This window comes from Budorcas taxicolor, chromosome 11 (genome assembly GCF_023091745.1).
Source record: "Budorcas taxicolor isolate Tak-1 chromosome 11, Takin1.1, whole genome shotgun sequence".
Classification (NCBI taxonomy): Eukaryota; Metazoa; Chordata; class Mammalia; order Artiodactyla; family Bovidae; genus Budorcas; species Budorcas taxicolor.
Window position 1 is genome coordinate 31686583 of NC_068920.1, and position 71382 is coordinate 31757964.

At 45.4% G+C, this 71382-nt stretch overlaps 3 protein-coding genes and 2 pseudogenes across 3 annotated transcripts in view; 3 read left to right on the forward strand and 2 right to left on the reverse strand.

Annotated features, from left to right (window-relative positions):
* The first annotated feature begins 10879 nt into the window (after positions 1-10879).
* On the forward strand, positions 10880-13112 carry LOC128056539 (ubiquitin D-like). The gene is made up of 2 exons (XM_052649324.1): positions 10880-10959; positions 12204-13112. The coding sequence occupies exons 1-2, from the start codon at positions 10942-10944 to the stop codon at positions 12672-12674; spliced, it is 489 nt and encodes a 162-aa protein (XP_052505284.1). The 5' UTR covers positions 10880-10941; the 3' UTR covers positions 12675-13112.
* Positions 13113-14520: 1408 nt separating this feature from the next.
* LOC128055586 (putative olfactory receptor 2I1) lies at positions 14521-15136 on the reverse strand (annotated as a pseudogene).
* A 6742-nt stretch (positions 15137-21878) lies between these two features.
* On the forward strand, positions 21879-22339 carry LOC128055588 (protein C19orf12 homolog). Its single transcript, XM_052648189.1, has 2 exons — positions 21879-22115; positions 22169-22339. The coding sequence occupies exons 1-2, from the start codon at positions 21879-21881 to the stop codon at positions 22337-22339; spliced, it is 408 nt and encodes a 135-aa protein (XP_052504149.1).
* Positions 22340-33067: 10728 nt separating this feature from the next.
* On the forward strand, positions 33068-33489 carry LOC128056790 (protein C19orf12 homolog; annotated as a pseudogene).
* A 17285-nt stretch (positions 33490-50774) lies between these two features.
* Positions 50775-71382, reverse strand: part of GABBR1 (gamma-aminobutyric acid type B receptor subunit 1) — a 28285-nt gene continuing 7677 nt past the window's right edge. Inside the window, exons 7-23 of the mRNA XM_052648440.1 lie at positions 70061-70195; positions 69511-69681; positions 68366-68467; positions 67870-67935; positions 67235-67426; positions 60412-60654; positions 59730-59793; positions 58194-58271; positions 56684-56834; positions 56072-56204; positions 54665-54781; positions 54455-54562; positions 53937-54030; positions 53137-53264; positions 52018-52146; positions 51654-51797; positions 50775-50948 (exon numbers count right to left, since the gene is read on the reverse strand). Of these exons, the coding sequence (XP_052504400.1) occupies positions 50775-50948; positions 51654-51797; positions 52018-52146; positions 53137-53264; positions 53937-54030; positions 54455-54562; positions 54665-54781; positions 56072-56204; positions 56684-56834; positions 58194-58271; positions 59730-59793; positions 60412-60654; positions 67235-67426; positions 67870-67935; positions 68366-68467; positions 69511-69681; positions 70061-70195 (2229 nt within the window). The remainder of the gene's footprint in view (positions 50949-51653; positions 51798-52017; positions 52147-53136; positions 53265-53936; positions 54031-54454; positions 54563-54664; positions 54782-56071; positions 56205-56683; positions 56835-58193; positions 58272-59729; positions 59794-60411; positions 60655-67234; positions 67427-67869; positions 67936-68365; positions 68468-69510; positions 69682-70060; positions 70196-71382) is intronic.

Here is a 71382-nt window from a genome sequence, read left to right on the forward strand (position 1 = left end):
GCTGTCTCATTCTATTTTACCCCCACATGACAGCAAGGAGATAGGGAGGTGAAGCCCAGGGGGTTCAGAGACTCACCCAAGGACACACAGTGTTAGGACTAAATCCCAGGCCCCATGACTTCCATCCTGCAGCTTCACGATTACAGGCAGCTGTTTTCATATCAACATCAAACATTTCCGTGTACTTGGGCTGGAAGTCAGAAGAGAGGCTTAGGAGAAACCTTAATTTCTTCAGTTCTACTCTTTCCTCTTCTCTGGCACCCACAGATGACAGACCAACTTCTAAGACAGAGAGGCAGACATCAAAATGTTTATGCTGGTGAAGTTTTGACAAGGAGGGATTGGTGCCACCTAATGGATCTTCCCTGTAGAAGATGGTAAAGAATCTGCCTACAATGCAGGAGACCCGGGTTCTATCCTTGGGTCGGGCAGATTCTCTGGAGAGGGATATGGCAAACCACTCCAGTATTCTTGCCTGGAGAATCCTATGGAAAGAAGAACCTGGAGGGCTACAACTCATGGAGTCACAAAGAGTCGGAAACGACTGAGTGACTAACACTGCTAATGGCAATATGTGGTATTACATCTGGCATCTTAGACTCCTGACCTAAGACCTGTCCAGGGTCATCAGTCCTGTACTCTTGCTCAGAAAGATGATAATTATCGTACTGTTATTATTAGGTATTCAAATAGTGATTATGATATCCCAGGTACCATTTAAAGTAGTTCACACACATTGGCTCTTTTAATCGCTATTACAATACTATGAAACATGTAATATCCTTTATCAGGTGCAGAAGCTAAGACCCAGAATTTAGTAGTAGCTTAACAATGTCAGAGCTTTGGACCTGAGAGGACTGGATTGAGTTTTCATGATCTTCATCCTGCAGTTGGATACAAATAGTGTCTCCCCAGTCCAGGTTAGAATTCTCAAGCTCTCAGTAAACTTTGAGGAAATAGGGGACTTCTCTGACCATGCTTCCACACCTGGATTCCATCCCTGATCAGAGAACTAGACCTTACATGCTCTAAGTGTTCGCATGCTACAACAAAAAGATCTTGTATGCTGCAGCGGAGACCCAGTGCAACCAAATAAGAATTTTTTTTTAACTTTGAGGAAATCATCCCAGTCTAAAAAAGTGGTTTAGTTAGTTTGCTCCCTGGAATAAGAGTTTACAACATGCTCCAAAGCATCCCATGGAAACAAGAAACAATAGCCTGCCTGGAGGAAGTTTTGGTACATGGTGTGTGCCCCTCAGTTCCTGCACTGGACTTCAGAGTCCTAGAAGCAACGACCAGGAAGTTGCAGAAAGCTGGCCCCTAATTAGTTCTATAAAAGAATGAGCGAGTGAATGTCTCCAAAGAATATGTAAAGGGTTCTGGAGTCCTAATCTCACAGATACCATCTCCCAGCTTCCCCATGGCAATGGCAACAATACCAAATTCTCTCAGGTACGTGCTGATAAAATAAGAAAAAGGAAAAGGTTTGGTGGCTCAGATGGTAAAGAATCCACCTGCAATGTGGAGCCCAGGTTCAATCCCTGGGTCAGGAAGATCCTCTGGAGAAGGGAATGGCACTACAGTATTCTTGCCTGGAGAATTTCATGGACAGAGGAGCCTGGCAGGCTACAGTCCATGGGGTCACAAAGAGTTGGACATAACTTAGTGACTAACACTTCCACCTCCATTCCAGTCCCAACACAAAATGGCTTGGATTCAACATTTACTCTGGCATCTGCAAAGAATAACAGCATTAGCTCTATTTTAATCCTAATCGTCATTTCAGCCATCCGTTAGTCCAATCTTCTTGTCTTCTTGGCCTCCTTACTAGCCTTATCATAATTTCAATATAGATATCCCATTTTATTTAATAATTCTAACCTTGCCCTACAATGAATGCTAAGCCTAATTCCACTTTTCAAACATTTGTAATATATTTTTTTCATGATTACCTATTGGGCTATGCCATGAAGTTTCTCAAGCCCTGTAATCACCCAGCCTTAAGTCTGAAGAAAGAGCCCAGAACAGTGACAGAGATATCAATGATTTACTAACAACAGTTTATTGGATAGAGAAAGATCCTGGAGTGACCCCCACACAGCATAAGGCAGAGAGCAGACATTAGCTGTGGGGGCAGGGATGAGGGGAGGTTACCAGTTATAGGGGGAATTGACTTCTGGTTGGCCCATCTGTTACCAGGGAAACAAGCAGAGGAGCACACCTCTCACCAGTTCAGTTCAGTTCAGTTCAGACACTCAGTCATGTCCAGCTCTTTGCAACCCCATGGACTGCAGCACGCAGACCTCCCTGTCCATCAACAACTCCCGAAGTTTACTCAAACTCATGTCCATTGAGTTGGCGATGCCATCCAACCATCTCTTTCTCTGTCATCCCCTTCTCCTCCTGCCTTCAATCTTTCTCAGCATCAGGGTCTTTTCCAATGAGTCAGTTCTTCGCATCAGTCCTTCCAATGAATATTCAAGGCTGGTTTCTTTTAGGATGGACTGGTTGGATCTCCTTGCTGTTCAAGGGACTCTCAAGAATCTTCTCCAACACCACAGTTCAAAAGCATCAGTTCTTTGGTGCTCAGCTTTCTTTATAGTCCAACTTTCACATCCATACATGACTACTGGAAAAACCGTAACTTTGACTAGATAGACCTTTGTTGGTAAAGTAATGTCTCTGCTTTTTAATATGCTGTCTAGGTTGGTCATAACTTTCCTTCCAAGGAGCAAGTGTCTTAATTTCATGGCTGCAGTCACCATCTGCAGTGAGTTTGGAGCCCAAAAAAATAAAAGCTGTCACTGTTTCTACTGTTTCCCCTTCTATTTGCCATGAAGTGATGGGACCAGATGCCGTGTGATTAGTTTTCTGAATGTTGAGTTTTAAGCCAACTTTTTCACTCTCCTCTTTCACTTTCATCAACAGGCTCTTTAGTTCTTCTTTGCTTTCTGCCATAAGGGTGGTATCATCTGCATATCTGAAGTTAATATTTTTCCTGGCAATCTTGATTCTAGCCTGTGCTTCTTCCAGCCCGGCATTTTGCATGATGTACTCTGCATATAAGTTAAATAAGCAGGGTGACAATATACAGCCTTGACATACTCCTTTCCCGGTTTGGAACCATTCTGTTATTCCATGTCCAATTCTAACTGTTGCTTCTTGACCTGCATGCAGATTTCTCAGGAGGCAGGTTAACCCCTCTATTAATCCAGTCAAGGATCAGATGTTTTTCTCTGATAAACTAGCATAGTGAAAGTCTCTGACCTGACCCAAAGATAAGAACAATGACTGCTAGAGCTTGGGGCCAGCATGGAGATACTTACTGATTAAGCTCTATGACTAAGAGGGGGAAGGTCAGTCCTGTGAGTAGGGTGAGGTAGGGCAGGAACTGGTCAGCAGGAGTGAACAGAGAGAGCAAGAGAGTGCCCGTCTTGAGTGGCCTAACCGTACACCACCTCCATCTTCTTTCTCTTAGTGGAACCAAAGAACCTCTACTCTTCTTGCCTGTTTATCAACTCCCTCTGTTCAGAGGCCCTAATGTTCCCATATAAGAAAATCCTTTCTAGACAGACTGTAGGGGAAATACAATAGAGAATTAAATGAAGCTGTGTAAACAATATGTTTTCATGAAAACTGATTTGTTGAATCAATGGTTTAACAGAGACTTTAGGACTAAAGCCTCTTCTCCCTGCAGAAGGAAATGGCAACCCACTCCAGTACTCTTGCCTAGAAAATCCCATGGATGGAGGAGCCTGGTGCAGGCTACTGTCCATGGGGTCACAAAGAGTCGGACACGACTGAGCGATTTCACTTTCACTTCACTTAGGACTAACATTCCGAATGCACTCAGTCTGTGTGGACAGTTATCTATTAGATACTTGAGGACAAACTCCAGCACGAGATCATTCAATCACAACCCCAAAGTGTCTGAAGCAGATCAAGATGGTCAGAGACACAATTCCAACATAAGTAGCCACTACACAACTGAGTTTGGGGCAAGTACAAGGCCAAAGGCAGAGAGAATGAAAGAATAAAGTGTACTAGTGTGTGGGTGGTGTGGGTATCAGAGAATTCTTCCAAGAGGTTTAAAACACAGCAGACAAAACAATATTAATATGAAATAGTTGCTGATTCACTATGTGGAAATGAGCTAATGTGTGTTGTTTGTTAAGATAGGAAGAGTTACACCAGGGAACCAAATGATTAAAGAGAAAAATGTAGGTTATTTTAGACACAGCTAGAGGGGCTTCCCTGATGGTTCAGCAGGTAAAGAATCTGCCTGCAATGAAGGAGATATAGGTTCAATCCTTGGGTCGGGAAGATCCCCTGGAGGAGCAAATGGCAAGACACACCAGTACTCTTGCCTGGAAAATCCCATGACGGAGGCGCTTACAGTCCACGGGGTCACAAAGAGTTGGACACCACTTAGCAGAGCAGAGAGAAACATATAGAAGCTACTGAACTGAATACAAATGGTAACATTTCTACAGATAATTAAAAATCAGAAGATCTACAGCCTATGAGTGTATGCAATATGACACATAAGTTGGCAGCACTTAAGAGACATTATTCAAGAACCTCAGGATTTAATCACCAGTTCACTTCTGAAGGGCTCACTGGACCATGAATAGGTCCTGACTTCTTTGAAGCCGTGGGTGTTCAGAGAAGCCCAGAGGAGGAAGTTCACCGGGGAGCTGTAGTTAACCACAGCCTATTCCTGTCCAGACCTAGAGGGCTGTCTGACCATGTGTTCTCACCTGTTTTATAATAGCTCACCCTGGGTGCTTGTCAGGTCATACCAGGTGGATGATTCTCCTCTGTCCTCACTCACTCGGCCTCTTTCCCAGCACATCACCATCCAGCAGCTCCTTCTCTTCCCCTGCTCCTCCTGGCCAAATGAGGTCCAGTGGGAGGGGGAAAGTCATGAATGTGCAGAAGATGGAGACTCACACTGGAATCTCAGACTCACCAAGTGAAGATAAAAGAAACTAATGTGAAATATGGATTAATTAATTAGTTTTCATTAATTCAGCAATCAATTATTGAGCACCTATTTTGTTTAGAATATTGCAGTATTTCTCAACATTCTGTTATGTATCCAGAAAGTATTAACAAAGGAATACTTTTGACTGAATTTCTCTTTCATAAGCATGTAGTTTGGGGGTGAGGGGTTTGTCCTTCTGCAGTTTCCTCTTTCCTGGGATTTCTCCTTAATTTCCTGCTAGAATAGCTCTCTTTTTTGAAGGATCAAATGTCCTCTAGTTTCTCCTTGCTTTTGATCACTCACACTGACTTTATGTGTTCTTTTTTATATATTTTTTATTTTCAGAGAATTTATAAGTATTATTGACAGGAGGGGTAATCTAATGCAGGCTATTCTTTTTGTTGTAAATTTTCAGATTCTTTTATTTTATTCTCTCTGTGTTGACTACTGGGTAAGAAGCACAAATTCTAGAATCTGAAGTTTTGAAGAGCCATTTGGGACATTGTTTAATCTTCATCTGATGCACCAAAATCCCCTTATAACTCATCATTTTTTGAATCATCTGGGGTCATTTTTCCCATTTCTTTTTTTGTTGTTTAGTTCCTTATTGATAAATGTAGTTTCTATTTTTAATTACAAATAATACCACATGACTATATACTTGCATTGATATATATCTTATTTAATATATATATATGAGTATATTAATAGAATAAATTCCTGAATTGGAATTGTTGGATTTAGGATATATATATGAGGTTTTTTTTTAATTATATTTTTGTCACCAACTTTGGTACTACAGATGAATATATGTAATATATGTAAACTCTAAAGCATAATTTTGTCATAATTAACACTTATGGTTTTCAAATTTTTATGACAGCTTAAATGCACACATATATGGTCCTAAACACTGATTGTTCAGTTTTGCTTATATTTATTTCCCTTTAGAACCATTTATGTCTTAGGTCATAATACTCAGTGAGTGAGTGAGTGAAAGTCACTCACTAGTGTCCAGCTCTTTGTAATCTCATGGACTATACACTCAATGGAATTCTCCAGACGAATATTGGAGAGGGTAGCTTTTCCCTTCTCCAGGGGATCTTCCCAACCCAGGGGTCAAACCCAGGTCCTAGCAGATTTCTTTACCAGCTGAGCCACGAGGGAAGCCCAGGTCATAACATTATTGTACCTTTAATAGAGTGAATATATGTTAATCTCTTCATTAATTAATAAGGTAACACACATTATGGAGAAGGAAATGGCAGCCCACTCCAGTATTCATGCCTGGAGAATCTCATGAGCAGAGGAGCCTGGCAGGCTACAGTCCATGGGTTCACAAAGCGCTGAACACAACTGAGCAACTAACACAAAACATACATTAGTTATATTCAATACATTGTGTCACCAAACATTAAGTTCCCAAAGTTAAACTTTAGACTCTAAATATAACAGGATAAGCTATCAGAGGGTTCTCAAATGCCTTATTCCCTGTTGAAAATCTTTAAGTAACACCTATCAGCATTTAGATTGGGCTTTATTTATTTAAAAAACAAATATACTCTGAATTTCAAAGTAGCTTATCTCTTTCTCTGTCTCTCTGGGTAATTTTGCTTGGTTTGAAGAGTTATGAAGAGTATCATACTTTCTGTAGTGTCCTTGGCTTTGTTTTCTTTCATTCAGTTGGTATGTGGCATGTCCATCCATATCGTTGCTAGCAGGTATTATCCATCCATGTTTATTGCTGATGCTGTTCTATAATTCAGTTGTCTATTTCCCTATTACTGAAAAATATTTGGGTTCTTTTAGTTTGGCATGTCCATTTTGGAGTTTGGCAGATATTTTCCAAATGGTCCGTCTTGAGAGTGGACAGACTTTCCCGCTAACCATCATTATATAAGGATTCACAGGGTGCATTTTGGTTGAGTTTGCTTGGCATTTCTGAAGCAATATTCCTGATTCCAGTTTTACAACTACTTTCATGGGCATTTATGAAAGAGATGGGAAAGAGGCATCTGCTCCAGGGAGTCCCAGCGGGAACAGTGACAAGCCCTAGATCACCCAGCCAGCTAGGACCGAGCTGGAAGGCTCTGGATATCTGAGACATTTGTTTTAAAACCTGCCAAAATCTCCACAGCATGATCTTTGATTTTGACTGGTTTTCCGGATTTGTTAGAAGACCAAAAGAAAGGAGATTTTTATTTGCCTCTGAAAAAGTTTATTGTGACAGATGGGAAAAAGTCAGATGGACGCCGCGGTAAAAAGCAAAGAGGAGTCAGTTCCCAAGAAAAACCTGTGGTCAGCAAAAGGACACTGGGGCATTTAGGAGAGCCCTCCTCCTGGACTTGGCCTGGGAGGAAATTTCACATAAGAAGGGAAGAGGGAAAAGAGAGATCCAAGTTCGGATTTGCTATTCTCCTTCCTTGAAAGGACACTGATTCTCAGAATCCAGATCCTGTCTAAGCAGGAAATCCCCAGCTCCAGTGGGCAGTTTCTTTACTGCTCTGTGGAATTGCCTTGCAGTGTTGTCTTTTTCCACCCGTAGTCCTGAGACAGCAGTTCTCCTCTACCTTTGCACCAGGGCGCAGTCTTCCTCCAGGCTCTGAGTCCTGCACTCATGGACTCTTTGGTCTCTTCTGCCCAGTGGAGGTGCATATGTTGTTCCAGGTAGGGCCTATCACCCAGGGATGCTCCTGACTACGTATAGACCCCCCTCCGCCAAACCCTTCTTGCTCTCATCATCCTAAGGCTCCTTGCATCCTCGGCTTTGCTTTATCTCTCTATTCCTTCCCTCAACTTGTATCATTGCTGTAATTAAAAAGCACACATGTGTACACATGCATCACTTTTCTTTCCTCTGAAAGAGGAAACAGGAGAAGACAAGGAGTATAGAAATAGAGGTTTGTGTTTGAACCCTTGCTTACCAGCTACTACTGATAGAACTCTTGCTTATCAACAAAATTACTAATACTTACCTCACTAGAATACTAAGATTTTAATGAGATACCATTTAATAATACCTGTGCAGTTTCTGAAATATACTAATACTAAATGTTATTTCTCACTTTTTATTCACTTATTTATTCATTTAATAATTCATTCATGCATTTACTAAATATTTATTATTTAGTGTGCCAGACAGCATGCCTGAGGAGCGCTAAAAATACAAGACAATTAAGACACAATTATGAAGGACTTCCCTGGTGGTCCAGACGTTAAAATGCCCCGCTTCCAATGCAGGAGGCACAAGTTCAATCCCTGGTCAGGGAACTATGATCTCATAAGCTGCATGGCACAGCCGAAAAAGAGACACAATTATGACCTCCTAGACTTCTACTGTTGAGTGAGGGTAAAGCACGAGTAAGCAGATGAACTTATGGCTGGAGAAATGGCCTCTGAGAGGTTTGCAGAGGAAGTATAAAAGAACAGAAGATGGGCATGTAACCCAGAACAGGATGGAGGAGAGTCAGGGAGCTTTTCCTGGAGGAGATGCTGCTTACCTTGCATATTATTGTAAATCCACAGTGTTGGGAATACAGTGGGCGGAAAGTCATGCTCAGTGCCTGGTGACAGACCTTGGCATGTTCAAAACATGCAGGGAGTCCAGGGAACCATGCATGGAAGCAGCTAGACCTACAGATCTGCGGCTCAGGGCCGGCTGTGGGCACAGATCCGAGGGGTATCAACAAATAGATATCATCCCAGGGAAATGTCACTCCTGGGCTCTCCCACCAGGAGGTTCTGACTAAGGTTCCCTGCTTCCCCAGAGAATGCAGATGTTGGCACCAAGATGGTGTAGGCTAGACTTCCCTGGAGGTCCAATTGCTAAGAATCCACTCTTCCACGGCAGGGGGCATGGGTTCAATCCCTGGTCCAGAGAACTAAGATCCTGTATGCCTTGGGGTGAGAGAAAGGTTATGAGAAGAGAGAGATTTAATTATGAGAAGTTTTAACCATCTACTCTCCCTGTTCTCTTTCCAGAAATGACATGAAGACCTAAGGTACAAATAAAATTTGAAAACTGAAAACACTTCCCTCAAGTCTGCTTTGTGCAGCTTTCCCTTTCTCTCTCCAGACCCATCCCCCATCCTTGTTCTACTGCAGAGGTTTCACTTTCTCTATCACCCTCAACCAGATCAGACATCTTCTGCCTGGCCACTGGTGATGTTTCGAAGTCCCCATATCCTATTGGACAGTGGAGGAGCTAGAGGTCATAATGATGTTTTCTAAATAGAGAACGTGGTGAGATATCTGAAGGGAGAATAGAGGATCAAGGTCTCCAAGCTGTTCCATCAGGCATTCTTTCCCCTTCAAACACACCCTATGAGTTTAAAAAAGTATGTCTATCCCACAAAATAATTTAAATAGAAATTAGTTTTTCCAGTTTTATTAACTGTCTGATAAGAGCCTCAAATAGGAGAACATAATTTATGTTAAACTTATTGATATATTGGAATGAGCTCTTGGATCCCATTACTCTGTGTAGGCACTTGTGTAAAGCCAAGTTCTTCAGGATGGAAATCCCTGGAATAAATGGGACCATTTGATATTTCTCAGTGAGTGAAGGTATGGTAAATGATCACTGAAAACACAGTAAACAAAGATGACAACTTGGCATTTTTATAGACCTTTCATTCTGAAAACATTTAAAGCACATTCAATAAATGTTTTCTTAAAGTGGGTTTGGGGGATTCCCAGGAGGTGCTAGTGGTAAAGAACCCACCTGCCAATGCATGAGACACAAGAGATGCGGGTTCGATGCCTGGTCGGGAAGATCCCTTGGAGGAGGGCACAGCAAACCACTCCAGTATTCTTGCCTGGAGAATCCCGTGGACAGAGCAGCCTGCAGTCCACGAGGTCGCAATGAGCCAGACATAACTGAAGCGACTTAGCAGGCACGGACCTGAGACTTTGGGAAAAGACAGCAATTAATTTGGAATGTTAGGAGGAGATATCAAGAAAATTCCCTGAGCACACACAGTTATGTATTCCCTTTTCATCCTAATACAAATCTGAAGAGCTGGGGAGCAAATAGCTCCTAGTGAGTATCCAGGAGAAAAGGTGAGGAAATGGAAGCACTGTGGTGTGAAAGGGATGTGTGATTATTTTCCATGTGGAAGGTGGGAGTCAGCTTTTGACTGCTGGATTTGGGTTGCTCTCAAGTAGTGGGTTTGGTTTGCAGACACCGTAGGAAGTGCTAGAAAGCTCATCCCAGGAATCTAAAGTTCTTTGTAAAGGATATTTATAAACAAAATTTTCTGAGCCTGGAATACACTTAGGATTCTCTCCAATCATCTCATTTTATAGACCAGAAAGCCAACATCCACGGAGGTGAACAGATTTGCCCAGGTTAATTGAGTGTCAGCCCTGGGACTGGAACTCATGGCTCTTCTCTGTCCAGGGTTATTTATCCCATGTTTCCTCTAGGCCAGCTTCTCACATTCTGCTAAGCTAGGGTTAACAGGCTGCTCCTGGTCACATCACACATGGCAACTCTCACTGTTCTCTCCAGGCACCCCTGTTCTAAGGAAGTTCTCTGACTAATGGTGGGGGAATGGGGGAGGGTTGCTCTTAAAAGCTAGGGGGAGGATCACCAATGTTAAAGGTCTCCAAGCCAGTGAGGGTCAGAGCTGCAGGCTGGAAGTCACAGGTCAGGATTGGGAGTGGTGGGTGGTTAATCAGGGAAAAATTCTCAAGAGAGAAAGACCATCCCATGTTTGGAACAAGGAGGGCAAATGGATTGGCTGACCTGAGAAGTGCTTGGTCCGGAGGTATTTTTGTTTATTGACTCCCCAGTAGCAAAAGTGAAAGTAAATTCAGCATACCATGCAAGAACAAAGGGAAGCTTGATAAACACAGCAGGCAGGCAGGGTATTTCCCGGTTCGGCTGCTTATTTAAACTGGAGGCCCGGTCCTTTGTTCTGTCTCCTGATTCTGCACCTCTGATTGAAGACATGGCTGCCACCCTCTGTGTGAGTTGAGATTTGATACCGGGATGGGGAAAGGGAGAAGACCTCTGAGACATAGGAGAGACTTAGGAATAGATGAGGGACAGTTCTGGGAGATGAAGGGGGTGGGAGTTTGCTGGGAAGACATCTGGAAGGGGAGGAGATGGGCATCAATACCTACTGAATGTGGAAAACATTTCTATAAAGAGTTCTTGGGCTCCTGAGTTCTTTTACATTGAGACCTTGCACTGGTCACACTTAGGGGTACTTGGTAGGAAGCAGGAGTGGGCTTTGTGCTCAGCAGGGTTGGCAAGCTTGAAACTATGAAAATATTGTCTTGATCCCTTTCTCTTTTACGCTGTTTAGGCCTCCAGGGCAATTAAACTTAAGCTTTCTTCTTTTCCCAAAAGAGAGGTTGACAGAATTCACTTATTTTAAGTTGTTAATGTCCTGTTACCCTACCTTATGTGAGACTATATTCTCTGCAAAGAGAACCTGGAATGAGGGCAATGCTTAGCACAGAAGAGTGAGAGTTCAGTGAAGAAATCTCTGTGGCATCTGGACTGGGAAAATATTACTGAATGAAGCCTGAAAGAAGTCCTCTGAGACTTTCCAGCAAGAGCACAGGGATGAGATTCCCTTTGTTGAGATTACTGAAGTAAGACTCAGATGTAGTCCCTGTGAGTGGAGCCCTGTTTGGATAAAAGGAAGAGATCATATTCTATAAAGGGTGGATAGGAAATACATATGGCTAAGTGATACTGAAAATAGGGACACTATAATAAATGAATTATTGTTACCAAAAAAAGTACAAATAGTACAGAGAAGATGTTTCCTAAACAGGGTTTTTATCTAAGATAGTCACAGTCATGGAGGACAGCCCTATGAGTATTCCATGAGACTGTTAAGTCTTTGAAATTCTCTTTGAGAGGTCTTTATAAACTCTGGCACACAATTTTAGATGTTTTGTTTTTGACATCTGACAAATTTTATCTGGATAGGAGACAGGTAAATGAAGTGGGAAATCCTTGATAACATTTTGGGGATGGATAAGAAGTGTGGTTACAAAAGAATATGACTGGTTTCTTGTATTATAACCTGATAATTTCAAAAGAGAAGTTTGAAACAAGGGAAGGACACAGCTTGTTGTAAAGGATCTGGAGCACCAGACTGGCAGTGAAGGGTGGGAGCAATGAAGGAGGGGGCACAAAGGGTGTAGAAGAGGGCAGGCATTCTAGGTAACTGTCTCTTGGCCTTTTTTTGTCCAGGTAACTGTCCATTCTGAGGCATGGAGACCATGGACCTTCACTGCCCATCTGGGAGACAGAGTAAATAAGATCAATGAACATGTCCGATCTAAGACCAAGGTTCCCGTGCAAGATCAGGTCCTCCAGCTTGGCTCAAAGACCCTAAAGCCACAGAGAACTCTGTCATCGTATGGCATCGACAAGGAGACAACCATCCACCTCACCCTAAAGGTGGTGAAGCCCAGTGATGAGGAGCTGCCCTTGGTTTTGGTGGAGCCTGGTGATGACGGGCAGAGGCACGAGCTCAAGGTGCGAAGGTCCAGCTCAGTGACCCAGGTGAAGGAGATGATCAAGATGAAGACCGCTATACCCCCTAAGGAGCAGATTGTGAACTGCAACGGAAAGAAACTGGAAGATGGGAAGATCATGGGAGATTATGGCATCCAAAAGGGCCATTTACTCTTCATGACATACCCCTGCATTGGTGGGTGACCATCCTGCAGATGGAGTGATAGGAGAAGCAAAAGATTTGGGAAGGACTGGGGACGAATTCTGGAATATGTCTAAACTATTGATTCCTTCATTCTAGCATGATTGAATAATTGGCCAAATTGCATATATTTGATATGTTAGAATACATTAGAATTTCAAGGCCTATTAGAGATGACATTCAAAACCAGTTGCGTTTCATCCTGTCTTAGTTTTGTCTGATTCATAGAAAAACTCCTATTTCCTTTCCCAATCAACAAGATAGAACACTATAAGCTGTGATCCGTGTTCTTCTCATTAGTGTGTTGCATCTATATTTAGCTCAGTGTTCCTTCTCGCATATGATTCAATAATCATTGAATCAAACTGACACTCTGCCTGTAGACAAGAGTGAAATGACTTATGAAGTGATTTATTTACTGTGACATAATGTTAATAAATATTCAGAAAAATTAAACTACTTCCCCTCTCCTTCTTTAAAGCTGTTTGTTATGAAGTGAAATTTGGCACCATGCCCCATCTTACTCTCTGTTTCCCACACCCAATTAAACCACTCTTATTTCTGGGGATAATGGTGGTCATGGTAAGATACTCGGGGATCTAGAGATTTTATGCCTCTAGTGGGGGCTCCTTGGGAATAGCTATACTTTAGGTTGAAAAAAAAACTTTCAGAAAAGTGAGTGAGTGTTAGAGCAGTCTCTGGCCTGCCTGCCTGAGGCTCTGTCGGGACTTCTCTGGTTTGGATGTGGAGGTGGGGGTTGATTTCTGGGTTGACCCCGACACTCTGCCCACAGTCTGGCTAGTGGAGCTTGTCCCTCTCCATGTCCTCTATCCCCTCCCTTCCTTTCTGCCTCCATCTCATTTCTCCCTCGTGATCACCTGTATGTTTTCTCACAGCCTGAAACATGCCACCCTCTTTCCCACTAGTCTCCTCTTTATAACTGTCTCAAGAACCACCTCTGGTAGAAGCGTTTATGAACCTAACCCCACTCAGCACAAAGCACACTTATACATGTTGCTCATTACAATTATGAGTGAAGTGCTCTGGGGTGGGCACTATTTAACTTGGTAGAAGGGTGTTTGGTTGTACTGATGCCCTGCAATGAGAGACCAGAGCTTTTCTTTTTTGGGGGGACGGAATCTCCTACAGGGCTGAGTATGATTTGATTGTCACTTAGGGATATGTCTGATGGCAGACACCATGGGGTCTTCCATGGTCTCTTCCACTAGACTGGGATATTCACACATCTCTTACCAGCAAATGAGCTATTAACTGGGAGATATAGTACCCCTGAAGATGGGAAAGATCCTCTCAAAATCACAGTTTTTTTCATCAGATGAGAAGAAAGCTCAAGGGCCAATGCTCCCTCACTAAACTTGCACAGATAAAGGACATGGGGATTTTACCTACAGCACGTGAACCTTTCCTGATGGGAGGAGGGGACCTCCTCATTAACCACGGGCTCCTTAGGGACAAATCTTGCAGATTCTTGTAGGGAAATGAACAGCCTGAAGGCTAAAGTCTTTATATCGGACATTGCCATCCTTGGGCCCTGGGTAACATTCCCCTCCTTCCCTCCCTGACTGACTCACTGTGCTCTTGCCCTCTCCCCAAATCCCTCAGGAGCCTCCTCACTGCCTCCTTCACTTCCTTATTCCTGAGGGTGGAGAGGAGTGGGTTGAGGGTGGGTGCATGACAGTGTAGAAAAGAGAAATGAACTTGCCTGCCACTGGTTGTAGCTGTGCGTGGGTTGCAGGTAGCTGTAGAGGAGGGATCCACAGAACAGTCAGATGGCTCTCAGGGGGGACGCACAGGTGCCCACCACTTTCCTGTGGCTGCCTCTGGACCTCACGCCACAACAGCATGGGCCGTGCTGCCAGGTAGGCCAGGATCACAGCAGAGGGCACGAGCAGCCACATGATCCAGAGCCATCACCACCTGGGGGACACACTCAGCCAAGCCCAGGGCCAGCGATGCGCAGAGCTGCACCAGGCACCCGGCCGGCTCCAGCCTCAGCACCCGACCACACAGGATGGCCAGCAGGGGAGGCACCACGCTTGTGGTGAAGCCCACATCCACCAGGGCCAGGTGGCAGAGGAAGCAGTACATGGCCACGAACCGCCAGCAGCACCAGCACCAAGTTGCCCCTTAGAGGAGGTAGCAGAGGAGGATGAGGGCAAAGAGGACAGGCTCCAGGGAGGGCCCATCAGAACAGCCTAGCAGGAGGAAGAGCTCTGTGCTATGGTTGCCCTAAAGGGCAAACTCGCAGAAGGTTTGGAAGGATGACACACACAGGGTGATGTATCCCTTACAAGCAAAGGGATGGGGAGTGCAGAGGGGAAATGGATGGCAGCACACACATGCTTAGGTGTCCATGGGAGCTCATTTACAGATCTGAATCCTTAGTTTAGGAAACAGCCATGTATAAGGATACCCTGCTGCTGCTGCTGCTGCTAAGTCGCATCAATCGTGTCTGGCAATGGCACCCCACTCCAATACTCTTGCCTGGAAAATACCATGGACAGAGGAGCCTGATGGGCTGCAGTCCATGGGGTCTCGAAGAGTCAGATATGACTGAGTGACTTCACTTTCACTTTTCACTTTCATGCATTGGAGAAGGAAATGGCAACCCACTCCAGTGTTCTTGCCTGGAGAATCCCAGGGACGGGGGAGCCTGGTGGGCTGCCATCTATGGGGTCATTGATGTATTTACCAGAAAATTATGTAAGGAAGATAGAATCTCCCTCCTAAAGATAAACATATTTGGGCTCTATAAGATAAAGCATCCAAAGTTCATAGCCACTGAGAGGTGCTTTGGACAGGTACTCAGACCTGTTTGATTTCCGAACCAGTACACTTTTGCTGCTTCCCTGTTTCTGGTGTATTCCTAGGGGCCAAGGTAGACAGTAGAAATCTAAACTTCCTCTCACATGATAGCCCTTCAGATATTTGAAAACAGATTTCTTTTCTGAGCCCCGCAACCCCCTTCTTTGGAAGCATGTAAAAAAGTGCCTTAAAATAGATGAAATGCTCCAGGTTAGTATAACCAACACGGGGTAGATCAGAACTGTCACCTGTTTGTTTCAGGTGCTCTACTTCCATTAATACAGCCAATATACTGGTGAATGCTGAATTTTAATCTGTGGTGAGTCTCTCTTCCAGGCTGTGTCCAATGTCCATGCCACTCCTGTTTACCATCTAGTGTGACGATCATGAGCAACACAGATGGGCACGTGTGTAACAGGAAAAAAACATCAGTCAGGAGACCTGGGTTTCACCTAACAGAACCACCTTGGTCCAGTGATTTGATGATTTTATAGTCATACTAGAATGAATAAATGCAAGAGATGACATTCAGGCTTATAGACCCATGGTTCTAGACATGTAGAGTTATAAAAAGTCAAATCACCTAATTCTGTGATTACATAGACACACTAGTTCAGACAGACAAACTTTAAATCTCCACGCCCATCCCCAATCCCTGTCCTGCTGCAGGGCTTTCTCTTTCCAGATCACCCTCAACCTGATCTGAGCTTTTCTGCCTGGACACTGGTGAGGATTCAGAATTCCCCAATCCTATTGGACAGTGAACTCGGGGAGGGTGCTGCTGTGCTGCAGCCCAAGGTCATAATCTTGTCTTCTAAACTCAGGGACAATAGGAACCTGGAGAACTATCTGAAGGGAAAGGTCAGGGATTCTGAAGGCAGGTCAAGGATTCCACTCGATTCCATCAGACATTCTTCCCCCTTCATAATTATTCTGTGTGTTTCAGAATGTATGTCTTTTCCTCACACACACACGAAATACGCTTAAATAAGTATTAGGTTTTCCAACTTGATTCTCTCTCTAGTGAGAACTTACAAGAGGAGAACGTGATTTATGTTAAGTTCTTTAAAGTATTGGAGTAAGTTCTCAGCTCCCATTACTTTGTTGTTGTTGTTGTTGTTGTTTTGTAGTGGTTTTGCCATACATTGCCATGAATCAGCCATGGATGTACATGTGTTCCCCATCCTGAACCCCCTCCATCTTCCCTCCCCATCCCATCCCTCTGAGTCATCCCAGTGCACCAGTCCTGAGCACTCTGTCTCATGCATTGAACCTGGTATGGCGATCTCTTTCACATCTGATAATATACATGTTTCAATGCTATTTTGACAAATCATCCCACCCTCACCTTCTCCCGCTGAGTCCAAAAGACTATTCTTTACATCTGTGTCTCTTTGCTGTCTCTCATATAGGGTTATCGTTACCATCTTTCTAAATCCCGTATATATGCATTAGTATACTATATTGCTGTTTTTTTTCTGACTTACTTCATTCTGTATAATAGGCTCCAGTTTCATATACCTCATTAGAACTGATTTAAATGTATTCTTTTTAATGGATGAGTAATATTCCATTGTGTACATGTACCACTGCTTTCTTATCCATTCGTCTGCTGATGGACATCCAGGTTTCTTCCATGTCCTGACTATTATAAACAGTGCTGCAATGAACATTGGGGTACATGAGTCTCTTTGAATTCTGCTTTCTTCGGTGTGTATGCCCAGCAGTGGGATTGCTGGGTCATATGGCAGTTCTATTTCCAGTTTTTAAGGAATCTCCACACTGTTCTCCATAGTGGCTGTACTAGTTTGCATTCCCACCAACAGTGTAAGAGGGTTCCCTTTTCTCCACACCCTCTCCAGCATTTATTGTTTGTAGACTTTTGGATAGCAGCCATTCTGGCCGGTGTGTGATGGTACCTCATTGTGGTTTTGATTTGCACTTCTCTGATAATGAGTGGTGTTGAGCATCTTTTCATGACATGTTAGCCATCTGTATGTCTTCTTTGGAGAAAGGCTTGTTTAGTTCTTTGGCCCATTTTTTGATTGGGTCATTTATTTTTCTGGAATTGAGCTACAGGAATTGCTTGTATATTTTTGAGATTAATTCTTTGTCAGTTGCTTTGTTTGCTATTATTTTCTCCCATTCTGAAGGCTCTCTTTTCACCTTACTTATGGTTTCCTTCATTGTGCAAAAACTTGTAAGTTTAATTAGGTCTCATGTGTTTATTTTTTATTTTATTTCCATTACTCTGGGAGGTGAGTTATAGAGGATCCTGCTGTGATCTTTTGGAGAGTGGTTGCCTATGTTTTCCTCCAGGAGTTTTATAGTTTCTGGCCTTACATTTAGATCTTTAATCCATTTTGAGTTTATTTTTGTGTATGGTCTTGGAAAGTGTTCTAGTTTCATTCCTTTACAAGTGGTTGACCAGTTTTCCCAGCACCACTTGTTAAAGAGATTGTCTTTTCTCCACTGTATATTCTTGCCTCATTGGGCAAAGATAAGGTGTCCATACGTGTGTGGATTTATCTCTGGGCTTTCTATTTTGTTCCATTGATCTATGTTTCTGTTTTTATGTAGTACCATACTGTCTTCATGACTGTAGCTTTGTAGTAGAGCCTGAAGTCAGGCAGGTTGATTCCTCCTGTTCCATTCTTCTTTCTCAAGATTGCTTTGGCTATTCGAGATGCTTTGTATTTCCATAAATTGTGAAATTATTTGCTCTAGTTCTCTGAAAAATACCATTGGTAGCTTGATAGCGATTGCATTGACTCTAAGGATTGCTTTGGGTAGTATACTCATTTTCACTACATTGATTCTTCTAATCCATGAACTGGTATATTTCTCCATCTATTTGTGTCTTCTCTGATTTCTTTCATCAGTGTTTTATAGTTTTCTATATATAGGTCTTTTGTTTCTTTAGGTAGATATATTTGTATGTATTTTATTCTTTTCATTGCAATGGTGAATGGAATTGTTTCTTTAATTTCTCTTTGTGTTTTCTCATTGCTAGAGTATAGGAATGCAAGAGATTTCTGTGTGTTAATTTTATATCCTGTAACTTTAATCCTGCATTTGATTCCATCAGGCATTCTTCCCTCTTCATACTTATTCTGTGTGTTTCAGAATATATGTCTTTCCCCACACAAGCCCAAAATACACTTAAATAAGTATTAGGTTTTCCAACTTGATTCTCTCTCTAGTGAGAGCTTCAAAGAGGAGAACATGATTTATGTTGAGGTTTTTAAAGTATTGGAATGAGTTCTCAGCTCCCATTGCTTTCATTACATGGACACTTCTGTAAAATCATATTCTCCAGGATGGAAAGAGCTGGAAGTGAAATGGGATCCTCTGAAACCTGTCAGGGAGTGAAGGTACACTATAGGGTCACTGAAACACAGCAAACAAAGATGAATACCTGGCATTTCTGAAGACTTTTTACATTGAACTTTAGGAGGAACTTTTAGTAATCACTCTCCGAAAAGGAGAGAGAAGGGTATAGAAATGTCCTGAGCCTTAGGAAGAGGGCAGAGATTAATCTGAGAAGTTAAGAGATCGTGGTAAGGAAAAAAATTCCAGGAGAACACACACTTTATGTACTCCCTTCTCATCCTGATCCAAATCCAAACAGGCACGGAGTAAGAAGCACCTTAGGAACGTGTGAGAAGACACTAGTGAGTCTCCAGGAGGAAAGGCCAGGAAGTAGAGGAACTATGGTGTGAGAGTGGATGTGTGATTGTTTTCACATCTAGAAGGTGGGAGTCAGCATTTGACTGGTAGTTCTGGATAGTTCTCAGGTAGTGGATTTGGTTTGCAGGTTCTCAGACAGGAGAGGAAGAGTGCTAGGAAGCTCAAGAATCAGGAATCTAAAATTCTTTGTAAGGGACAGTATATAAAGAAAGATTTTTGAGCCTGAAGACCCTTAGGAGTTCTCTCCAATCATGTCACTTATAGACCAGAATACCAACATCTCGGGAGATGAACAGATTTGCCCAAGTTAATTCAGCAGGTGGCATCCCTGGACTGGAATCATGTCTCTTCTCAGTGCAGGGTTATGTGTCTTATGTCTGCTTCTCCCGGTGTATTTCACACATTCTGTCAGGCTGGTGTGAACAGGCTGCTCCTGGTCACATCACCCACAGCAACTCTCACTGTCATGTCCAGGGCACTCTTCCTCTCAGAAAGACCCCTAAATACTGGTAGGAGGAGGAAGGGTCATGGGCTGGTAGGGTTCTTAAAAGCACTGGAGAGGACCACCAATGTTCAATTTCTTCCAGCCACTGAGGGTCCAGGGCTACATAGAAGTCAGGATTGAGAGTGGTGGGTGGTTAAGCACACAACAATTTCAAACACAAAAGGGTTATGTCACTTTAAGAACAAGGAGGGCAATGGATTGGCTGAGAAGAGACACGCTTTATTAGATGACATTTCTGCTTACAGAATCCTCTGTAGAGAAAGTGAAAGCACTTGCAAGAACAATGGGTCCAGGAAAGCCTGATACAAACAGCAGGCAGGCAGGGGATTTCCAACTTAGCTGCTTCTATAAATGGGAGGCCAGCTCCTTTGCTCTCTCTCCTGTTTCTACTATCTTGAATGCAGAGATGGCTGCCACCAGTTTCATAAGTTAGGATTCGATACTGCAGAAGGGAAAGACAGAGGACCTCTGAGACTTGGCAGAACTCTCAGGGGTACATGAGGGACAGTGCTGGGGAGATGGGGTGGCCAGGAAGACATCTGGAAGGGAAGGAGATGGGCATAGATACCTACCCAATGTGAAGAAAGTTTCTGTGAAGAGGACCTGGTCATTGGGCTCCTGAGTCCTCTTGCATGGAGAACTTGCAGGGGCCACTGGTAGGGTATGTGGTACTGTTGTAGCCACGCGTTCTGGGAAACAAACTCAGAAGGACAATGCAGATAGTGGAGAGCAGTTTATTACACCAGCGGCCCAAGGCAGAGTCTCCTCTTAGCCAAGCACCCCAACCAGTTTTTGTGAAAACCTTATATACCCTAAGTGCACTTGCTCAAACCCATCTCCCCAAATTCCTTGAAACTACTCTGGACAAGGTAAAAGAGAGATACAATCAAAGTTAACCCATGATTCATGTATCACAAGACTAGATAAACAGTGGACATTTATCAATAGGACTGTGGTCATATTCCGATAAACATAATGGAATTTACGACTTTGTTCTGTTACAGAGATAATTAGCACATTCTTTTAGGTAACGGAGAGTCCAAGTACAAGTCCTGAGGCTCTTTTATCCAGGGGATCTGGTTTCCCATTGGTATGCCACTTCTATAGACACTGGGCACAAAGCTCAGAGTCCATTGGGAGGGTGACCATGCATGTAGCCTAATGTCCGCAGCCTGGCCTAAGATGGAGTCCAGCTCTGTCTGTTTCCTCCTTCACTGTAAGCATTTCATTAGGTTGTCAAGTCTAAGAAAGTCTCTTTGGAAATCCGGTGTCAATCTTTGGATATTTTGCAATTGTATTCAATCTTTTTTAAATTTTTATTGGAGTATAATGTCTTCCCAGGTGGCTTCCCAGGTGGTTCAGTGATAAAGAATCTGTCTGGCAGGGCAGGAGGCACAAGAGATACAGATTCCATTTCTGGGTTGGGAAGCTCCCCTGAAGAAGGAAATGGCAACCCACTCCAGTATTCTTGCCTAGAAAATCCCATGCACATAGGGTCACTATGAGTCAGACATGACTGAGCAGGCACACACTCAAAATACATAGTGTCTTTACGATGTTGTGTTTCTTTCTGCTGTGCAGCAAAGTCAATCAGATATATGTGCAAATATAGCCCCTAGTTTTTTGGATTTTCTTCCCATTTAGTTCACCACAAAGCACTGAGTTCTCTATGCTATACAGTAAATTCTCATTAGGTATCTATTTTATACATAGGATCGATGGTGTATATATGTCAATTCAAAGTTGCAGTGAATTTTGACGTCTGACAAACTTTGTACGGACAGAAAATAGGCAATATTTTGGGATGGATAAGAGGTATGATCACAAAAGGATAGGACAGTTTTTCTTGCCTTATAACCTGGAAAATTCAAAAAAGAAAGGGACACAGCTTGTTGTAATGGATGAGGAGGATCAAGCAGGCATTGAAGGGTGGGAGCAATAAGAAGGGGGAGTAAAGGGTGCAATGGTAGCAAGTGCTCTAGGTTATTGTCTCCTGTCCTTCGTTGTCCCGGTAAAGGTCCAGTCTGAGCAAGGGGAATTAAAGAGCTTAGCTGCCCACTCAGAGGACAGAGTGAAGACCATCAGTGACCACTCCCAATTTGAAGCCAAGTTTCCTGTGCAAGATGAAGTCCTCCGGTGGAGTTCGAAGAGTCTACATTCCCAGAGCCAGGAGGATGGGGCCAGCATGCATGGCGGGGAGGCCTCGAGGCACTGGCTCCACAGCTCCATTGCAGTGGAGGACTTCATAAAGCTGCTGTGCTCTGTCTCTGACAAGAGGCAGATGAAGGAGGCCAAAAAATACACCTGGAGTGTCATCCTGGTCATTCTGGCCTGCACCTTCCTGGGTGGTATGCTGGGCAGTCCACCAGGAATACTCCTGAGAGGGATCATCGGGAGTCAGCTGATAAAAGGAAGAGAGAGAGTCAGTTCAAGCCAATTTCTCAGATCGTAATGAAGTTACCTCCTGGCAAGTAGAAGAAGCTCTTTAACAAAGCCACTGCCATCCTCAGAAACCTGTACTGGACGGATGTCAAGCAGCTGACCATGCTGGTCGTGCTCAGTGAGGCCCTGCAGAAGCAGCTGGTGGATATGCTGAACAATTATTTCAGCAAGGAGCTGGGCTTGGAAGTGAAGCAGGACAAGTAGGCCTCTACCTGGGAAGCACGGTCCATTTGGATGATTCTAAATTTGTTATAGTTGATGTATAACTGATGGGCAATGTTGCATTTTTTGCATGGGGTACAGCAAAGATCATGTACTTTTTCTGACGTAGCACTGCATTGATGGATGACCATCCTGGGAATGCAGGTATATCAGGAGCAAAAGACCGTTTATCCTTTTTCTTCTTACTCACTGATCACGTCCTTTGAAAAATTCTCAAAACTAATCAGAAAGATAAATAGAACTCAAAGAGAGGATAAAGTAGGGGGGAAACCTGCAGAATATTTCTAGCTCAGTGATTCTTTGATTTTAACATGATTGACTAAATGGCAGATTTTCATATAATTTAGGTATAATATACTATAATAAATGAAAATTTAAGGCAAATTAGAGATAACATTCAAGTAAGTTTGCAATTTAATCCTTTCTTGGTTCCTTCTAATTTATCTCAAAATGTCTGTTTCTTTTCCATCCAAAATATAGTAAATTTTAGGTGGGGTCTCATGTTTTACATGTATCTATATTTGCATCTTTGTTTAGCCCAGTGCCTCATCTAACATATCAGTAAATAACCATTGAGCCAAACTCACTTTCTACTTACAGAGAAGAGTGAAATAGTTTATTACGAAGTGAGTTATTACTTACTTTGACATAATTGCAGGCTTATTCAAAAATAATTTAGAAAATCATTTGCATTATGACCCCTCGACCTTTTTAAAGCTATTTGGTATGAATGAGAAAGGGATGACAGAGGATGAGATGGTTGAATGGCATCACCAACTCAATGGACGTGAGATTGAGTAAACACCGGGAGTTGGCAATGGACAGGGAAGCCTGGCAGCTGCAGTCCATGGGGTTGCAAAGAGTCAGACACAACTGACTGACTGAACTGGACTGGTATGAATGAAATTTGGTACCAAGCCCCCTGTTATTCTCACATCCACGTAAATGGTTCCTATTTCTGGGGATGATGGCAGTCATGGCAAGATACTCACCTTAGGGATCTAGAGATTTTATGCCACTCATGGGGGCTCTTTGGGAATAGATGTGCTCTAGGTGGGAACACTTTCAGGAAGGTGGGGTATTGGGGAGCCATCTCTGTCCTGCTTGCCTTAGGCTCCAGCAGGTCTTCTCTGGGTTGAGTTAAGGGGGTGGGGATTGGTTTCTGGGTTGACCCCAACACTCTGTCCAAAGTCTGCCTAGTGGAGCTTTTTCCTCTCGACCTCCTCCGTCTCATTCCCTTCCTTTCCTCCTCCATGTCACCACCTCATGTCTCCCTCCTGATAACATTATGTTTTTCTCTCAGCCTGAAATATGTCCACCCTCTTCCACATGAGTCTCTTCCCTTCTTTATAACTGTCTCAAGAACCACTTCCTGCAGAAGCGTTTCTGAATGTAACCGCACTCAGCACAAGGCACACTCATAGGTGTTGCTCATTACAATTATGAGTGATGTGCTCTGGGGTGGGCACTATTTAACTGGGAAGGTAGACATTCAGTTGCACTGATTTTTGTTTTCTTTTGAATGGAGTCTCATTCAGGGTAGAGTCTATGATTTTATTGTCACTTGGGATTTTTCTGATAGCAGACACCATGGCATCTTCCATGGTGTTTTCCATCAGACTGGGATTGTCATACATCTCTTACCAGCATTTGGTCTCTTGACTGGGGGATACATTATTCCCCCGAAAGTCCTCCCAAAATCATTTTTTTTTCATCAGCTTAGGAGAAAGCCCAAGGGCCATTTCCTCCTCACTAAACCTGCACAGATAAAGGATGTGGGGTTTTTTACTTATAGCACATGACCCTTTCCTGCTGGGAGGAAAGGACCTCCCCGTTAACCATGGGCTCTTTAAGGACAGATCCTGCAGGTTCTCATAGAGAAATGAACAGCCTGAAGGCTAAACTGACTGACTTTCCAAAGGACATTCCCATCCTTGGGCTCTGGGGTAACACTCCCCTTCTTCCCTCCCTGATTGACTCACTGTGCATCTTGCCCTCTCGCCTGACCCCTTAGGAATTCCTCACTGCCCCTTTCACTTCCTTATTCCTTAGGGTGGAGAGGAATGGGTTGAGAGCGGGTGTGACCACAGTGTAGGAAAGAGAAATGAACTTGCCCAATGTTGGTTGTAGCTGTGAATGGGTTGCAGGTAGGGTAGATGGTGGATCAATGGAACATGCAGACGGCTCTCAGGTGAGACCCACAGGTGCCCACCACTTTGCTGAGACAGCCTCCAGTCCTCATGCCCAATGCAGCATGGAACACGGTGCCATAGGAGATCAGGATGATGGCAGATGGAAGTAACAGGATGAAAATGCAGTCCAGAGCCATCACCACTGGGAGGACGCACTCAGCAGAGCCCAGCACCAGCAATGCACACAGCTGTGCCAAGCAGCCACTGCGCTCCAACCCCAGTGTCCAGCTGCACAGGTTGGCCAGCAGGGGCGGCACCATGCTTGTGGTGAAGCCCATGTCCACCAGAGTCAGATGGCAGAGGAAGCAGGACATGGGTGTGTGCAGGTGCACGTGAAGGCTAGCACCGCCAGCAGCCAGTGCTAAGTTGCCCATCAGAGTCAGGAGGTAGCATAAGAGGACAAGGACGAAGAGGACAGACTGCAGGGAAGGCCTGTCGGAGAAACCTAGCAGGAGGAGGTGCTTCTCTGTGCTGTGGTTGCCCTAAAAGGGGAAAGTTGCAGAAGGTTGGGAAGGATGACCCACAGAGGGTGATGTGTCCCTTACAAGCAAAGAAAAACCGGGACCGTGGTTGGTGGTGGGTGAGGGAACAGATGGCAGCACCCACATGCCTAATGTCCATTGGAGTTCATTTACGCTTCCGAACCTTTAGTTTAGAAAAGCAGCCATGTATAAGTATACCCTAATGATGTACTTCTATGAAAGTACGTCATGTTCTGTGTAAATTCTATGAAAGAGAAATCTCTGTCCTAGAGATGAACGCATCTGGACTTAATGGAGTAAGTCATCCCAAGGTCATAGCTAGTGAGTGGCACTATGGACGTGTACTCAGGCCTGTTTGATTTCCAAACAAGTGCTCTTTTGTGGCTTCCCTGCTTCTGGTTAAACTTATAGGAGCTAAAGTAGAGATCTAAGCTTCCTGTCACATGATAGCCCTTCAGATACTTGAAGACCGATCTCTCTTTGAGCCTCCCAATCACCTTCTTGGAAAATATGTAGTCCTTAAAAATAGGTGCTATCAGACCACCTGACCTGCCTCTTAAGAAACCTGTATGCAGGTCAGGAAGCAGCAGTTAGAACTGGACATGGAACAACAGACTGTTTCCAAATAGGAAAAGGACTTCGTCAAGGCTGTATACTGTCACCCTGCTTATTTAACTTATATGCAGAGTACATCATGAGAAATGCTGGGCTGGAAGAAGCACAAGCTGGAATCAAGATTGCCAGGAGAAATATCAATAACCTCAGATATGCAGATGACACCACCCTTATGGCAGAAAGTGAAGAACTAAAGAGCCTATTGATGAAAGTGAAAGAGGAGAGTGAGAAAGTTGGCTTAAAGCTCAACATTCAGAAAACGAAGATCATGGCATCTGGTCTCATCACTTCATGGCAAATAGATGGGGAAACAATGGCTGACTTTATTTTTGGGGGCTCCAGAATCACTGCAGATGGTGACTGTAGTCATGAAATTAAAAGACACTTACTCCTTGAAAGGAAAGTTATGACCAACCTAGACAGCATATTAAAAAGCAGAGACATTACTTTGTCAATAAAGATCCATCTGGTCAAGGCTACGATTTTTCCAGTAGTCATGTACGGATGAGAAAGTTGCACTATAAAGAAAGCTGAGCACCGAAGAATTGATGCTTTTGAACTGTGGTGTTGGAGAAGACTCTTGAGAGTCCCTTGGACTGCAAGGAGATCCAACCAGTCCATCCTGAAGGAAATCATCCCTGAATATTTACTGAAAGGTCGGATGCTGAAGCTGAAACTCCAACACTTTGGCCATCTTATGTGAAGAGCTGACTCACTGGAAAAGACCGTGATGCTGGGTAAGGTTGAGGGCAGGAGGGGAAGGGAACAACAGAGGATGAGATGGTTGGATGTCTTCACTGACTCAATGGACATGGGTTTGAGTAGGCTCCGGCAGTTAGTGATGGACAGGGAGGCCTGCGGTGCTGTGGTTCATGGGGTCACAGAGTCAGACACGACTGAGCAGCTGAACTGAAAATAGGTGCAATAGTCCAGGTTAGTATAACCAACACTGAGTAGATCAGAACTGTCACCTTGTTTCAGGTGCTCTACCTCCATTACTACATCCACTATACTGCTGAATGCCGAATTTTAATCTGTGGTGAATCTCTTTTCTAAGCTCTGTCCAATGTCCATGCCACTCCTGCTTACCATCTAGTGTGATGATCATGAGCAACACAGATGGGCACATGTAACAGCCTTTAAATGCAGAGTCTTCTGGGTAGAGGAAAACTCATTAGTCAGGAGACCTGGGTTCCACCTGAGATAACCCTCTTGGTCCAGCGATTTGATATGAGGGGGTCACCTCATTTCCCTTCATCTCAATATTTTCATGTATAAATGGTCATCTAGATGACTAGATGACTGCTGAGATTCCTGTACTACTTTCCTGGATCTCAGACTGATCAGCATTTTTCAAACAAATGAATGTGGATTCAAAGTCTTTAACTCTTGAGTGTGATGCTGAATCAATGGTATGGAAACCGTCATAGTTGATGTGATGGATAAAGTTAATGGAAACTTTCTACTGCAATTTTGCCAATGGGTATCTTTTACAGATAACCTATTTTCACCATCAATTTTACTTTTCTTCATTTGAAATAATAATCTTGTAATTCTTTATTAATTTTTCAGTAAGGAACTCTTTTCATCCCTGTCAAAATATTATGTATACATGGTTCTGTAGTTATAGCCCTAATAGGTAGAGCAAATATTAATAGTGTGATTAAGAATACATGTTTGGAAGTCAGCCTTCAGAGATTCAGTGTTGCTCTGCCAATTCCTAGATGAGCATCCTTGGGCAATGTTGTTTAACCTTCCATGCCCTTTTCTTGACTTGAAAATAATATTTGTTAACTAGTCAAACATTCAGAGCCCTTAAAATAGTGCCTGACAACATTTGTGTGTGTGTGTGTTAGTCTCTCAGTCCAGTCCAACTCTTTGTGACCCCATGGACTGTATGTAGCTTTCCAGGCTCTTCTATATGTGGTATTTCCCAGGAAAGAACCACAGAAGCATGCTTGGAAGCAGCTAGATCCACAGATCTGCAGCTCAGGGTGGGGCTATGGGTAGAGATCTCAGGGGTATTGGCACACAGATATCATTCCTGGCAAATGACATTTCCGGGCTCAGCATCCTGGAGATTCTGACCAAGGTTCCCTGCATCCCCTGAGAATGCAGACTTAAGCACCAACATGGCATAGGTCCCTGGAGCCAGAAGGGCAAGACAGAAAGGCTCTGAGAAGATGTGATTTAATTTTGAGCTGTTTTAACCATCCATACTTCCTCTTCTCTTTCCAGAAGTGGCGTGAAGATTTAAGAAATTAAATGAGTGCAAGTAAAGTTTGAAAATTGAAAACACTTTACTCCAGGCTGCCTAGTTCAATCTTCTTACTCTTTCCAGGCCCCTCCCCCATCCCTGTCCTGCTGCAGGACTTTCTCTTTCAGGATCACCCTCAACCTAATCTGAGCTTTTCTGCCTGCCCACTGGTGAGGTTTCAGAATCCCCAGATCCTACTGGACAGTGGACTTGGGATAACCCTTTACTGCTGTGCCTCAGTCAAAACTCACAATCGTGTTTTCTAAACACAGGGATAGTGAGACCCTGGAGAGCTGTCTCAAGGGAGAAAAAGCAGGTCAAGGTTTCCACTCGATTCCATCAGGCATTCTTCCTCCTTCACAATCATTCTATGTTTTTCAGAATGTATGTCTCCACCCACAAAATAGGCTCAAGTAAGTATTAGGTTTTCCAACATGATTCACTCTATAGTGAGAGCTTCAAAGAGGAGAACGTGACATATGATTAAGGTTTTCAAAATATTGAAATGAGTTCTTAGCTCCCACTCCTTTCATTACACGGACACTTCTGTAAAACCATGTTCTCCAGGACGGAAAGACCTGGAAAGGACCACCAAGTGTTCAAAGTCATCAAGACACTGAGGGTCCAGGGCTACATAGATGTCAGGATTGGGAGTCGTAGGTGGTTAAGCACAGAACAATTTCCAACACAAAAGGGTCTCTCATGTTAGGAACAAGGAGGGCAATGGACTGGCTGAGCAGATACATGCTTGATTAGATGACATTTCTGCTTACGGAATCCAATGCAGAGAAAGTGGAGTACATTCTCCAGCACTTGCAAGAACAAAGGGTCCAGGAAAGCCTGACACACACACAGCAGGCAGGCAGAGGATTTTAGCTGCTTCTGTAAACGGGAGGCCAGCTCCTTTGCTCTCTCTCCCTCTTCTACTCTCTTGAGTGCAGAGATGGCTGCCTCCCCGGCGTAAGTTGGGATTTGATACTGTGGCGGGAAAAAGAGAGGACCTCCGAGACATAACGGAGCTCTCAGGGGTGCCTGAGGGACAGTGCTGGGGAGATGGGGTTGCCGGGAAGACATCTGGAAGTGGAGGAGACAGCCATGGATCCCTACGCAATGTGGAGTAAGGTTCTGTGAAGAGGAAGTGATTGTTGGGCCCCTGAGTTCTCTGGTATTGAGCCCTTGCCGTGGTGGGAGTGGCCTTTGTGCTCAGCAGGGCTGGCAAAACTTCAAACTATGGAAATACTGTTTTGATTCACTTGTCCTTTATTCTGTTTAGGGATCCAGGGCTCTTAAACCTCCTTCTAGTCCCCAGAGAGAGGTTCACATAACTGGGTTATCCTATATTCTTTACGACCTGAGCTGTTAACTGACGTAAGAATATAAACACTCAGAAGGAACTTGGCATGAAGGCAGTGCTTAGCACGGAAGAGTGAGACTTCAGGAAAGAAATGTCTGTTGCATCTAGATTAGGAAGATATTTTTGAATGCAGCCTGGCAGAGGTCCTCTGAAGCATTCCAGTGACAAGATAGGGATTAAAGTTCCCACATTCAAAATTTTGAAGTAAGATATGCCTCCTACTTTCTGTAAGTGGAACCCTGAGTTGATTAAAGGAAGAGATCATTTTCTGCAACAGGTAAATTTAAAAACACAGGAAATACAGATGAGCAAGTGATATTGAACATGAGCATGCTAAGTCACTTCAGTCGTATCTGACTCCTTGCGGCCCCATGGACTGTAGCCCACTAGGCTCCCCTGTCCGTGGGATTTGCCAGGAACGAATACTGGAGTGTGTTTCCATGCCCTCTTTCAGGGGATCTTCCTGACCTAGGGATCAAAGCCATGCCTCTTAAGTCTCCTGCATTGGCAGAAGGATTCTTTTATTTTTTTAATTTATTTTTTTATTGAAGGATAATTGCTTTACAGACTTTTGTTGTTTTCTGTCAAATCTCAACATGAATCAGCCATAGGTATACATGTATCTCCTCCCTTCTGAAACTCCCTCCCATCTCCCTCCCCATCCCACCACTCTAGGTTGATGCAGAGCCCCTGTTTGAGTTTCCTGAGCCATACAGCAAATTCCCGTTGACTATCTATTTTACATACGGTAATGTGAGTTTCCATGTTACTCTTTCCATACATTTCACCCTCTCCTCCCCTCTTCCCATATCCATAAGTCTATTCTCTATGTCTGTTTCTCTATTGCTGCCCTGTAAATAAAGTCTTCAGAACCATTTTTCTACATTCTGTATATGTGTGTTAGAATACGATATTTATCTTTCTCTTTCTGACTCACTTCACTCTGTATAATAGGTTCTAGGTTCATCCACCTTATCAGAACTGACTCAAATGCATTCCTTTTTATGGCTGAGTAATATTCCATCATGTATATGTACCACAGCTTCTTTATCCATTCATCGGTCGATAGGCATCTAGATTGCTTCCATGTTCTAGCTCTTGTAAATAGTGCAACAATGAACAATGAGATACATGTGTCTTTTTCAACCCTATTTTCCTCAGGGTATATGCCTAGGAGTGGGATTGCTGGGTCATATGGTGGTTTTATTCCTAGTTTTTTAAGGAATCTCCATATCATCTTCAACAGTGGCTGTATCAATTTACATTCCCACCAATAGTGCAAGAGCATTCCCTTTTCTCCACACCCTCTCCAGCATTTATTGTTTGTAAACTTTGTGATAATGGCCATTCTGACTGCTGTGAGGTGATATCTGATTGTGGTTTTGATTTGCATTTCTCTAATAATGAGTGATGTTGAGCATCTTGCCATGTTTGTTAGCCATCTGTATGTCTTCTTTGGAGAAATGTCTGTTTAGGTCTTATTCCCACTTTTTGATTGGGTTGTTTGTTTTCCTGGTATTGAGTTGTAGGAGCTGCTTGTATATTTTGGAAATTAATCCTTTTTCAGTTGTTACATTTGCTATTATTTTCTCCCATTCCAAGGGTTGTCTTTTCACCTTGCTTATAGTTTCCTTTGCTGTGCAAAAGCTTTAACGTTTAACCAGGTCGCACTTGTTTACTTTTGTTTTTATTTCCATTACTCTAGGAGGTGGGTCATAGAGGCTCTTGCTTTGATTTATGTCATCAAGTGTTCTGCCTATGTTCTCCTCTAAGAGTTTCATAGTTTCTAGTATTACAGCAAAAAGATTCTTTACCATTAGTGCCACCTGGGAAGCCCAAATATTGAACACTGTTGTTGCTGTTCAGTTGCCAAGTCGTGTCTGACTCTTTGCAACCTCATGGACTGCAGCACACCAGGCCTCTCTGTCCCTCACCATCTCCTGGAGTTCACCCAAGTTCATATCCATTGCATCAGTGATGCCATCCAGCCATCTCATCCTCTGATCCCCTCTTCTCCTTCTGCCCTCAATCTTTCCCAGCATCAGGGACTTTTCCAATGAGTCAGCTGTTCACATCAGATGACTGAAATACTGGAGTCTCAACTTCAGGATTAGTCCTTCCAACAAGTATTCAGGGCTGATTTTCCTTTTACATTGACTGGTTTGGTCTTCTTGCTGTCCAAGCTCCTCTCAGGAATCTTCTCCAGCACCAGAGTTCTAAGGCATCAATTCTTTGGTGCTCTGCCTTCTTTACAGTCCAGCTCCCACAACTGAATGTAACCACTGGGAAGACCATAGACTTGAATCTTGACTATATGGACCTTTATCAGCGAGGAATGTCTCTGCCTTTCAACACACTAGGTTGTCGTAGCTTTCCTGCCAAGAGGCAGAGGTCTTCTGATTTCATTACTGCGTCACCATCCACAGTGATTTTAGAGCCCAAGAGGAGGAAATCTGTCACTACGTCCACCTTTTTCCCTTCTATTTGCCATGAAGTAATGGGGACGGATGCCATGGTCTTAGTTTTCTTAATATGAGTTTTAAGCCAGCTTTCACTCTCCTCCTTCACCCTCATCAAGAGGCTCTTTAGTTCCTCTTGGCTTTCTGCCATTATAGTGGTATCATCTGCATATCTGAGGTTGTTGATGTTTCTCCTCCTTATATTGATTCCACCTATATTGAACATAGTGTCGCTATAATACATGAGCTATTACTATAAACCATTGGGACATTAAAAAAGAAACTAACAGGACAGAGAGGATGCATCTTCTAACCAGGATTTCCTTGTAACATATTCAAAAAGGAAGCCCTGTGAGCATTTCATTAGGTTCTCAAGTCTGAGAAACTCTTTTTGGAAATCTGGTGTACATCTTTGGATACTTTGTGATTGTATTTAATTTTTTAAAAAATTTTATTGGAGTATAGTGTCTCCCCAGGTGGCTTTCCAGGTGTTTCAATGGTAAAGAAACTGCCTGCCATAGCAGGAGACACAAGAAATCCAGGATCCATCCCTGGGTTGCGAAGATCCCCTCGAGAAGGAAATGAAAACCCAGTCCAATATTCTTGTCTGGAAAATCACATGGACAGAAGAGCCTAGCAGACTACAGTCCATAGGGCTGCAAAGAGTCAGACACGAATGAGCACATGTGTACATGCCCGTATACACACACACACAGTGTCTTTACAATGTCATGTTACTTTCTGCTGTACAGAAAAGTCAGTCAGGTATATGTGCAAATATAGCCCCTGTTTTTTTGGATTTTCTTCCCACTTAGTTCACCACAAAGCACTGAGTAGAGTTCCTGTGCTATGCGGTAAGTTCTCGTTAGGCATCTATTTCACACCTAGGATCAATGGTGTATATACATCAATTCCACATGGCAGTGAATCTTGACATCTGACAAACTTTGTATGGATAGGAAATAGGCAAATAAAGTGGGAAATCATTGAAATATTTTGGGATGGATACAAGATATGATCACAAAGGAAGGGATACAGCTTGTTGTAATGGATGAGGAGGATCAAGCAGGCATTGAAGGGTGGGAGCAATAAGAAGGGGGGATAAAGGATGCAAATGGTAGTAGGCATTGTAGGTAATTGTCTTCTGTCCTTCGTTGTCCTGGTGAATGTCCAGTCTGAGCAAGGGAAATTAAAGCGCTTCACTGCCCTCTCGCAGGACAGAGTAAAGAACATCAGTGACCACTCTCGATCTGAAGCCCAGGTTCCTGTGAAAAATAAAGTCCTTCAGAGGAGTTCGAAGAAAGTAAAACTGCAGAGTACCCCCAGAGGATCCCGAGAGAATGGGGCCTACATGCCTAGCACTGACATCACGGTGGAGGACATCATGAGGTTGCTGTGCTCCGTCTCGCAGAAGAAGATTAAGGCGGCCTTCAAGTACTCCTGGTTGGGTGGCCTAGTTACTGGGACTGTGGCCTTTGTGGGTGGTTTGGTGGGTTGTCCAAAAGGAATAGCTATTGGGGGAGTGGCCGGGGGTTTCTTAGGTGCATGGATGACGAGTGGAAGTTTAAGCCAGTTCCTCAGATCATAATGGAGCTACCGGCTGACGAACAGGAGAGGACCTTTATCAATACCATTGCCATCCTTAGGAACCTGTCTTGGACGAGTGTTGAGCAGCTGACCATGCTGGTCATGGGCAATAAGACCCCGCAGGAGCAGCTGGTGGATATGCTGAATAACTATTTCATCAAGGAGCTGGGATCAGAAATGAAGTAGGACAAGTAGGCCTCTGCCCTGGGAAGCAGAGTCCATTTGGATGATTTCAAATTTGTTATGGTTGATGTATAATTGATTTGCAATGTCGTGGTTTTTTGTGGGGTACAGCAAAGATCATTTACTTTTTCTGCATTGATGGATGACCATCCTGGGAGTGCAGTGATACCAGGAGTAAAAGATCATTTATCCTTTTTATTCTTACTCACTAATCACATCCTTTGAAAAATTCTCAAAATTAATCAGAAAGATAAATAGGACTCAAAGAGTGGACAGAGTAGGGAGGAAACCTGCAGAATATTTCTAGCTCAGGGATTCTTTGATTCTAACATAATTGACTAAATGGCAGAATTCATATAATATAGGCATAATATACTATAAACTAATAAATGAAAATGTAAGGCAAATTAGAGATAACATTCAAGGAAGCTTGCAGTTTAATCCTTTCTTGGTTCCTTCTGATTTATCTCAAAATGTCTATTTCTTCTCCATCCAACAATATAGTAAGTTTTAGGTGGGGGCCTCATGTTTTACTCATATTTGTATTTGCATCTATGTTTAGCCCAGTGCTCCATCTGTCATACCAGTAAATAAACATTGAGCCAAACTCACTTTCTACTTACAGAGAAGAGTGAAATAGTTTATTACAAAGTGAGTTATTACTTACTCTGACATGATTGCAGGCTTATTCATAAATAATTTAGAAATTCGATTAACTATGTCCTCTTGACTTTTTAAAAGCTATTTGGTATGAATGAAACTTGGTACCAAGCCCCCTGTTATTCTCACACCCACTTAAATGGTTCTTATTTATGGAGATGATGGTGATCATGGCAAGATATTCACCTTGGGGATCTAGAGATTTTATGCCTCTGGTGGGAGCTCTTTGGGAATAGATATGCTGGAGGTGGGAACACTTTCAGAAAGATGGGGTATTGAGGAGCAGTCTCTTTCCTGCCTGCCTTCGGCTCTAGCAGGTCTTCTCTGGGTTGAGTGAGGCGGATGGAGACTAGTTTCTAGGTTGACCCCAACACTCTGCCCACACTCTGGCCTGCGGAGCTTTCCCCTCTCTGCTTCCTCCATCTCATCCCCTTCCTTTCCTCCTCTGTCACCACTTCAAGTCTCCCTCCTGATCACATGTATGCTTTTCTCTTGACCTGATATATGTCCACCCTCTTCCCTACTAGTCTCTTCCCTTCTTTATAACTGTCTCGAGAACCACTTCCTGCAGAAGCGTTTCTGAACGTGACCCCACTCAGCACAAGGCGCACTCATAGGTGTTGTTCATCACAACTATGAGTCACGTGCTCTGGGGTGGGCACGATTTAAGTGGGCAGGTGGACATTTGGTTGGACTGATTCCCTGAAATGAGAGACCAGGGCTTATGCTTCTGGATGGGGTCTCCTGCAGGGAAAAATCCACGATCTTCTTGTCATTTGGGGATACTCTGACAGCAGGCCCCGGGGTCTTCCATGGTCTCTTCTAACAGCCGTGATCATGTCGTACATCATTTTAGCACATGGAATCTCTGGATGCGGGGGAGGTGGGGGTTGGTTATAGCATCCCCTGAGGATGGTGAAATTCTTCCTCAAATCATGTATTCTCTCTTTACTGGCTTAGAGAGAGCCCGAGGACCATTTCCACCAACACTAAACCTGCACGTGTACAGATATAGACACTTCCCTAGAAGCACGTGAGCCTTTCCTGATGGGAGAAAGGGATCTCCCCCATTAACCATCAGCTGCTGAAGGACAAACTTTAAAAACTCTCATGGAGAAATGAACAGCTTGAAGGCTAAACTGACTGACTTTCCAGTGGGCATTCCCATCCTTGGGCCCTGGGGTAACACTCCCCTCCTTCCCTCCCCGCCTGACTCACTGTGCATCTTGCCCTCTCCCCACACCCCCCAGGTACCTCTTCGCTACCCCCTTCACTTCCTTATTCCTGAGGGTGGTGAGGAGTGGGTTGAGGGTGGGTGTGACTACAGTGTAGAAAAGAGAAATGAATTTGCCCAACGCTGGTTGTAGCTGTGCGTGGGTTGCAGGTAGGGGTAGATGGCAGATCAGTGGAATGGGCAGGTGGCTGTCAAGTGAAACCTATAGGTGCCCACTACTTTTCTGCGGCTGCCTCTGATCCTCATGCCCCATACAGCACGGGACACGGCACCAGATGGGCCAGGATGACGGCAGACTGCACCAGCAGCCGCGCGGTCCAGAACCATCACCGCCAGGAGGACACACTCGGCAGAGCCCAGCGCCAGCGATGCGCACAGCTGCGCCAGGCAGCCAGCACGCTCCAGCCTCAGTGCCTGGCGGTGCATGTTGGCCAGCAGGGGTGGCATCGTGCTCGTGGTGAAGCCCGTATCCACCAGGGACAGCTGGCAGAGGAAGCAGTACATGGGCGCACATGTCAGGAGGTAGCAGAGGAGGAGGGCGGAGAGGACAGGCTGCCGGGGGGGCCAATCAGAGAAGCCCAGCAGGAGGAAGTGCTTCTCTGTGCTGTGGTTGCCCTAAAGCAGGAAACTCCAGGAAGGCTGGGAAGGACAACACACACAGGGCGGTGCATCCCTTACAAGCAAAGGAAAACCCAGACCATGGGAGCGGGGAGGGGGAACGGATGGCAGCACACACACTCTTAGGTGTCCACTGGAGCTCATTTACAGATCTGAACCCCTAGTTTAGGAAGGCAGCCAAATATTAGTATACCCTAGTTGATGTATTTACCAGAAAATTCTGTGAGGAGGATAGAATCTCCCTCCTATAAATGAACAAACCTGGGCTCAATAAGGTAAATCATCCCAAAGTCATAGCTAGTGAGTGGCCCTGTGTCCTCAAGCCTGTTTGATGTCCAAACTAGTGCCCTTCTGCTGCTTCCCTGCTTCTGATTGTACTCCTCTGGGCCAAAGTAGAAATCTAATCTTCCTCTCACATGATAGCCCTTCAGATATTTGAAGACAGATCTTTTTTGAGCCTCCCAACCCCCTTCTTTGAAAGTGTGTTCTGCCTGAAAATAGCTGCAATGTCCCAGGCTGGTATAACCAACACTGGGTAGATCACAACTATCACCTTCTTTGTTTCAGGTGCTCTACCTCTATTAATGCAACCCAATATACTGCTGACTATTGAATTTTAATCTGTGGTGAATCTCTCTTCCAGGCTGTGTCCAACGTCCTGCTTACCATCTAGTGTGATGATCATGAGCAGCACAGATCAGCACATGTGTCCAACTCTTTGCAAAGCACATCTGTAACAGCCTTTAAATCCAGTCATCTGGGTAGAGGAAAGACCCTTAGTCAGGAGACCCGGGTTCCACTGCCTTTGACCAGTGACTTGATATGAGGAAGTCACTTCATTTCCCTCTACCTCAATATTTTCATGGGTTAAAGGAAGACTTTGAGCCTAGATGACCTCTGAGGTTCCTGGCTGTGATTTAATAAATACTTATCATTTAATTTAATTTTTTTTTGACCACACCACAAAGCACATGAAATCATAGTTCTCTGACTAGGGACTGAACCTGCAACCACTGCACTGGAAGCCTGGGGCCTTAACCACTGGACAAGCAGGGAAGTCCCAATAAATATTTTTCAAACAAACTAAAAGTGGATGCAGAAGCCTTTTAACCCTCGGTATGATGCTGAATCAAATTTCCTAATGATACAGAAACCATCATGGTTGATGTGATAGATCAAAGTCACATAGAAATCTTCCTACTGCATGGTCCCTGACAGGTATCATTATAAGGATAACATTTTAAAAGTCATATTCACTGTTCTTAAATTATAAATTATAATCTTCTATTTTTATTGTTCAGAAAAGAACCTTCTTCCCCCTAACACAACAATGTATTTATATAGTTCTCCCGTTTAACTTCATTAGGCAGAACCGATTATTAATGTGATTGAGAACAAGGATTCAGGAGTCACTGTTTGGACAATGTGGGTCTGGTGCCATCTAATGGCATAATGTGATATTGCATCTGGCATCCCAGACTCCTGACCTAAGACCTAGCAGTGGTCCACCGCGGTTATCAGTCCTGTGCTCTTGCTCAGAAAGATGATAATTATCATATTGTTATTATTAGGTATTTATATAGTGAGTATGATATCCCAGGGGTAAATTAAAGTGGCCTACACGTTTAATCTCTAGTACAACACTATGAAACAGATAATATCATTATCCTCTCCCAAATGCAGAGTTTAAGTAGCAGTTGAACCATGTCAGATATGTGGACCCAAGAGGACTGATTCAAGTCCTCATGGTCTCAACCCTGCGGTTGGATACAAATAGTGTCTCCCCAGCCTAGGTGAGAAGTCTCAAGCTCTCAGCGAACTTTGAGGAAAACATCCCCATCTAGAAATAATTTGATCCCCCAGCTGAAGGAGGTTTGCTTCCCTGAACTAAGAGCATCCTACAGGAACTCCAAGGAACTTCTTGTTCCCTGGGAACAAGAAACAATAGCCTGCCTGGAGGAAGTTTGGGGACAGCTTATGGGGTGTGTTCCTCAGTTCTCCACTAGATTTCAGACTCCCAAAAGTAGACCATAATGTTGCAGACAATTGGCCCCTAATTAGTTCTATAAATGAATGAGTGAGTGAGTGAATGTCTCTAAAGAATGTGTAAAGGGACCAAACCAAACAAAAGAGGAAGAAGTAGGGAATCTACCTGAGAAGGAATTCCGAATATTGATAGTGAAAATGATCCAAAATCTTGAAATCAAAATGGAATCACAGATAAATAGCCTAGAGTCAAGGACTGAAAAGATGCAAGAAAGGTATAACAAGGACCTAGAAGAAATAAAAAAGAGTCAAAATATAATGAATAACGCAATAAATGAGATCAGAAACACTCTGGAGGCAACAAATAGTAGAATAACAGAGGCAGAAGATAGGATTAGTGAAATAGAAGATAGAATGGTAGAAATAAATGAATCAGAGAGGAAACAAGAAAAACAAATTAAAAGAAACGAGGACAATCTCAGAGAGCTCCAGGACAATATGAAACGCTCCAACATTCGGATTATAGGAGTCCCAGAAGAAGAAGACAGAAAGAAAGATCATGAGAAAATCCTTGAGGAGATAATAGTTGAAAACTTCCCTAAAATGGGGAAGGAAATAATCACCCAAGTCCAAGAAACACAGAGAGTTCCAAATAGGATAAACCCAAGGCGAAACACCCCAAGACACATATTAATCAAATTAACAAAGATCAAACACAAAGAACAAATATTAAAAGCAGCAAGGGAAAAACAACAAATAACACACAAGGGGATTCCCATAAGGATAACAGCTGATCTTTCAATAGAAACTCTTCAGGCCAGGAGGGAATGGCAAGACATACTTAAAGTGATGAAAGACAATAACCTACAGCCCAGATTACTGTACCCAGCAAGGATCTCATTCAAATATGAAGGAGAAATCAAAAGCTTTACAGACAAGCAAAAGCTGAGAGAATTCAGCACCACCAAACCAGCTCTCCAACCAATTCTAAAGGATATTCTCTAGACAGGAAACACGAAAAGGGCGTATAAACCCAAACCCAAAACAATAAAGTAAATGGTAACGGGATCATACTTATCAATAATTACCTTAAACGTAAATGGGTTGAACGCCCCAACCAAAAGGCAAAGACTGGCTGAATGGATACAAAAACAAGACCCCTCTATATGCTGCTTACAAGAGACCCACCTCAAAACAAGGGACACATACAGACTGAAAGTGAAGGGCTGGAAAAAGATATACCACGCAAATAGAGACCAAAAGAAAGCAGGAGTGGCAATACTCATTTCCGATAAAATAGACTTTAAAACAAAGGCTGTGAAAAGAGACAAAGAAGGCTACTACATAATGATCAAAGGATCAATCCAAGAAGAAGATATAACAATTTTAAATATACATGCACCCAATATAGGAGCACCGCAATATGTAAGACAAATGCTAACAAGTATGAAAGGGAAAATCAACAATAACACAATAATAGTGGGAGACTTTAATACCCCACTCACACCTATGGACAGATCAACTAAACAGAAAATTAACAAAGAAACGCAAACTTTAAATGATACATTAGATCAGTTAGACCTAATTGATATCTATAGGACATTTCACCCCAAAACAATGAATTTCACCTTTTTTTCAAGTGCTCATGGAACCTTCTCCAGGATAGATCACATCCTGGGCCATAAATCTAAACTTGATAAATTCAAAAAAATCGAAATCATTCCAAGCATCTTTTCTGACCATAATGCATTAAGATTAGATCTCAATTACAGGAGAAAAACTATTAAAAATTCCAACATATGGAGGTTGAACAACACACTTCTGAATAACCAACAAATCACAGAAGAAATCAAAAAAGAAATCAAAATATGCATAGAAACTAATGAAAATGAGAACACAACAACCCAAAACCTGTGGGACACTATAAAAACAGTGCTAAGAGGAAAGTTCATAGCAATACAGGCATACCTCAAGAAACAAGAAAAAAGTCAAATAAATAACCTAACTCTACAACTAAAGCAACTAGAAAAGGAAGAATTGGAGAACCCCAGAGTTAATAGAAGGAAAGAAATCTTAAAAATTAGGGCAGAAATAAATGCAAAAGAAACAAAAGAGACCATAGCAAAAATCAACAAAGCCAAAAGCTGGTTCTTTGAAAGGATAAATAAAATTGACAAACCATTAGCCAGACTCATCAAGAAGCAAAGAGAGAAAAATCAAATCAATAAAATTAGAAATGAAAATGGAGAGATCACAACAGACAACACAGAAATACAAAGGATCATAAGAGACTACTATCAGCAGTTGTATGCCAATAAAATGGACAACGTGGAAGAAATGGACAAATTCTTAGAAAAGTACAATTTTCCAAAACTGAACCAGGAAGAAATAGAAAATCTTAACAGACCCATCACAAGCACGGAAATTGAAACTGTAATCAGAAATCTTCCAGCAAACAAAAGCCCAGGTCCAGACGGCTTCACAGCTGAATTCTACCAAAAATTTCGAGAAGAGCTAACACCTAGCCTACTCAAACTCTTCCAGAAAATTGCAGAGGAAGGTAAACTTCCAAACTCATTCTATGAGGCCACCATCACCCTAATACCAAAACCTGACAAAGATGTCACAAAAAAAGAAAACTACAGGCCAATATCACTGATGAACATAGATGCAAAAATCCTCAACAAAATTCTAGCTATCAGAATCCAACAACACATTAAAAAGATCATACACCATGACCAAGTGGGCTTTATCCCAGGGATGCAAGGATTCTTCAATATCCGCAAATCAATCAATGTAATTCACCACATTAACAAATTGAAAAATAAAAACCCTGTGATTATCTCAATAGATGCAGAGAAGGCCTTTGACAAAATTCAACATCCATTTATGATAAAAACTCTCCAGAAAGCAGGAATAGAAGGAACATACCTCAACATAATAAAAGCTATATATGACAAACCCACAGCAAACATTATCCTCAATGGTGAAAAATTGAAAGCATTTCCCCTAAAGTCAGGAACAAGACAAGGGTGCCCACTTTCACCGCTACTATTCAACATAGTTCTGGAAGTTTTGGCCACAGCAATCAGAGCAGAAAAAGAAATAAAAGGAATCCAAATTGGAAAAGAAGAAGTAAAACTCTCACTGTTTGCAGATGACATGATCCTCTACATGGAAAACCCTAAAGACTCCACCAGAAAATTACTAGAGCTCATCAATGAATATAGTAAAGTTGCAGGATATAAAATCAACACACAGAAATCCCTTGCATTCCTATACACTAATAATGAGAAAGTAGAAAAAGAAATTAAGGAAACAATTCCATTCACCATTGCAATGAAAAGAATAAAATACTTAGGAATATATCTACCTAAAGAAACTAAAGACCTATATATAGAAAACTATAAAACACTGGTGAAAGAAATCAAAGAGGACACTAATAGATGGAGAAATATACCATGTTCATGGATTGGAAGAATCAATATAGTGAAAATGAGTATACTACCCAAAGCAATTTACAAATTCAATGCAATCCCCATCAAGCTACCAGCCATATTTTTCACAGAACTAGAACAAATAATTTCAAGATTTGTATGGAAATACAAAAAACCTCAAATTGCCAAAGCAATCTTGAGAAAGAAGAATGGAACTGGAGGAATCAACTTGCCTGACTTCAGGCTCTACTACAAAGCCACAGTCATCAAAACAGTATGGTACTGGCACAAAGACAGACATATAGATCAATGGAACAAAATAGAAAGCCCAGAGATAAATCCACACACATATGGACACCTTATCTTTGACAAAGGAGGCAAGAATATACAATGGAGTAAAGACAATCTCTTTAACAAGTGGTGCTGGGAAAACTGGTCAACCACTTGTAAAAGAATGAAACTAGATCACTTTCTAATACCGCACACAAAAATAAACTCAAAATGGATTAAAGATCTAAATGTAAGACCAGAAACTATAAAACTCCTGGAGGAGAACATAGGCAAAACACTCTCCGACATAAATCACAGCAGGATCCTCTATGATCCACCTCCCAGAATTCTGGAGATAAAAGCAAAAATAAACAAATGGGATCTAATTAAAATTAAAAGCTTCTGCACAACAAAGGAAAATATAACCAAGGTGAAAAGACAGCCTTCTGAATGGGAGAAAATAATAGCAAATGAAGCAACTGACAAACAACTAATCTCAAAAATATACAAGCAACTTATGCAGCTCAATTCCAGAAAAATAAACGACCCAATCAAAAAATGGGCCAAAGAACTAAATAGACATTGCTCCAAAGAAGACATACGGATGGCTAACAAACACATGAAAAGATGCTCAACATCACTCATTATTAGAGAAATGCAAATCAAAACCACAATGAGGTACCACTTCACACCAGTCAGAATGGCTGCGATCCAAAAATCTGCAAGCAATAAATGCTGGAGAGGGTGTGGAGAAAAGGGAACCCTCCTACACTGTTGGTGGGAATGCAAACTAGTACAGCCACTATGGAGAACAGTGTGGAGATTCCTTAAAAAATTGCAAATAGAACTACCTTATGACCCAGCAATCCCACTGCTGGGCATACACACTGAGGAAACCAGAATTGAAAGAGACACATGAACCCCAATGTTCATCGCAGCACTGTTTATAATAGACAGGACCTGGAAACAACCTAGATGTCCATCAGCAGATGAATGGATAAGAAAGCTGTGGTACATATACACAATGGAGTATTACTCAGCCGTTAAAAAGAATTCATTTGATTCAGTTCTGATGAGATGGATGAAACTGGAGCCGATTATACAGAGTGAAGTAAGCCAGAAAGAAAAACACCGATACAGTATACTAACACATATATATGGAATTTAGAAAGATAGCAATGACGACCCTGTATGCAAGACAGCAAAAAAGACACAGATGAGTATAACGGACTGTTGGACTCAGAGGGAGAGGGAGAGGGTGGGATGATTTGGGAGAATGGCATTCTAACATGTATACTATCATGTAAGAATCGAATCACCAGTCTATGCCTGACACAGGATACAGCATGCTTGGGGCTGGTGCATGGGGATGACCCAGAGAGATGTTATGGGGAGGGAGGTGGGAGGGGGTTCATGTTTAGGAACGCATGTAAGAATTAAAGATTTTAAAATTAAAAAAAAAAAAAGAAGAAGTAACCTTAAAAAAAAAAAAAAAAAGAATGTGTAAAGGGTTCTGGGATCCTAATCTCACAGTTGCTGTCTCCTGCTTTTACATGGCAAAGACAATACCAAATTCTCTCAGGCACATGCTGACAAAATAAGAAAAAGGAAAAGCCTAGTTTTATTCTAGTCCCAACACAAAAAGGCTTTGATTCAACATTTACTCTGGAATCAGCACAACACAGCAGCATTAACTCTATTTCAATCCTAATCTTCATTTTAGCCTTCATGGACTAATGTTCTTGTCTCCTTAGCCTAATTAGATTGTATCTTAATCTCAATGTAGATTCCCATTTTAAATTTAATAATCCTAATCTCAACCCTACAAGTGATGCCAACCCTAGTTCTACTTTTCAAATCACGTATGTAATACATTTTTCTCATGATCACCTTCATCCTCTTTCTCTCAGTGGGACCTGGAAATTTCTGCTCTTTTTGTCTGTTTATCAGCTACCTATGCCCAAAAGCCCTAATGTCCTCATACGGGAAAATCCTTTCTAGAGATTCTAGGGGAAATACAACAGAGAATTAAATGAAGCAGTGTAAATAATCTGTTTTCATGAAACCTAATTTGTTGAATAAATGGTTTAACAGAGGCTCTAGGGCTAACATGCCAAATGCATTCAGTCTGTGTGGACAGTTATCTACTGGAGACTCCCGGAGAAAATCCAGCACGAGCTCACTCAGTCACAACCCTCAGAGTGTTTGAAGCAGGTTGAGATGGCCAGAGACACAATTCCAACATAAGTAACCACTACACAACTGAGTTGGGGCTCCCCAGCTGGCACCAGTGCTAAAGAACCCACCTGCCAATGCAGGAGACACGAGTTCAATCCCTGAGTCGGGACAGTCCCCTGGAGAAGGGCATGGTGACCCACTCTAGTATTCTCACCTGTCACCTGGAGAATCCCATGGACAGAGGAGCCTGGTGGGCTACAGCCCATAGGGTCGCAAAGAATGAACAAGACTGAAGTAGCTTAGCATGCACACAACTGAGTTGGGGCCAAGTACGAGGCCAAAGGCATAGAGAATGAAAGAATAAAGTGTGCAAATGTGTGGGTGGTGTGGGTATCAGAGAATTCTTCCGAGAGGTTTGAAACACAGCAGAGGGAAAAATATTAACATGAAATATTTGCCGATTCACTGTGTGGAAATGAGCTAATGTATGTTGTGCTAATGCATGATGGAAAGATGTGAGGTAAGGAGTTACACCAGGGAGCCAAATGATTAAAAAGGAAAATATGTTATTTTAGAAACATGTAGAAGCTATTGAATTGGATACAAGTGGAAAAAGGGATACCCTTACAGACAATTAAAGACTACAAGATTTACGTCCTATGAATGTGGGCACTTCCCTATCCAGTAGGACACACAAGTTGGAAGCACTTGAGTTCAGTCACTTCAGTCGTGTCAGACTCTTTGTGACCCCATGGACTAGCTCCCCAGGCTCCTCTGCCCAGAGGATTCTCGCAAGAACACTGGAGTGTGTTGCCACGCCCTTCCCTAAGGAAACCTTCCCAACCCAGGGATGGAACTCGAGTCTCAAGTCTCCTGCATTGGCAGGCAGGTTCTTTACCACTAGTGCTGCCTGGAAAGCCCTGGAAGCACTTAAAGGACCTTATTCAGGAACCTCAGGTGTAACCTCCAGTGCACTTATGAGGGGCTCACTGCACCATGAACAGGTCCGGAAGCACAAGCCCAGCTTCTGTTGTGTCCCTCCAGCACCCTCTGAAGCCAGCCTTCCCAGTTGCCCTGCCGAGAATTCATCACTCATGCCTGAAATGTTCCAGGATATGCTACCCCAGAACATGTCTCTTTGGTGTATGGGTTATTTTAAGCTAAAGGCCATTAACCCGCAGCTGTGGGAAAAGCTCTAAAACAGAGCACAGGTTTTCTTTTTATAAAAGAAATTTGCGTTCATTAAGGCGTCTCCCCGTCATGTACCTGGAAAAGGAGTTTTAACAACACACTAAGGAGAGGGAACTGGCTTAAATCTGCATAACAAACCTTAGTAATGATACTTCGTGACTACACTTTTCCCTCCCATGTGGCACTAGTGGTAAAGAACCTGCCTGCCAGTGCAGTAGATTAAGAGATGCGGGTTCAGTCCCTGGGTCGGGAAGATCCCCTGGAGGAGGAAATGGCAACCCACTCCAGTCATCTTGCCTGGAGAATCCCACAGACAGAGGAGCCTGGCGGGCTACAGTCCATGGGGTTGCAAAGAGTCAGACACAACGGAAGCGACTGACTTAGCACACACTTTTCCTGATCGCTTTCCCAAAACTTGCCTCCACCACCCAGAAGCTCAAAACCCCTTTCCTTTGTTTAGCCTAAAATGGTATAGAAGCCCCAGTTCTAATGGTCTCTCTGGCTTTCTCATCACTGACTATTCCCATGTGTGTGCACGATGCACGTGGTAATAAACTTCTGTTTTTCTCCTGTTAATATGTCTTTTGTTGGTCTCATTTACAGGGCCCCAGCTAAATAAAGAACCTAGATGGGTTCTAGAAGAAAAAGATTAATTCTCCTCCCCTCCACCCCGAGAACACTCCTGTCCTGCTTAGCTTTACTGCACTCGGTCCCAGCACAGCGCCCTCTCGCGGAGGCCTCTATGCAGTTCACGGTGGCAGCCCGTTCATCTCTGGGGGTTCCCTTCCTTGCTCCACGGGCTGTGTAAGTGGATGCTTCATTGATTAAGTATTTTGAAAATCAACCCTGCTGGTGGGGGAGGGGAGAGGACTGTCTGATATGAAGCCCACTCTCCGATTCCCCTTGGGATAATGGAACCTGAAGTACAAAGAGACTTTCCTGTTTCAAAAACCAGAGAATAAGCTCTATCCAGAGTGCCCACTCCAGTACTCTTGCCTGGAAACTCCCGTGGATGGAGGAGCCTGGGAGCCTGCAGTCCATGGGGTCGCAAAGAGTTGGACACGACTGAGAAACTTCACACTCTCTTTTCACTTTCATGCATTGGAGAAGGAAATGACAACTCACTCCAGTGTTCTTGCCTGGAGAATCCCAGGGACGGGGGAGCCTGGTGGGCTGCCGTCTATGGGGTCGCACAGAGTCATACACCACTGAAGCGACTTAGCAGCAGCAGCAGCAGAGTGGCCTAAAATTACAATGGACCGTAGGAGGAACTACAGTTGGCAGAAAGGGCTAGGTGTGGGACTACTGCTGGCCCTGAAGCATCCAGAAGCAACCAAAGACCCAGAAAGAGACTGAAAGGCAGCAAACAGCAAGCAATGCCTGGGTGATGGGCCTGGGTGGGTAGATGGCAGTGTGTGAGGCGCCATGAACACTGCCTTTGGAGTAGACAGACCAGATGCAGTGGATCATTCTTTCCAAAGAAGGCTGCAGCAACATATTTATCCCATCCCACATGTTCTTTTCATGGTGGGACTGATGCTCAGCCCACCATGAAATGAGGTCCGTTCTTCCTCTCCTTGAATCTGGGCATGGCCTTGTGACTGCCCTGACCAATGGATGCTATGTGACGTACAAGGCTGTGTCAGGAAAAAGTTGAGCTTCAACCTAGCTGGCTCAGATTCTTGGCTTCAGAACCCAAGCACCATGTTATAAGGAATCCCAGACTGCATGGAAAGGCCAGGTGTAGGGGTTCCAGCCCACAGTCCCAGCTGAGGTCTTGGCCAACCCCCATCTCGAGACCCTTCTGAGGATTCCAGCCCCCAACCTTCAAATCTCTCCACTGTCCCCTGAGTTCCTGACCCACAAAGCTGTGAGACATAATAAATGATTATTTTCTTAAGCCACGGTTTTGGGGTAACAGGTTACGCAGCAACAGACACTAATTCACTCAACCTGGATGCTGTCTCCTCTCATCAACTGTGTGACCCTGGACCAGAGTCTTCCTCTCCGAGTTGCAGTCTCCTTGCCAGAAAACAGACATGAGCACATGACCCCTTCCCTCGGCACAGTCTTGAGCAGCAGAACTAACGACTGTGAGGTGCCCACACTCCTGGCTGTTCTCTCAAGCTACATTGTTTAATTTAACCTGCCTACTTACTTCAACTTTCCACTTTGAGAATGTACATCCCACAAAAGCCCATCTTGCCTACTGCTCTGGTATGGTTTAGTCACTAAATCGTGTCCAACTCTTGCAACCCCATGGACTGTAGCCTGCCAAGTTCCTCTGTCCATGGGATTTCTCAGCAAGAATACTGGAGTGGGTTGCCATTTCTTTCTCCAGGGGATCTTCCCAACCCAGGAATCGAACCTGGGTCTCCTACATTGCAGGTAGATTCTTTTTTGACTGAGCTACGAGGGAAGCCCTGCCAACTGCTCTACCCCAAGGCCTATCAACCCTGGGATTTCTTTGGAAAGAATGATGCTAAAGCTGAAGCTCCAGTACTTTGGCCACCTCATGCGAAGAGTTGACTCATTGGAAAAGACTCTGATGCTGGGAGGGATTGGGGGCAGGAGGAGAAGGGGACGACTGAGGATGAGATGGCTGGATGGCATCACGGACTCAATGGACGTGAGTCTGAGTGAACTCCGGGAGACGGTGATAGACAGGGAGGCTTGGCGTGCTGCGATTCATGGGGTCTCAAAGAGTCGGACACGACTGAGTGACTGAACTGAACTGAACTGAAGGCCTAGACAAGCACCTACCACCATAATTTCCCCATCAAAACCTGACTGACTGAAAAAAAAATAGTAAAACTAACATAGCAGCAAAGTATTCACAAAACACTTCCTGTTAATAAGTGATCAGGGCAGGGAGGCCAAGTCAAGGCAGAGCAGGGGCCACTGAGGTCTGGCAAACAGTCTAGAGTTCAAGATGTTCTACAGTCAGGAGATCTGAAAGCCCAGGGCTGAAGCCCACCCTGACCCAGCAAGGCTGGAGAGGCCAAGGGAGCTCTTCCCAGAACTGCTGAGTAGTAGTCACATACTTCCTCCCCACACCAGGGACCTCCGCTAGCCCTACAATTTGACCTGGCCCCTGTCTGTGCTCCTGCCAGCCAAGAATGTCTGGCTTAACCGTGGCTCAGTAGAACTGATCTTCTGTAATCTGCAGCCCTGCTAAGTGCAAAGAGGGCTTCCCAGGTGGCTCAGTAGTAAAGAACCCACCTGCCAAGCAGGAAATGCAGGTTCAATCCCTGGTCAGGAAGATTCCCCTGGAGAAGGAAATGGCAACCCACTTCACTATTCTTGCCTGGGAAATCCCATGGACAAAGGAGCCCAACAGGGTGCAAAGAGTCAGACACCACTTAGTGACTAAACAAGTACAGGAAAGTTCAAGGTGGTAACTCTGGTCTTTTCTGTTCTGCCCAGGGCTGGGAGGTAGCTCCCACTGCTGCTTCTGAAGCCAACTGTCCATTTTCTACACTACCAGCTGACCTCCTCCACAGGCCTCTTCCCTTTGCCTTGAGAATGCTCCATTGTGGAATGAAGGGCTGCCAGATTCAAATCCTAGTGATCCAAAGCGGATACTCACAGTGGAATGGTTTTCAAGTACTGGTCCAAGATTTAACCTCCCCTGCTCTTGGGAAACTTCAGAAATTGGCTATTAAACAGAGTGGTGAAATGACAGGACCCATCTAATCCTTACAGCGCTTTCGAAAAAAATATATGAAAATCATTTTTTAAAAATCAGTGCTATGGGGAAGGAGAGAAACTGAGCTTCGGGGAAAAAAAAAAAAAACACTTCTCCAAGGGGACACAAAAAATTACAAAACTGTCGAGCAATGTTTTGTTTCGTTTCCATTGGCCATTGAGGACTTTCTTTCATGTGGACAGCAAGCTTGTGCCAAGATGCTCCGAGTTCTCAATGACTTTTCAGGGTGGAAGAACTCAGGGACCATCTAATCCGCTACCTCCAAGCGGTCACATTTTTTTATTATCCTCAATTCCTAGGAGGAATAGCCCTCACATCTGTTCAGCCACATGCTCCAGGCTCCCAATACATGCCCATCACTGTCAGAAACCCCATTAAACAGTGACAGTGGCTTGTTTACCCAACATGTTCCGTGAGCCAAGAACCATCATGAGCACTCGTCCTGGCATCCACTCTGCGGAGGGATGGATGTGAAGATGGTGGTGGGAATGATGCCTATTACCTTCACAAGTGAGGACGTGGAGAATTGAGATTAGGAATGCTTTTTGTATGTGGTAGAATCTGAAGCTCTGGGAGTTTGACTCTGGCCCACATTTTTAACCTGTTATGTCACCCCTCACTAATCTCAGCCCTAACTGTGTCTTGCTTAGCCCTCGATGGATCAACACCTCTGTCCATCCCTCCACTGAAGTGCCTTTTCATCAGTGCAGAGGGGCCCCAGAGCCTCCCTTCTTGGGCTGAAGCCCATTCAGTTCACAGTAAAGGACGAGGTGCTGAGTCACTCCATTCACTGGTTTATTGAGATTTGGGGAGGTCCTTCCCCCAAGACACCACAGTGCAAAAAGGACACCATCTCTCGCCACACAGGACCATCTTCTGCCTCCACAGTCAGGGGTGCCTTCCTTTGGTCAGGCTTCTCACCAACTACCCACTGCAAGCAGCTCCCCAAACCTGCCCCCATTTCTTCTCCCTTCTTTCCCTCAGAAAAATACAAAACCGAAGGGAACACTGTTGTAGAGGAGGATTGTGAGCGTGGACCGAGGATGTTCCAGAGCACAAAGGAGAGCAGGGTGAGTGCAAGCAGAAACCGTGTGATGTGGACCCAGACATGGACGGCCACACCAGATGGGAATGGGGGAACGTGTGTAACAATGTGCAGGGTGGGTGCATATGGCTCTGCTGGAAGAACACAATGATTTTAAGGTGCAAAAAGAAGAGGGTACACGAGGGCACACGGGGCAAGTGCACAGGTAAACTTAGACGTGTACAAATGGCACACGCCCACCCACACAGCTCTCCCAAGGGCATATCCATGACCATGAGGGGGCACACGCAGCCATGAGGGGAGGCAATACAGCAGGGCCCGTGTGGCCACAGGAAGAATGGAGAGAGCACATGTGAAACACGTGCAAACAGCAAAGTGAGAACAGGGAGGATAGATGTGTGTTGGGAAGAGGGAAGGAGCATGTGACCCTTGACAAAAAGAGTGAGTGCCTTGCAAAAGCTAAATTCAAGAGGGATAAAACATGGGGCAAGTGGGTTGGAAGGCAATGAGGATGGTGAGAGAAAGGGCCAGGCTCTGTTGCCACGGGGAGAGCACTCTGGGGTGGCCCCTGCCGGTGGGAGCAGAGCACAAAGGCGAGGGGTCTGCCGGGCTGTCGTGGCAACCAGAGGAAAAGAAGAGGGGGTGTGTGTCGTGAGGCACCAAGCAGCCAGCGAGTGAGAAGCTTCAAGCTGGGTACAAACTTGATTATGAAGTAGAGATAGACAATGATTCGAATGAATGAGAGAACAGGGCCTGGCTCCCAGAGCACTGGAGACTCACATGGAGACTCACACGACGCTGGAACCTGGGACTCTGGGACTCAAGAGGGGCAGGTATTTACAAGAGATGGGATGGAACGGTGTTCTTCCCACCTAGGGTCCGGATCCCCTGCTTCGTCCCCGAGCTCCCCTCCTTTCCCCTCTGCCTCCCCCTACTTGCCTGTCCCCCCTCACACCTCCCTCACTTGTAAAGCAAGTGGACTCGACTTCCATCACAGCTAAGCCGGTCAGGGGGCTCAGGGGGCCCCCTGGGCAGGCCCCCCGAGGGGTCTGGGGGTGTCGGAGGGTGACGCCGGGATCGGAGCTGCTGCCGTGACTGGAGCTGATGGCGCAGTTCAGAGACGCGCTCCTCTTTCTGGAGGAAGAACACAATCGGGGCGAGTGGGAGAGAGGAAGTCAGGGAAGGGTGGGAGGAGGGAAGGAGAGGCAGAGAAAAATGTACGGGAAAGGGAGAGGGGAAGACGGACAGAAGAAAGGAACAGGAACTACCAGGCAGGAACAGGGAGAGCCGAAAGCACACACTGAGCACAGTGGGGCGGCAGTCGAGATGAGGGAAAGAAAGGGGGTGGGAGAGGGGAGACAGGGCCGAGCACATAGCTTCCGCTTCCGACAACGCACTCAACAGATTAATGCCAACCCAGTTTGAATACCCCCAGCCTGATACTGCACTGGCCCCTAACTCCCGCTGGGGCCACTGCAAACACCCTGCATATCTGCCCAGACCCCTCTCCCTGGAGAGTATACTCAACCCCCACAACCAGCCACGCCCAGCCCAGGGCCACGCCCTCGCCTCCAGGAGGCGGAGTCAACAATGTAGTTCCTGCTCCAGAGCCCCTCCACCCGCTGAGGCCAGCAGTTTCTCAGATTTTTACCTGAGATTGACTCCACCTTCTCCCCTTCCCTGTCCTTCACTCACTCCCTGACAGCTTGTCTCCTGAGACCCTCCCTTGGTAAATCACCTGCACAGGAACCCCGATCTCAGGCTTTACCTCTGGAAGCCTGACCCCACCCGAGACGTGGGCCTCCCTGACCTGCCACCACCTCTGCCTTCACCACACACCTCGGCGATGATCTTCTCCAGCTCGCGGTTCTCCTTCTCCAACAGCCTGGACTTCTCCTCCTCGTTGTTGTTGGTCGAGGACCCTGTCTTCATGGTGTCCTGTGCCTCCGACTGCCACTCCCCTCGGGTGATCAGCCTGCGCATCTGGGAGCGGGAGTTGGGGGTGTGGATGGGCCAGCAGGGACTGTCAGCGATTAGCTCATGGTGGGTTGCAGTTGGAAGGAAGGAAAACAAGAGGGAGCTGGGCCCAAAATGGACGAAGTGGGAGGAAGGGAAGTAGGGTGGAGAGGCTGGGAGGACAACCAGAGCCATACCTTGGGCACAAAGTAGGTTGGAGAGGCTGGGAGGACAACCAGAGCCATACCTTGGGCACAAAGAGCACCACCAGGGTGATATAGGAGGAGAAAACTATGGCGAGGGAGGCGAAGGCAAAGGCAGCATCCTGCTGGCTGGACAGGATCATGGTGACCGGGGCAGTGATGAGGCACAGAACCTGGGGGCAGAGCGTGTGTGGGGTCACAGACCTGCTGGCTTAGACAAGAGCCATGATCTTCTTCCCCCAGAAAAGTCTATGGAGACAGGTTCCTGGGGAACTTCCAATTCAAAAAGGACCCAAAGTTGGGATGTGAGAGTTGGGCCATAAAGAAAGCTTAGCACTGAAGAACTGATGCTTTTGAATTGTGGGGTGCTGAAGAAGACTCTTGAGAGTCCTTTGGACAGCAAGGAGATCAAACCAGTCAAACCTATAGGGAATCAACCCTGAATATTCACTGGAAGGACTGATGCTGAAGCTGAAGCTCCAACACTGGCCACCTGATGGGAAGAGCAGACTCATTGGGAAAAACCCTGATTCTGGGAAAGACCGAGAGCAAAAGGAGAAGGAGGCAGCCAAGGATGAGATGGTTGGATGGCATCACTGGCTCAGTGGACATGATTTTGAGCAGACGCTGGGAGATAGAGGAGGACAGGGAAGCCTGGTGTGCTGTAGTCCATGGGGTCTCAGAGTAGGACACGACCTAGCGACTGAACAATAGTCAGGATCATCCTCAACTGTAGGTTGGTAAGAATCCCAGATAAACTGTCCCAAACCAGCTTCAGCTCTAGGACAGCCCCTCCCTCCAGACAGGAGCCCCCAGGATCTCTTTCCACACATCAGAGTCCTTAAGAGCCAGTCCTGAGCACCCCTGGCAGGAAATCTCATTCAGATTCCAGCTTGGGAACCACAGATGAGGAATTTCCCCTGTGTCTGCTTCCACATCTATCTAGTGGGGATGCTAATCACCACTTCACTGGGTGGTTATATGAAGATTGATGTGCACTTTATACATTTATAAAGTGCTTTTCAAACCCAAGGCATTAGAAAATGTTTTAAGACTTCCACCCAACTGACCCCACATTGGGCACCTCATTCTTCCCAGGCCACCCCCATCTGGGTTGCTGTGGCCAGTCCCCACGGTCAATGCCAGGTGTCCAGGGAGCTCACCGCCACATTGTAGATGGCCATGCCCACAGCCCGGTGGTCATTGATCTTCTCAGTGGACACACTCTTGGTCTCATAAGCAAGAAAGATACCCAGCAGCAGCAGCAGCCCCTTGTAACCATAGAAGATGCCTAGGATGGCAGGGAAGGGTTATCCTCCACTCACTCCCCGCTTCTCTGTGCTCCTTCTGATGGCAATGACATGGGGGTCTCCTCTCCAACCCAGCCCCTCTGACCTAGTACACCCCTCCCTGTCCACTGCCCCTGGGCCCACCCAACTCGCCCTGACCTCATTGCTTCCTCCTGGGACTAAGAGCCCCATCACACAGGACGATGATGGTCATGAGCGGCTGTCAGTACACACAGTGTCTCACCTCCTCACCCTGAGTGGGAAGATGGCTTTCCACGCTGAGGGCAGGTTTGCCATTTGTGGTCAGAGTGATGTTAAAAGGGCCAAAGGGGCCTAACCCCTCGCAGCCCCAGTCTCACTCCAGGGAGTGAACCAGACAGAGATGGAGATGAGGATGAGGCCACATTACTGGTCCCTCTGATGAACACAAGCTCTGCCTCATCCCTGCGGTGGACACTAAGCACCTCAGGCAAAAGACCAACTCTCCCCAAGCTCAGAAAAGACTAATGCAGTGGCAAACAGGAGGAGATTCCAACTGAGTTGACATGAGTTCTCTGCTTCTTTTTCCAAAGACCCTTCCCCCTTCAAAGCTACTGCCCACTCCACACACATTCCCTCCCCACTAGCCCCCCTTTATGGGCATCTCCCCCACCCTTCCCCCACACCCTGCACACCAAGCCACGTGTTCATCTTCTTGGAGCTACAGTGCTCCAGCTGGGGCAGAATAGACACGTCAATATCTTCCTTCGGCTCCTCCTTGGCAAAAGTCTAAGGAAGAGAGAGAGCCACAGGCAAGATGGTTGCTGTCCTCCCCTCCCCTCCCCACCTCTGCTCAGTCCCCGACTCCCAGTTATGCCCCCTCTTTCTGAAGAGATCCTCAGTTCTCATGCCACAGCCAACTCCAGACCTGGGAACATTTGCCTAAACACCTTATAAGTGCTTGTTCCCTCACGTTCACGATGTCTGAAAGTCTGCCCATCCTCCCAGATCGCCACCACTTCCTTTCGTCACAGGAACTCAGAGTGTCTGGTAGGGCTCCCTCTAGAAAGCGGGGAGAGCTGCTGAGATACCCAGGGCTGGAACACACCTCCCATGGGCACCTCTTCTCCTCAAGACCCCCTGCAGCTCCCGAGGCCTTTCCACCAATGTGTCCTGCAAGGCCTCCTGACCCAAGCGCCTCCTCAAAGGGTACCTCAATGGTCCGGTGCAGGGGGTCCACGATCTGCCAGATGGCAAGGGTGAGGACGTCCATGCCCACCAACAGGCCCACCGTGGCGTACAGCTTCCAGGGCTCCAGGGTCTGAGTCAACACACAGAGTACAGGCATGTTGGGGTAGGGGACAGGGCCTCCCAATCCCTGAGAGCCTAGGCACTAGGGGCTGAAGGATCCAGAGCAGCTCACCTTCCTCCACTCTTTCTTTTCCTCCTTCTTTGTGAAGACTGTATGGACCCACCAGATCTTGGTGAACATGGAGCCGTAGCCCAGGCTAAAGCCCAAACCCAGGAGCCAGAGGCGGGCCTAGGAAAGGAGAGAGAGCAGGAGAGAATAGGGCAGGGCAGCAGGTGGGCAGTGCCAGGATGGGGCAGGGCTGTAGGAGGGAACGGATGACCAGACTGGCAGGATGCAGCCAGTAGGGGCCGGGTGGGGAGGGCTACTGGGCAGCAGACCGTCTCTTTGCACTTTGCCACCTGGGTAATCTTGCTAAAAAATGGGTTTTAATAGCCAGTCACTTCTGACTGTTCCCCAAGGCCTGCAGATTGCAGCCTGAACACCTCCAGATGCAGCATGAGACCCTTCACAACATGGTCCCACCCACCTTTCTAGCCTCTTCTCCCCCCAGACCCTTACCTGCCCCAGACGCTCACCTGCCCCACGCTCCAGCCCTGCTCAACTGCTTGCTTGCTTACCCTTGCCCTTGATCTACTCTCTTTTGTGCCTCTGCTACCCACAGGACACTCCCTCCATTCCTGGAGTAACCCTCTTTTATTTCTCCAGCCGACAAAAGCCCCTGCATCCTCCACAATTCACATGCCGCCTTTGGTGAGGTCCATGCAGCCACTCGGACAGTCAGCTGCTTTCTCCTCGCTCCCACAGCAGATCCCTGCTCTGCTACCTCTTGTGTGTCGCTGCTAATTATCTGCTTTCCCACAGTATTGGGTCTCTCTGAAGAATTGGAGGTGTATGTATGTGCAAATGCCACGTGTACAGATGTGTGATCAGGAAAGGTTCAGAGCAGAGGAGAAGAGTGAGAATGGGCAGGAAAGAGAGGGGCAGCATAAGAAAGAACCAAATATTGCCGCTGAAGCCAGGCTTACTCTGTAGCCCCAGAACCTTCCATGTGCCAAGAGTCCCACAGGGCCTCCTCCCTGTGTGAGAGCGGTCCCTTCCCCCAATTCTCCCTGCTGTTGGTTCAGATCCCCGCCTCCGTCCTTCCCAACCACAACTAAGGCTCCCACGGGAAGTCCCCAGTTCTTGTTCTTGGCCCCCGCGCCACAGACAGGCCACCATTGTCCAAAGGTTCTCTGTGCAGACCCCTTTCTGCGCCTTCAATACCTCCCCCCACCTTTCTCTGCAAGGCATGCCATGGCAACCTTGGAACTGACAAGCCAGCTACAGAATGAAAAAGTCTGGAGGCACAGAAAGAAGGGACAGAGCCAGACAGATGAGAGGGCGATGTCAGGAGAAGAACTAGGGACAAGGAGGAAAGACAAGGAGGACAGGCAGGGGACGGCGCATCACAGAAGGCGCTCCTGAGGGGGCGGGCCGGAGAGCCATGCTGTGGCAGGCGACCTGCCACCCCCTCCTCACCTGGCAGACGAAAGGGAACTGACTTCTCCCGATGTGGTAACCATCCAGCCCGAGGGGGAAGACGGCGGCTAATGCTAGTGAGCAGCCCACAGCAGTCAGATTATTCAGGTTGGGCTGTGAGTTCTGGATATAACTAGGGCAGAGGTGGAAGGGTGGGAGAGATTGAAGAGCAGAATTACCCTCCTCTCCAGGGAGGCTCAGCTCCCCAAACACCCCGCAACGGCCTGACCCCAACCTCAGGACCAGGAGACAAAGGCAGGCGGCCTTGGAGCTGGCATCAGAGACGAAGCCAGTTCGGTCATGGGGGCCCACAGACGGCTTCCCAGGCACAGGACCCTGCCACACACACACTCTTTAGAGCCCTAAATTATGTTACCTCATCCCAAAAGCTTTTTTATTTTTCCATTAGCTGCTTTGGAGCAGGGATGGGAGTTATACCTAGCTTCCCCCTTTTCGTTCCCAGTGGTCACTAGGCAAACACTAATCCAGAGTGGCAATCTCAGAGACACACGGCCTCAGGAGCTACATACGTTCCTTCTCACTCCCTTCAAGCAAATGACCTTTATCTTAGAGAAGCAGACAGGACAGGGAAATGTCAGCAGAGAAACTTACCGGACATGGGAGTTATAGATGTTAAAGGACAGACAGACAACAGCTAGAACAATGCCCAGGCTGGAGAGAACGGAGACGGAGATAAAGAGTTTCTGTGACAGGAAGCGGAACGTCTTGATGACCAAGGTCTGGTCAGCTGGAGGGGACCCTCCTGCGTCGCACAGGGGAGGGGGAAGAGAAAGGAGGAAGGACAAAGGCATGAAGGCGGGACAGGAGAAAGGGGAGAAGGACCAAGCTGCTGATGGGCACCCAGGTCTTAACTCTGAGGACAGGAGGCCCTAACTGCCCTGAATCAGGGCTTGCTGAGGCCCAAATGCTCTTTGATTCTCTGGCTCTTAGGAAGCAATCAGAAATGAGACAAGAAGATAGAACTAGAGGCTGAGCTGTATCACCAAAGTTGTAGTATTTTTGTTGTTGCTTTTTTTCTTTGTGTTTTTTCATCTTTCTTTCAGGAAAGAAAAATGGAAGGAAAAGAAGGGGATACTAAGAAATAAATTTTGTGAGGTCTCTTACAACTCAAATCAGAAGCTGCAAAAGACAGTCATAGAGTCATGAAGCTAAAGTGCCTCATAATAGAGTCTGGTCTCCTAACCTCAGGAGGAATTTTCTTAAAAAAAAAAAAACTGATCTGTGATTTTAACCCTGGCCAGGTGATATTCCCAAAGGTGTTTCTCAGTTATTATCAAAGGGAAGCTCAAAGTTGTCACAGAATTCACAGAAAGCAGGGGGTGGGGGCGGGGGTACTAATTTCAATTTGCTGAGCTTTAAAAAAAAAAAAAAAAAAGCATAATTTAGGCCATGCAGCATTTATAGCAATACAGAACACTGTCCTAAATTCAAATTATAAAAAAAAAAAAAATTCAGAACTCCAGCAGTGCTGAGAACTACTAGATTTCAGCTGGGTAGGGCAGATGGCAGCTGTCTCCCATGGCTGTGCCCTTCCCCCTCCTGAAGACACCAAGCCTTTTTTTGATCAATAGAGTCCTCATTTTGCCCACCTTGAGTATCTTTCCCACTTCCTATTATTTAGCCCACCAAGCACACAAGGAATATAATTTCTTCCTTTCTCTCCTTAAAAAGCACATTTTAACAGAAGACAATTAAATGAGGTTTTACGTCCTCTCCTATAATTTAAGCAACCATCTTCCTAAGAAAGCTAAGAGGCAACTTGAGGCTTGAAGTAGCTGATTCAGATACATCAGGTCACCAGAACATCTGGGAAACCCAAATGCAGTTTTCATTTCCCGCCCCCTGGACCTAATCCCCAGTCGTCCCAGGAATGTACTATTTTTAAAAATGCATTGCTACCCACCACCTATACCCTCTCCAAATACACCAGTCTCCTACCCACATCTTGAAGGTCTTATTCCCTTTCTCTGAAACCCAGCCCCTGGTTCATCTCCTTAGGACATTTCAACCCCATGGTACCAACCACCCCACCCTCGTTCAAACATAGTATTCATCAACGGTTCAGAGGGGTTAAAGAAAATTATAAACAAGATCCACTTACCAATCCACTTATCTGTTTTGGACCAGGAAAGGTCATCCTTGGTGCTGTCATAATAGCCAATCTTCTTGTAGCTGCCACCTGGACAGATGATAGAGGTAACCACAGGTAGGTGAAGAGCTGATCCCAAGCATTCTCAACCTCCCACTTCCCTAAAGTAGATCTCTGTGGTCATTATCTGATTCTCCCTTCACCTGAGCCCCCAAAGGATACTTGGAAGGATCTGGGGGCCACTTGAAACAGTGATCTGATTGAAAAGCACTATATGGTAGATTCCAAGGCAACACAAAGAAACTGTTGTTTAGTCACTCAGTCATGTCTGACTCTTTTGTGACTCCATGGACTTGCAGCCTGCAGGCTCCTCTGTCCATGGGATTTCCCAGAAGAATACTGGAGTGGGTTGCCATTTCCTTCTCCAGGGAATCTTCCCAGTTCAGGGATCAAACTCATGTCTCCCGCACTGGCAGGCACATTCTCTACCGCTGAGCCGCCAGGGAAGCCCACACAAAGAAACAAGAATGTCTTTTATGCTTTAAGCCCTTCAGTGAAGAGCGCTGCACAGGATGTCTGCCGCCCATTCCACGGGCTCACACCTCAGAAAAATGCCTCTCACTGTGATTCTGGCTTAAAAATCTTTAAACATGTTTCTGCTTATTCTTCCTCTCCTGATAGAATCACAAGATCTATTTTCCCAGAGGCTTTCATTTTAATTTTAGAAATTTCTCATCCATTGACTTGGCTTCTAATTTCTCACACAAGTTGCATCTGCCTCTTAAAAAGCCACAAAGTGAAATTCAGCCACTCCTAAGATTTCTAGAGCTGCCCCAGTTACCATAACTTTTTCTTCTAAAGCCAACTCACAGCCCTTGGACCGTGGCTGAAGTCTATTCGTTCTTGTCCTGGTTATAAAGATCTGAGAGGATGTAGGAGGTTGGGAGGAGGAAAAGAAAGAAACTTTTCACAAGAGGCCAAGAATTGCTTCTTTTGGCCCTGCTCTAAGAGTCTGAGTGGAGTGGAACTGAAAAACTAATTCACAAGTTTTGCAAATACCTCACTGCGTGAAGTTATAAGCATACACCATCTAGAAAAGCCAAACGAGATATACTGCAGAAAAATCAGAGCTAATTGTTTACATATCAAGGAAATGCAATAGGTTCCCTTTAAAATAGCATGTTTCCTAGATTCAGCTTTCCTTGGGTCCACGAATATGCCACTGACAAGTCATGAACCCCTCAAGTCACCCACCAGAGGGAAATTTCTCAAATCAAAATGGGGGCCATTAGGGGAAAAGAGTGGTTGTTTTCAATTTGCATGCACAACCACTGCAACTCAAAGAAATTCACCCATCGCTAAGCTTTTTATTATCAATATCATCATTATTTAAAAGCTTGGGGAACACGGAAGAGCAAGCAGGAGGTAGGGAGGCACCAAGGCAATGTCTTCATGTCTCCCAGGGTTCTCTTCCCAGATGGTATCCTAGCCCAGCCCCAGCCTGGGCCCCCCACTGATCTCCCCATCCCCCCACATCCCCATGCTCACCCTGCAGCTGCTCGATGAGTGTCCATGCCATCCGAGAGCCGCTGGCATCAAACACCACATGGCCCTGAGGGGGAGAAACATGTGGAGGAAGGCAAAGGGGATAAAAGCAAGAGTGAAATGAGAACATCAGGGCCTCTTTGAATCCTTATGTTTTTGAAGTAATTGAGCTTCTGAATGAATTCTATTTATGGCATTTGCCTGCATATAGGACATACCCCAGATGCCCATACCCTAGATTTTAGAAACATTATTCTTTGGAAAAGAAGCTTCACCCAGGAGATTTGAATGGGAAAAATCCCCAGATGGAACACCAGGGGACCTGGCCTCTGGCTGTGTGACCTGAGCAAGTCACCAAGTCCCTCTGGATGCTGATTTCCCCACTTTAAGAGGAATAAGGAGAGGATCTTTCAGGCTGCTTCCTCTTTTAAAATCCTGTAATTTTCATCTGACTCATAAATATCAGGACTGAGAAAAGTGAGGGGAGAGGTTGGAAGAAATAGTATGTATCATTGCTCTTCTAGACTTCTGTGGGGTTTTCTGGCTTGGGGGCTCCTACTTCCCTGGTCTGAGACTGATTATTGCAGAGAGGTAACTGAGACAGAAGGCATGTCTCCAGAGAGACCTCAGAGAGGTCTCTCTGGATGGGAGGACTGAGGCCAGCAAAGGGGTTGCTGTAACTCACAGAAACACCCTCAAAGGACGAGGAGTTCATTGCCCGGTAGATTTGGTCAGTTATGGTCTGGTTGTTGTAGTTGAAGTCTTCCAGGCGCACGCCCGAACGGCCGCCCCCTCCGGACGTCTTGTTGAGGGCCAGTGCCAAGGCCCAGATGGCATCATAGGCTAGGGGTGCCTCCTGGAAGCCTCCCGTCTCCTCGGGGTGTCGTTTTAGTCGTTTGGTCAGTTTCTCCACAAACTCCTGGGACGTCTAGGAAGGGAAGAACAGGTCGAAAGGATTGGAGTTCGGTGGGCTTCTGAGTCTGGCTCTGACACTTTGACTTGAATGGATGATTTGTGTTCAAGCCGTCAGACTGAGCCTGTGTACATTCAACATCTTTAACTATACATGCGCATCTAAGATCAGAAGCTACTAGACTAGAGCAGGGGTTAACTGGTTCTGATGGCCTTAGTGTGCACAGCTGCAAGCTCAGAACTGCAAGCAAAGAAGTTTAATAAATAGATGCTCTGCATAATGAACAGCAGAGAGAATGAAATGAAAGCAGAGAGAGCAAAGCAAAGATGTGGCCCTGCCAGTGAGGAGCTGCAGCACTGGTGTTCTCTCAGCCTTCAAACTCTCCCAACAGAGCTGACACAGGAACTAACAGCTCCTCCAAGTCTGAAAGAGCCCAGAAAAGGTGACACCACAGCCTTCCTCACTCTGTCAACCAAAAAGATTTTTCTTTAGCGTGCTAACTTCCTGCCATCCTTGTGTGCTTTCAGTTCACTGTCTCTTGGATGGTTTTCAGAAGACTTGGGGCTGGAGAAACACCCTTCACACGTTTGAAGTCGATTATTCAATCCCTACCCACACCCCTCCCAACCTTACATCTTTTTTCCAAGAAAGCTAAAAAGAATAAGAGCTCCTTTAACTCTGTCATGAAATGGATCAAGAGAGCTGAATTTCTATACCCGGCAGTAACACTGTTTACCTAAATGACTGCAAGTAAATTGCTTCCTTTTTTGGAACTGTCTTCCACATAATGGGGAAAATCATGTCTGCCCTTCCTTACCTCCCAGAAACCATACCAGGAAAGGCTTAGTGTCCACCTCTTGACAAGGCACAGCTAATACCCAGGGGCACCACACAGCTCTGTTTAGACTTGGAATGTGTTAACATATATACATGGGCTTCCCTGGTGGCTCAGACAGTATAGAATCTGCCTGCAATGCGGGAGACCAACATACATACATACTCTAATGAAGGGATGAATAGATGAATGAAGAATAAATATGAATCTCTGTTCCAGATGCCCCGCCTACTTTCCCTTCTAGTCAGCTTTCTGGAGACACAGGGGAATGGGAAATGCAAAGTATGTGCAGTGTGGTGAGGCGGACACAGCCCAGGATTAAAGACAGGCAGGCCTGCGCTCTGCTCCTCCTGAGGACAGGACCAGGGTCTCTTCTGCTTTTAATCCTCAGCATCCAGCACTGTGCCCCACCCACTCTGGACAAACAACAAGTGTCTATAAATGAAGGCAATGAAATGTGATTATCTATCTATCAACACCTACTCAATGTACACCACCAAGAGTGAGCCCTCTGTAAACAATGGACATTGAGTGTTAATGACGTAGCAGTATAGGTTCATCAGCTGTAAACTCTCTGGTGGGGAATGCCGATAATGGGGGAAGCTACGAATGAGTGGGGCAGGGAGCATATAGGAAAGCTCTGCATCTTCCTCTCAATTTTCCTGTGAACTTAAAAACTGCTTCCAAAAAAAAAAAAAAAACTATCTTTGGGACTTCCCTTGTGGCTCAGTGGTAAAGAATCTACCTGCCAATGCTGGAGACATGGATTCAAACCCTGATCCAGGAAGAATCCACATGCCGAGGAGCAACTAAACCCGTGTGCCACAACTATTGAGCCTGTGCTCTAGAGCCTGGGAGCCGCATCTACTGAAGCCTGCATGCCTTAGAGCCCATCTCCACAGCAAGAGAAGCCACCACAATGAGAAGCCCACACATCACAGCTAGAGAGTAGTCCCTGCTCACTACAGCTAGAGAATAGCCCCTGCTCACTACAACTAGAGAGTAGCCCCTGTTCACTACAGCTAGAGAGTAGCCCCTGCTCACTACAGCTAGAGAGTAGCCCCTGCTCACCACAGCTAGAGAGTAGCCCCTGCTCACTACAGCTAGAGAGTAGCCCCTACTCACTACAGCTAGAGAAAGCCCCTGCTCACTACAACTAGAGAGTAGCCCCTGCTCACTACAACTAGAGAGTAGCCCCTGCTCACTACAACTAGAGAGTAGCCCCTGCTCACTACAACTAGAGAAAGCCCACACAGCAATGAAGACCCAGCACAGCCAAAATAAATAAAATTATTTTTCAAAAAACCATCTTTAAGAAAAATGTCCATTGGATGGATAAATGGAAAGATGTCTTCTAATTCCAAATAATCCACCAAGCTGCTATTTAATCTCAAACAAGTTATTAGATTTAACTATGGAGTTATTCGGGCTTCCCTGGTGGCTCAGTCGGTAAAGAATTTGCCTGCAATGCAGGAGACCTGGGTTTGATCCCTGAGATGGGAAGATCCCCTAGAGGAGGGCATGGCAACCCACTCTAGTATTCTTGCCTGGAGAATCCCCATGGACAGAGGAGCCTGGCGGGCTACAGTCCATGGGTCTGAAAATAGTCAGACACAACTGAGCAACGAAGCACAGCACATGGAGTTATTCGGCTTTAAAATGGGAGTGATATTAACTACCTTGAAAAGTTGTTATAAGGATGAAATTACAACATTATAAAATGCTGAGTATAACATTACATTTTCTCTTTCAACCTCATCATTTTTACCAGTATTCAAATCTGTAATTCCAGCTCAATATTTCAAGTCCTGAGTCTCTGTCTCTAAGGCATTTGTAACTATATAATCAGTAATCTCAAATTAAAAATATCTAAGTATAAGCTTTATTTTTCCAACACTCCCCAGTATATAGGATTGAAACCTTAGGATCACCTTGCTGCTGCTGCTGCTGCTGCTGTTAAGTCGCTTCAGTCGGATCCGACTCTCTGCAACCCCATAGACGGCAGCCCACCAGGCTCCCCATCCCTGGGATTCTCCAGGCAAGAACACTGGAGTGGGTTGCCATTTCCTTCTCCAATGCATGAAAGTGAAAAGTGAAAGTGAAGTTGCTCAGTCGTGTCCGACTCTTCATGACCCCATGGACTGCAGCCCACCAGGCTCCTCCGTCCATGGGATTTTCCAGGCAAGAGTACTGGAGTGGGGTGCCATCACCTTAGACTCTTTCAAATCACCAAGTCCTCTTAATACTTTTGTGTTGAAGTGTTTCATTAATATCACTTCTTATACAGAATAATGTTAATCATAATTATAGCCAATATCTACATTGTTCTTATTATTGTCCTTGCATATATCAACTTATTTAATTCTCAGATAACCCAATGAGGTAAATACTATATATGCTCATTTTAGTAAGTGACAAGGAACCTGAGACACAGAACACAGTTTCACCTGCTTGAAGGTGTGCTGCCAGCACATGGCTGAGCTGGGATTCCAATCCGTTCAAAGTCCAGTCACTTCCAGCTACCCTGTAAACTGGAATATCTCTCTCCAATAGCACCTGCTCAGCAGATAGCAACTAGCCTGAGCAACCTGTCAGCCTCTAAGCCCATCCAGCCTTCAGTTCAAAGTAAACCCTGCATCCAAAAATCACTCAGACAGGAAGGGAATCATCTGCTCTGCATGACACTCTCCCCAGCCCTGATCTTCATACCCCCTTGGCTTCAGGTCACCACCACTAACACTAACACACTTGGATACGGGGAGCACCACTGCCCCCAGGCATGACTAAAATTACCAAAAAGTCTCTCCCCTTTGGGTCAGCAATGATGGCTATACATTTTCAAATAGAAACGTTATAAGGCGGCTTAAAGATAACAACAACAACAAAAATTCTGCAAAACCCATAGAAATTAGTGAATTATTAATAGATTACCCAAGTACCAATGTATGATCCTAAATTTTTAACAGCCCTGTTGGCAGTCTCTATATGTGAGAATAGATGTCCAATGGTGATCTAAAATGTACATCCTGAGGTAGATTTTTATTTTCTATTGTACCCAACTTCTCTATCCCAACCAGAATTTACTGACAATCTTTTTTTTAATTTTCCAGACTCTTTTTAAAATTATTTATTTATTTATTTTTTATTTGTTGGCCGCTCCTGGAGGCATGTTGGATATTATTTTCCTGACCAGGTATCGAACCCTCCCGCCCTGCACTGGAAGCATGGAGTCTTAACCGCTGGAATGCCAGAGAAGTCCCCATATCTTATCCCCAGGTATACTGCCTCATACCTGAGCTCTAGTACAGCTCCATCCTGGAGCTGTTTTTTTCCAAAACCACTCTAATCCACTCTCCCATGTATGGCTCCTTAAAACTTTTTCTCTAAACCAGAATTTCTCAGTCTCTGCACTACTGACATGTTGAGCAGGATAATCCTTTGTTGTGGGGATGATCCTTTGCATTGTAAGTTATTTAGACGTATTCCTGGGGACTTCCCTGGTGGTCCAACGGCTAAGACTCAACATTCCCAATACAGGGGGCTGGGGATCGATCCCTGGTCAGGGAACTAGACCTCACATGCCACAACTAAGAGTTTGAATGCCACAGCTAAGACCCAACACAGCCAAACAAATATTTTTTAAAAAGAAGTATTCCTAAAAAAAAAAAAAAGAAGTATTCCTGGCCAACTCATTAGAAATCAGTTGTGACAACCAAAACTTCCCCTAAATATTGCAACCTCTGAAAAACAGGGTGGTCCCCAGACCAGTAGCATCAACATCCCAGGGAACTTGTTGAAATGTATTAAGTTCCAGTCCCACTTCAGACCCACTGAATCAAAACTTCCAAGGAAAGAGCCCAGTCATGGTTCTGATACAGGCTAAAGTTTGAGAACTATTGATCTAAATGTAAGGCCTTCCTTACAGAGAGAAGGCAACTCTGCTTCTCTTCTAAATCTACTCGGTTCTGAGTCATAGGCTCCATCCTTGCTTCTGATCCACTTCTCTTGGTCCTATCTGATCCATCTGTAACCTCGTGTCTAGTTAATTATTAAGATGGCTTCTACACTCTGAAAAATCTCGGCCTCTTCATCTGGCATTTTAGGCTCCCAAGCAGGCCTAGCAATACCTCTAGATCTCAAAGGGAGGCACCATCTTTCTCTAGAGACCAAGAGTCAGAAAGAGATCCTCCAACTCAAAAGCCCAGGGGCCTATATACCCCCATCCAAATCCCTGTTTCCTATCAGGGCAGAGGGGCAGAAGGCACTATTGGCAGGTCCTGGGCTCAGGGCACCAACCAGCTTTTCTGGCTTCAGTTACCACCTCCTTTACTTCCCTAGAGTCTCAGGACAACTCACCTCTCAGGTGATCTACATGGAAACAACCTGGCAGAATTTTTCTATCATAATTTTTCAATGAAGATCCCTTGAATATGCCATAGGACAGTATCCATGATTAAAGTACACATGGCAACTGACCCTTACATCACAATCCACTGCCAGAATAAACTTCCTCAGTCTTATCTCTCTCTTGCTCAAGAACTGTCATCTGCTAAACAGTGTTAGCTGATATAAGGGCAAGCTTTTTAGTGAGACTTCAAGGTTTTCCATGGGAGGTGACAGAGCAGATGGTTTAGAGTTAGATTCAACTAGAATTCAATTCCAGCTTCACCACTCAGCAGCTGGTGACCTGTGATAAATCACTTAACCTGAGTCTCAATTTCTTGTCTATAAGATAGAAATGAAAAATCTACATCAGAATATCACTATAAGCATCACTGAAATCATGTGTCTAAGCTTCTGGTTTACTATATAAAAGTGATTATTACTACAGCATTTTAAAAATAAGATATTCTCAGGACTTCCATGGTAGTCCAGGGGTTAAGATTCCACACTTCTGATGCAAGGGGCATGGGTTCAATCCCTCATCCAGGAATTAAGATCCTACATGCCTCGCAGTGTGGCCAAAAAATAAATAAGATATTCATGTGGTTTTATAGTCATTCACGCTCTCCTAGAATGTTCTCCAAGGCAGGTATTCCAGATCTGGGGCTATACCTGAATAATAAGCAGACACATAGGTTTCCCTATCAAGCTCAGCCAAGATTCTCATACTCTTTGGTACAGTCCTGAACCAGAAAGGAGGCTCCCTGCCACAACACACCCTACCCACTTGTGCCCCTCACCTCTAGGCTGGTTCCCACATCAACCAGTGTGTCTTTTAGCCCAAGGTCCGTCAATAACCAGCTATCTGTGGCTAACTGATTTCAAAAATCCCTTCTGCATTTAAAATTCTAAAAGAAAATCATTTTTTAAAAAGCATCAGGAGCCAAGCTAATTGAGTATCAATCAAGAGTGAATACTAAGCAACTCTAAAGTACTCTGAAGTCACCAAGAAAATGAAATGAATTTTTGCCCAGAACAGCGCTCCTATAAAGGTGTGCTGGCAGATGCAGCATCTATATTGTCATTAATACCTCTCCCTCATTTGACTTCTTGCCAACTGCTCCTTGTTTCCATGGTAACAGCCCTGCAATTCATCAGGGGCCCACTGAATGTACCACTCTCTTCAGTCCCTCTTTCCTGCCCAAGGAAGTCACGGCAGAGATGGAATTCATAGGAAACACGATGCACAAGTTAAGGGTGAGCAGAGGCCCCTTGCCCTCCTAAACCTCCAAGCCCCATACCTGCTCCCCACCTAAGAGATTCCCTCAGTCCCTTCCTCCTGCCCAGAGGCCACCTTCTAAGTCCTCACACACTCACCATGTTGGAAATGCTGCGAGTGTTGGCCGGGTTCAACATGACGATCTCAGTGGTGATGTGGCCCTCCACCGCCTCGGTCATCTCGTCAACTGTGCAGTTGATGGACGGGTCATAGATCTTGAACCAATTGTCAGCATACCACCCAATGAGGAACCAGACGTACTTCTTCCCAAAGAGCCGCTCCTTGTACACCTGAGTGCAGAGGAGGAGTGGGGCTGGGTCTTCGTTTCATTTCTTTGTCTTATCTGACATGACCCTATTCAGCCTCTTCGGATTCAGAGAAAAGCAGAGCATTGAAAAGACAAATCTACAAGTCTGGGGGTAATAGGGAAGGTTCAACTACTTCTCCTTCTAAGTGTCTCCCAGCCTCTATTTCTGAGTGGCCATTTCCAGCCAGACAGGAAAGATGAGATTCTTCCGGCTCCTCTGGAAACACAAAGTGATAGGAAAATGAGACCTGGAGAGAGTGTCACGTGTGGGAGAGGCCAAGATGTGGAGTCAGAGCCAACAGACAGGAATTTCATACTAATCCTATCCTTCAATCATTTGCTCAGAGAGGCAAAGAGGAGAGCCCAAGAGACACCCAAGGCAAAGAGCCCACCCCGTGCCCCTCCTTTCTCAGATTCCAACTCCACCTCACAAAAAACTTTCCGGGCTTCAGTCTCGTAGAAAAGTCCCACGATGATCCGGGCATCCTGGCGCTATGGAATGGAGAGAGAACAGAGCTCCTGAGGGATGCAGGAAGGGGCCAAGGCAAGCAGTTTCACAGCTTTGACTTCCTGTCCCAAGGCACTCAGTGCAGGGTTCTGTTCGATGAGTAGTGGATAAATGTCAACTACAGGATGAAGCTAACCTTCCCCAGGAGATGCTTCTGCCTCAAAGAATCAAAATTATGTGACTTGATGCAGGTGTTAGCTAACGCTATGATGGTAATCAAATTGCAATAGATTAATGTATCAAATCAACACACTGCACTTCTTAAATTTATACAACATTGTGTGTCAATTATATTTCAATACCAAAAAAAAAAAAAAAAATCCAACCCATCTCTGTCTGCCTCTTTTCCCACCCACCACTATTCCCCCCACCCAGACCCTTACAGGCTGGGCCCACCAGCCTCCACCAGCCCACCTTAAGGTTTTTGACGGGCACAGCTGGATCCGAGAAGAAACTCTGACGAAAGGTAATCTCAATTCCAGCCTCCTTAACCCGCTCCTCCAGGTCGTCCAGAGTCTTGGGAGGGGATGAGGAACAAATAGAGAAAGCACAGGGTGCACAATGGAGTAAATCCTGGAGGTGTCACCTGGGGACCACACACTCAGAACAAAGGAAGAGCGGTCCTGAACCAACAGCTCTGTCCCCTGTGGGAAGAGTTTGAAGGAGAGCTTCTGGGGTTTTAGGACATGGCTTCCTACTGGGAAGGTGCTTGGTGAATCCCTCCTGAGGCTCTGAGTCCAGGGAAGTCACCCCATCACCTCACCCCTGCCTGACAGCAAAAATTGGGGAAAGGAAAATAGAAGAACCAGGAAAAGACAAGGCAGGGTCTGGTCTAGGCAGGATGATGTCAACCTCAAGAGGCAAGTGGGCAGATAGACAAAAGGATCAGAGAATGTCCTGAGTCACTGAGAAGGTTGGGGGAGGATTAAAGAGTCACCGAACACGAGAGTGAATAGAGGACCCAAAGAATAGAATTAAAGAGAGGGAGCAGACTGTCTTCTTCAGGTAAAGAGCCAGGTATTTCCTTTCTACCCCCCTCAAGTCTCCCTTTTCCCCCTCCACCTCTCCTTGCACGTCTGCACCTCCGCATCAATTACCAGCCATGTGCATGCCTGTGTCTGTCTGCCTCTCTCTTCTCTCCCTCCCCCCTGGCTCTCTCTCTATTCCCTCTCTTCCCATCACACACGCCTACCACCTCCCCTGGAGTGCCTCTGGAATCTACTACCTCCCCAGGTTCTAGTTTCATATTCTCTCCCTCATCTTATTTCAACTTTAAAATGAACCTACTTAATAGAACTGGGTTGCTTGGAGTCTATCTGTCTGGGGGATAGAGCATCAAAGCAGGGAAAAATTAAAGACCTAAAATCAAAAAGTTGGAGAGGGTCCTGAAAACCCAGCTGGTTTACTCCTCTGGTTACAGGAAGAACATGCACTTAACCCACTCAGAATGTGTCCTCTCTTGATAAAGAACCAAGGTCTTCGCCCCAGAAGGAATCCCGTGTCGCATCCCTCTGGGCTGGGATTTGAGCCCAGGCCCCCATCACCCCATCCATCCTCACCGAGGTGAAGACCTCAGTGGTCTGCTGGATGGTAGCGATCTTCTTCCAGCCCCACTTCTCGAAGAGTTTCACCCGGGTGGGATTGTGGAGTGTAGCCGATGGGTGAGTTCGGAAGAAGGTAGGAAAGCGTTGTCGGTTCGACAGAGCTGGTGAGCTGGAGCCGTAGGAAAGCTACGAGAGGAGGGACAGCCTTCTGTCCCAGTGTGTTCCTGGCAGCCTCACTAAGAGAGCTCCTTCCACCCTTCCCTGCCTCTCGGCTTCTCTCCCTCACTCTCGCCAAGCCTCCCTACTTCTGCCCAAGGGAAAGTGATCCTCAAAAGCCCCCTCCCTCAGGGTACCCTTTCATTCATCTGCCTTCCATTCCTTCTGATGGTGAGCAGGTCAGCTGCAGCCCTGTCAGACCACTGCTGCTAGCAGGCCAACTAGCTCAGTTCTCCAAAGAACTCTGATCTTGGAAGCATGGCCACTGTGGTCCTCAATACACCCCCCTCTTTTGTAAATGGCCCAAGAGGGGACAGCCCCACCTTCTGGCCCTCAGGGCCCCGCATACCACAATGAGGTTCCACATCCTGGCAGCCTCAGCCACGAGCGTGGAGACAGAGCTGCAGCCAGGCATAAGGATGATCTTGATGGGGTCGTTGTAGAGCAGCTCGTACAGGTACTTGGTGGCTTGGCCTGGGTCACACTGCATGAGGACGAGGATGGAGGGGGTGATGGGAAGCTCCCCCAGGGGTCCTCCCCTCCCTGCAACTCCTACTCTCTTCTTTTCTCCAACAACCTAGTCACTTGCCTAGTTACCCATCCCCCTGCTCAATCTCTTTTCTCATTATCCCCATTTCTTCTCTTTCCTGAGTCTCCTTTCCCCTCATTCGTGAAACACCCTTCTCTGCCTCCCACCTGGCACCTTACCCACACCCTCTCCTGCACGCCCTCTGCCAGTGTGCATGCAAACACTGCCTTCCCTCCTCTCAGAGCATCCTCAGACACCCCCTAGCCAACCTTCCCTCGACGACCCCTCCCTCCCTTTTTCCTTAGGTTTCTATGCTCCAAACACCTGTGAGTAGAAAAGAGTCTGCAGGAATATGAATAAATTTTCCCCAAGTCCCCAGACAGCCTCTTGAAAGCCATATTATGAAAAGTCCTCCCTCACCTCTGCAAACTCCCTCTCCCACCTGCTAGTTTTTTTTTTTTTTTTCCTCCCTCTTCTCTTTTCAGGGCTAGAGACACACAAACAGGAGAGAACAGGGACAGACCCCCAGGGGGTCCTGGCTCAGTGGATTCATGTCCTCCTGCTGGGCTCTGACATTTGGCGGGTGCATTGGGAAAAAAGACATTCAGGGGCAGAAGGGGGTGGGGAGAAACAAGGATGAGGGAAGAGCTGGGGAGAATAAATAGAATGGGATGCCTGAGAAACCATATGCTTTCAGGGGTGCCTGCAAGAGAGGGACAGAGCTGGGAAAGTAAACAATGCAGAGAGCTCGAGGGGCGGAGGGGAAGTGGGGGGAGGAACAGCCAGCCGTGGGGCTCCCACTGCCTGTTCCCCTCCTGCTGAAATATGACATTTCAGAAGCTGCTGGAGCCCCAAAGGAAGGGGAGAAGAAATGGAAGCCAGTGGGGAGCCAGGGCAGAGGGGACAGACAGGAGGCACGGTGGACTGGGGAGGGTGATGGAGGGCAGGGCAAGTAGAAGGAAATAAAGAAGGCCCCCTAGGGCCTGCTCACTTCCCACTGAGGCCTGACATTTGGGACACGGTGGGAAGTTGGAGAATGGGGAGTCAGGGGGAGGCTGGCCCATAGAACCAACACCCTGCTGCCCACCCAGGCCTACCCCTGCTAAGGGCAGCGCTCAGTGCCTGCTCAACTGCATGTTTTG

Coding starts and splice junctions, on each gene's coding strand:
- LOC128055588 (XM_052648189.1), top strand. CDS start 21,879: ATGCATGGCGGGGAGGCCTCGAGGCACTGGCTCCACAGCTCCATTGCA. Junction 22,116..22,168: donor TGATAAAAGGAAGAGAGAGA/GTCAGTTCAAGC, acceptor CCTGGCAAGTAG/AAGAAGCTCTTTAACAAAGC.